Raw genomic sequence first — 72089 nt, 5'->3', positions numbered from 1 at the left:
CACTTATAGAATGAAATAGCTGTAAACCAAATTAGTAACAATTCTACACATGGCAACCTTTTACTACACACATACAAAAAAGAAATACTAAAATGTAAAAGTACATCAGCTGAAGTACCAAACAATGTGTGTGTATGTTGCCGCAGAACATTTTATAAAAGTAACACAAAAACTGTAGACCTATCATACAAAATAGAAGACAATGAAGATTCTAAATGGTGTGAATTAGCTCTCTACCTTATAGCAGAAAACAAATACGAAATAACTGACCCCGTAATACTTTGCAGTTACTCCACTACAAAACCTGACAACAACCAAACTCCTTCACGTGCTATCACAAATAATTTGGAATTATATCCACTACCAAAACCACTTCAACAACTTAATTTATATGAGAGCACCATAATTCAAACAGTGCACCCATTTCAAGCAATAATACGCCTTCAACCAAAAACTGCAAAATTACCTCCCTCTGAATTAGTGAAAGGTATTCGTGGAAAAGTAGTGTATTTACCATTAGATCTAAAAGAAAATGTGCACACTTTAGGAGTGCAACGTCAAATGCAACAATCTTTAATTATCTTGGTAAATGGAGTACCTACAAAAGACAAAATAATTTGGCAACAGCTGGTAGATTTACATAAAGTTAGAGAAGCCTTGCAATTGCTTAATGAGAATAATGAATATTACAAAGAAATTAATATTGAAGAAAACTTGAAGGATACAACTGAAATAATTCAAGAGACACAAGAAGCTCGTCAATTTGAGCTCCTAGATCCTGCTACAATATCAAACACTTTAGACCATTATACAATTCATCCATTGCACTCTAATGACACCATAGAAGATGCACTGGAAACGTACCAAATGCATCAAACAAAAGGATCACCAATCACCATATGGGAAGAAAGTATAGAAGTACATGCTTTTCCTCTACTCTTTCCTACTGGCAAAGGAGGAAGGTACGATGATAGACCTATTCAAATATCAGCATCAGAATACCGCTCATTACTGATGTCTTCTGAAGATCCCAGATTTAGACAAAATGTGGAATACATATTCCACCTACTCTTTGAAAGTGAACTAGTAACTTTATGTTACGAAGTTGCACACATATTAAAATCAGGATCGCACTTTCAAAATATGACAGCTACACAATTATTACAAAAAGTTCATCAAAAGGATGAGGTTTTACAATCAATCATTACAAATCTATTAGCAAATATGCGTGGTACTAAAGAGTACTTGTTTCAACGTCATGGCGATGTACGTTGTATAATCAGAAACCTTGGCCCACCCACTTGGTTTGTTACATTAAGTTCTGCAGAATATGCATGGGAAGATTTACATGATTTCCTACGCATATCAAACAAAAACAAAACAAACATAGATATACTAACACCTGAGAACTTTGTTCTCTGGATCCTGTTAATGTTTCAAGATATTTTCACCATCACTTCATTGATATGCTACATTTTATTTGTAATAAAACTGTTCCTCCCCTTGGAGAAGTGCAACACTTCTTTTGGAGAAAAGAATACCAAGCCAGAGGAACACCACATATCCACATGCTTTTATGGATTAAAGATGCTCCTAAATTTGGTCAAGACAGTGATGCCACTGTTTTACAGTTTATTGAAAAATATGTCACTTGTGAAATTCCATCAGAATCCACAAATAGTGATCTTCATGCACACATTTTACAATTTCAAAGGCACAAATGTGGCAAATATTGTCATCGCAAATACAAAAACAAAGGGAAATACTACACCAAATGCTGATTTGGTTTCCCTAGACCAGTTACAAATACAGGTCAAGTGAACAACCTCATGTCTTCAGTTAGACATAGTGTTAAAGGTAAGTCACCTAAAAATACATATTACATAAAAAGAAAAGAAGATTAAAAATATATCAGTGATTACAATGCAATCATTGCCCACTTATGGAATGCAAACATAGATGTGCAGTACATTGCAGACAATTCTACTGCAGTTGCACGATATGTCACAGCATACTTAACCAAAGCAGAAAAGACAGAGCTGCAAGACCTCTGGAATGACCTGTCATCAGATAGAACAGTGTATCAGAAATTATACAGCTTGGACATACAAATTCTGTCCCATAGAGAATGTGGATCCTATGAAGCAGCTGATTGTTTAACTGGTACTGCATTGTATGTTAAATCTGAAAATATAGTATGGCTAAGTCTTGGTCCAGCTAAATCTAGAAAAAGAGTTCTAAAATCATACGAAGATATAGAAACAATAGCCAAACATGATCCCAACAGCCAAGACATTTTAAAAAACAATTTATTGGACACATACTAATCAAACAGGAGTGCCACTTTGGAAACCATGTGTCTATACCACATAGTCCAAAACTACACATACAAAAATAATATAAAACCTGATGAAAAAAACGGTAAATACAGAGTGACAAACTGTGAAGGCAGTTTAGTAAAACTCACCAAACCAAATTTAATTAATCATATCAAATTGTCATTAAAGACTCCTCAACATAAAGAAGTATATTATATGTCCCTGCTACAACTCTTTAAACCATGGAGAAAAGAAGAAGAAATTCTAGATAACTATGACTCATATGAAGACGCTTTCAAAGCAAATGAAAGCACTATAACTGATGTAAACTTTACACAGTACAAAACAATACTGCAAAATGAACAGCAACACAAAGAAGAACTCCAGGCCCAACTAGATAAGGATACTCCTGACAGTAGTCAATCTTCTGTAACAGGAAGCCAAGAACCACTGGGAGAACCACTAATAACAAATGAGGCAGAATTAGCTATGATAGAAGTAGAACACACCATGGCCCTCATTACAACTCAGGCGTTAAGGGTTAACGCCACCGTTAACCCTTAACGCCTGATTCCCACCTTAACGCCTGCTTTTTGCAGGCGTTATGTTCCATGGTGCTAAGGCACCTTGGTGCTAATTACGGCACCGTAATTTACGGTGCCGTAATTAGCGCATTCCCCACTCCCATTATGCCCTATGGGGCAAAAATGGGAATGGGGAAGGGAAAATGGGAAATGGGGATTTACCGCCCCACTCACCTTGTAATGGGTCGGTAAATCCGCCATCCACCATGGTGTAAACGCAGTTTACACCATGGTGGTAAAGTTGGTGCACTTAGCACCTCAGTTGTAATGAGGGCCCATGTGTCAGTATGAAGATAAAGAAGACTTAACTATACTACAATCAAAACTAAACAATGAGCAACATAGCATTTTTCAAGAAGTAACAAAAGAAATTGCACATGGTGTACAACATGAAAACAAAGAATGCACCTGCCAAAATAACAAATCTACACTATTGTACGTGAGTGGAGAAGCTGGTTCTGGCAAAACATTCCTAATTAAAATCATCAGTAAGTTCCTTCAACAATTGACAAACAACAAACTGTCAGCTGTTGTCACTGCCCCCACAGGTTTAGCTGCCTACAACATAGGTGGTGTCACTTTACACCGATTACTACTCCTGCCAGTAGAACACCAAAACAAATTAGACTATTACAAACTTTCTACAGAAGCTGCAATGGAACTACGCAGAGTATTGAAACAAATGAAAATGCTACTAATAGATGAATGAGCATGGTGTCCAACCTAATGTTGGCTTTGATTCACCTCAGATTACAAGAAGTACTCAAAACAAACTATGAAGAGCTCTTTGCAGGAAAACACATTATCGTTTTCGGAGATCTTCTTCAATTGACACCAGTAAAAGGTGAGCCTATTTTTAAAACATTAGGACACAAACTCTGCCGTAAAACTGTTGGCAGCATTGGAAATGTCAATCTTTGGCAACATTTCCAATACGGAGAATTAACAGAAAACATGCGGCAATCTGCAGATCTCACTTATGCCAACATCTTAAAAAGTATCAGAGTTGGTATACTTTCTAAAGAAGCAGAAGCAATATTGAAAGCCCGGCACATTCATGCACTGCATGGTGATAATGCATGTGCTGCAGATGTTATGGAACAATTAGCCCACAAAAATGTCAATTGTATGGCCTTAATGCTAACTCTTGCAAGCTGTTTCAAATTCAATGAAATAATGTTAAGTAAAGAAATGCAACTAATAATGGAAATTAGCGCCACAGACAAACTAGATGTACATGGTATGGCACTACCCATATCTGACCAAGCCACAACAAGACTAAGGGGCCGATTCATGGAACAAACGTGCGCCGAAAATCTTCGCGCAAGCATGCGCAAGCATGCGCAAGCGGAAAAAAACAGGCGCACACGCACACGTGCGATTCATGGAAGTCCCTGCGAGTGTTCACCGCGCGATGTGCGCCAAACCCGTGCATGGCGCACAAGTCACTGCAACATCGCGAAAGGCGTGCGCGACGCGCACAGTGAAAGCGCACAACCTCAGCGCACACACCAGAAAGTGGGCGGGACATGGGGCGTAACGCGCAGAATGGGGAACAACACGCGAAAATAAGGGCGTAACTGGGGATGTACTGCAGGGAAGCAGACGGAACGCCCACACGCACTCGAACCACACGTATTCATGGAATCAAATAGGGCAAAGCCACGCACAGCCAAAGACACGCACAAGCTGAAACACGGCCGCCACACGAAGGCAGGCGGTAGAGTCCCAGCGCATCAAAAAAGTGGCGCGCGGGAAGTTAAATACGCGATTGAGCGGGGTACGTGGATTTCAGGGGTGCGCGAGAAATTCTACACGCGATTGGCCTGGGTACATGTATTACAGGGGTGCATGAGAAAATCTACACGCGATTGGGCTGGGTACGTGGATTTCAGGGGTGCGCGAGAAATGCTACGCGCGATTGGGCTGGGTACGTGGATTTCAGGGGTGCGCGAGAAATGCTACACGCGATTGGCCTGGGTACGTGGATTTCAGGGGTGCGCGAGAAATTCTACACGCGATTGTCCTGGGTACGTGTATTACAGGGGTGCGCGAGAAAATCTACACGTGATTGGCTGGGTGGCTGGGTACGTGGATTTCAGGGGTGCGTGAGAAATGCTACACGCGATTGGCCTGGGTACGTGTATTACGGGGGTGCGCGAGAAATCCTACACGCGATTGGGCCTGTGCGAGTGGGGCAGTGTATTACGTGGGTGTGCGGGAAGTTGAAGAGGTGAATTGCCAGTGTGGGTCCTCCCAGGTCTCCCCTCTACCCCCTCCACGACCTCTGCAGGCAGCCCACACCACAGGGGACTACCCTGCACCCCTGGTCATGTCCCGCAGGCAGCCCATCCACCATGGGCATGCCCCCCAGCCAAGCCACATGTCCCCTTGCACCCCCACCCCCCAGCACCATGGGGCACCTGCCAGCAGGCCCCCAACCATGTCCCACTCATGTCCCCTTGCACCCCCACCCCCCCAGCACTGTGGGGCACCTGCCAGCAGGCCCCCAACCATGTCCCACTCATGTCCCCTTGCACCCCCACCCCCCAGCAGGCCCCCACTCATGTCCCCTTGCACCCCCACCCCCCTGCAGGCCCCCACTCATGTCCCCCTGCACCCCCACCCCCCTAGCACTGTGGGGCACCTGACAGCAGGCCCCCAACCATGTCCCACTCATGTCCCCTTGCACCCCCACCCTCTAGCAGGCCCCCACTCATGTCCCCTTGCACCCCCACCCCCCTGCAGGCCCCCACTCATGTCCCCCTGCCCCCAGGTCCTGACGAAACGCAATCATGGCAGTAATGGGCAGCATACCCAGCACAAACACCCAGCCAAGGATTGCATCCACCCACATAGTAGATGCAATTACATGATACAACCCCAATGGCAAGTATGTAAATGAACACATGTCCGTCACACACACATACACAATGGGTGCAAGTGAATGTCAAAACCCATATCATGACATGCATGAAACCAATGAGAAAATACCACAAATGTAAGTAAAAATATATGTATTAAAGATGAAAATGAAGTAAAGAAATAAAACACACAACAATGGGGATGACAAAACAAATGGTCCATGCCCGAGAACTAATAGAAAAAATCAAAAAACAAAGGAATCCAAAAACTAATGTAGTCCAAAGCAAAATAATGGGGGGAAAAAATAAGGAAAAACCATTGCCTCATGGTGAACACAAATATAAATCCAACAAATGTTTTCCAAACATCAAACTATGTACAAGAATATCCCAGGGTCCATGAGCCCAACACCATAAATGAAACCTACTACTACTAACTAATAAATAAAATATATACAGAAAAGTGGCCATTGTCCGAGCGGTCCAAAAAAAACTTAAAAAATAAAGGAAACCTAACACTAACTAACTAAAGAACTATATACAATGGCAGCGGGCAAGTCCTGCGGCTCACTCTGTGATGTTGCTGGCCAGGGCATCATCGAACTCCATGTCGATGTCCCGGAGGCGGGACTCTGTCCTGGCCCCGAGGTCTCGCAGGGACAACCCCGTGTCCACCTCAAACTCCCTGCGAGCTTCCTCGAGGCACTCAGCCCGCCTCAACGCCCGACGCATGGAGAACTCCGCCCTGACCATGGTGAGCCGCTCCTCTTCCGCCCGCTGCCGCTGCGCACCTATCCGCTGGACCAACTGCTCCCACACGGAAGACACTGCCATCCCAGGGTTCTCCTGCCCTCCGGCCGATGCCTGCCCCTCTGATCTTGATGGCCCCTAGCCATGATGCCTCCCATGTCGAGCCTGCTGCTGCCTCCGACGCCACTGCCTCTGCCAGCACGACGGCATCCAGGCTGATGGAATCCACCGATGCCGTCGTGCACGTGCCCTGCCAGATGATGCCGGCACATCCTCCATCTGCAGGGGGACAGTTGCTGGTGTGTCCACCCCTGCTGGACCTTCGACTCCCGACTGTGGCAGGGATGGGGTCCCCACCGAGCTGGCTGCGTTGGTCGGGGCAGGTCCACAGGGGGCCCTGGTGGCATCTGGGCCGGAAGACGGCATGGAGCATGACTGGCGCATAGCCTCCACAGAGGAGGAGAGGGTCGCCAGAAGGCCACACACATGTAGGAAACCCCCGACCATGGCGGCTCCCAAATGGTTCACGTACACACGGTGCTCTTCGTGATGATGTGCATGCTCCTCCCGGGAAGCATGCACCTCATCACGAATGCCAGCCGTGCGCAACGCTACACCAATCAGGACCCTCTCCACACGGCCAGGGGTCCCCTCGTCCGCAGGTAGAGGAGTGTCAGATGACATGGACATCTCCCCTACCTGCAGACGGGCCTGGGATGGGGCATCCCTGCTGGTGCATGGTGGTGCAGTCACAGTGTCAGGGACAGTGACATGCACAGGCACCTCCACGGCGACCTGTGCTGCCTCCTGCCCCTGGACTGCACCACTTGCACCAGCAGGGATGCCCCCACCAGGCCCCATGTGTGGCTCAGTAGCGGCCTCCTCCCCCTCTGTGGAAACCACCAACCTGGATGTCTCCACGCCGTCTTCCGCCGGTGCAAGCCCCTGTGGGGGCTCACCCACCCCTTCCGCTGCAGCCGTGGCGGCATCCCCGCCGCTCTGCTCCACAGCGCCTTCTCCGCCCTCTTCTTCACTTGCCACTGTGTAGAGGGAGACATAGAACACAAGCATCAGGGTACTGTACAATGGTCCCCTAGACAGGAAGCAACAGCAGATGAGTGGCACTGTCATACATCACTTCCATCATGTCCCTCCACAACACATGGGTCAGTGCAGGCAAAACACATACAGTAACAGGCATGGTGCAGGCCATGGACATTGGCATACATGACCAAGGGACTCATGATTCATACAATGTTGGTTTTAAACTCACATGCATCATGGGTCTTGCCATCACATGCACACACCTCACCGTAGTTCCATCCATCTGGCCTCGTACACCACAGACGCAGTGGATACAAGGATGACTAGGCTGCATCAGTGAATCTGAACATTGTCACAGACATGTGTCATGCATCCATGGCAGTTACAAGTCACAGACACGCAGGTCAGACACACACACATGGACACCATGGGCCTCATTACGACTCAGGCGGTAAGGGGTTAACGGCAGCGTTAACAGCGCCGCCCCTTACCGCCTGATTACGAGGTCCCCTAGCGCCATGGTGCTTTTAACACCTGCTTTTAGCAGGTGTTAAAATCCATGGCGCTAAGGGACCATGGAGTTAATTACGCCACCGTAATTTACGGTGGCGTAATAAACGCCTTCCCCACTCCCATTATGCCCTATGGGGCAAAAATGGGAATGGGGAAGGGTAAATGGGGATTGGGGACTTACCGCCCCGCCTAGGTCGGAATGGGGCGGTAAGTCCGCCAACCACCATGGCGTAAACGTAGTTTACGCCATGGTGGTAAAGTCACGGCCCAGGCGGTAACTTACCGCCTGGGTCGTAATGAGGCCCCATACGTGTACATGGGACCAGCACCCATCCCTCACCCCCACCCATGTCCAGGAACAGAGACTGCCATGCTTCCATGTTCCCATTCCGCACAGAGCCCCCCATGTTGCTATAGAACACATGCACCAACCATGTGCTTCACACATCACTGTACTCATATGCCTGACCATGATGTCCCTGCACACACACATACGTACATGGCCTATGTCACACATACAGGCAGGTATCAGACAACCAGCACACTTCAACATGCCCTGTCTCACACAGGAATGCTTGGCCACTTACCGGCCAACTCCAGATGGGTCTGCCTCCGAAGGATCTGGGCGTGGAGCGCTGGGTCTACGCGTTCCAGGACCCTCATCTGGATGTCACTCAGGCTTGCCCGGCCCCCCTCCGCGAGGCGCCGGGCCTTATTGAGGGTCCTGGACCTCAAGTCCTCCCAGCGCTTCTTGATGTGCTTGATGTCGCGGGTTGCCACCCCCTCCGCATTGATGGCAACCACTACATCGTCCCAGATCCTCTCCCGTCCTTCCTTGTTGGCACGTGGTCTTCCGAAGAGGGCATCATAATGCCCCAGGACATGCTCCACCAGGACACCAACTTCCTTCTCACTGAAGCTGGTGCCCCTTTGCCTCTCTGGCTGGGGGTCGCCACTGGTCTCAGATGGTGCTTGCCCCGACATGGCGACCCCCGAGGCAGGCGTGGGTGGGCAACTGGGTCCTGGGGCTGGGCTGTGGAGTGATGGTATCCCAGTCGGGAGTCTACTGTTCCAGCAGGGGTGGACACAGCAACTGGACCCCTGCAGATGGCTGATGTGCAGGCACCAAATGGCAGGGCACGGTGGCAGCAGGCAGGCAGGCAGGCAGGCAGGCAGCAGCAGATGGCACGTGGGAGGCTGCTCGGGGCACTGGGGGGCAGTGATTCGGCCTTCTGGGCAGGAGCGTGGTCTTCCGTGTGTATTCGCGTGGCCAGCTTGATACGGAGTGATTTGGCACGTGAAAATTCTGCACGTCAGCGTGTAATTCGAGGAAAGGCCCTTAGCGCGTAAGCGCGTCTGCACGCATACGCATTTTCATTGGACCAAATGCCCTCAGCGCGTGAGCGCGTCTGTGACGTGTCGTGCGAGGGTGTATCCCTCATTGCACGTGATGACAGAACACACGTGGATTTCAACCAATCGCGTGTGAAAGTTCACGGCACCCCGGAACACACGTACCCAGGCTAATCGCGTGTAGCATTTCTCGCGCACCCCTGAAATCCACGTACCCAGGCTAATCGCGTGTGGAACTACCCGCGCACCCCTGAAATCCACGTACCCAGCCAAATCGCGTGTAGATTTTCTCGCGCACCCCTGAAATCCACGTACCCAGCCCAATCGCGTGTAGATTTTCTCGCGCACCCCTGAAATCCACGTACCCAGGCCAATCGCGTGTAGAATTTCTCGCGCACCCCTGAAATCCACGTACCCAGGCCAATCGCGTGTAGAATTTCTTGCGCACCCCTGAAATCCACGTACCCAGCCCAATCGCGTGTAGATTTTCTCGCGCACCCTTGTAATACAAGTACACAGGCCAATCGCGTGTAGAATTTCTCGCGCACCCCTGAAATCCACGTACCCAGGCCAATCGCGTGTAGAATTTCTCGCGCACCCCTGTAATACACGTACCCAGGCCTATCGCGTGTGGGAACACCCGCACACCCCTGAAATACACGCTCCCCGCTCTGCGTTTGCTGCTGCCCTTTGCGCTGGATTGGGGATTTTGATGGCTTTTCCCTGCGCGAGGGGCGTTCTTGGGGGCGTAACTGACGCTGCTGCAGGGTCGCTGCGCCACTCTGCGCCACGGCTGGTTGTGGATGTTGGAATCCATGAATACGCTGTGCGCCTGAATGTGTTTCGGCGCACGCGGCTGGCGCAGACTACCGCACGCGCACACTGTGCGCCAGCCGCGTGCGCCACTTGTGCGCCGAATTCTATGAATTGGCCCCTAAATAGTTTAGAAAAATCAATCTCAAACACAGCAGGCTTGGAAAAGATATTAAAATTATCCTTAAATTGCAGAGTAATGCTTAAACGTAACCTTGACGTGGACCAAGGACTAGTTAATCAAGCACTGGGTACAGTTGTTGGCTTTCAAACATACCCACGTGACAACAAAATTCAGTTTGTCAATATTCTCTTTGATGAACTTTCAGAAGTAAAAAGGATAGGATGTTCAACAGCTCGATTCCTTCTCTTCAAAGACATGTATGTACGCAGAGAACAATTTTCTCTAACTCTTGCATACGCAGTCACCATTCATAAATCACAAGGTCTTACCCTAGACAAAGCAATGATAGACATTGGTAACACAGTCTTTAAAGAAGGCATGAGCTACGTAGCACTATCACGCTTACGTACACTTGACGGTCTATTTCTAATCAACTTTGATGCAAGTAAAGTAAACACTGATATTCCTTGCATTTTAGAATACAATAGCCTTCGCCCACTATACACCCCCCATCTAAACACATATTCTGTACCACAAAAAGTAAAACGTTGTAAAAGAAAACTAAATCAAACAGAAATGCAACAGGATGTCCTGCAAATCCTCCAGATACAGAACTACCTGGTCCATTTAAACTCTCAAATATAGTTGGAGTAAGTTGCTACGCAAATGTAGCAATGAATATTCTATTTCAATTGCCACCAATTGTTGACAACATTTACTTACACAGTACAGACCAATTGTGTTTGCAAATGTTAGTACTTCACAGAAATGCAACAAACAATCCTGACAACACGTATAGTGTTTATGGAATAAGACAACAATTGGACTACTGTGCTGGAATGGTTAAATTCACTATAAACTCACAGGAAGATCCACAAGAATTTCTAATGTACTTACTACAAGTACTGGAAAACAGAAAGATACCTATAAATGAAATCTTCCAGATTTCATACATGTGGAAACATACATGCACTCTCTGCAACAATGTGACACAAGAAGAAATCCCCAATGAACGCTTCATATATATATCAATACTGTCAAGCGGGGTCTCCTCTTCCCCTGACTCCGCCTCACCTGTTTGGTCAGGTTCTTCCTCCACCCTGACTGAGCTTCTCTTCTTAATCTTTTTCTCTTGCTTCTTCTTCTCCTTTTTTTGTCGTAAATAGGGCCGCGCTCCCTCGGCTGCCTCCGTGGTCTGGATGTAATACAGAACCGGAGGTTACCAGAGGAGCACGCCCTAAACGGGGAAAAAGCCATATAGGCAAAAAACCCTGATGGAATCAAGACCGTAGTGATGAGAAGATCCGAGGTCTTGCCGAAGACTTGCTGAAATGGGAACATTGGTCCACCAATTCCAGCTATGGAACACTCCAGTATGGAATAAGGAGCAGGTTGCTGGACTCAGCGTGCGGGGATACCGCAGGTCTCGTCGGTCTCACTGGCCTTCGTGAATAAACCGGCATAGAGTGTAACAAGCCGAATTATACGGAGTGGTAGAGGGAAGGAATAGAGGAAACACAGATAGGGAATAGATCAGAAAAGGTATAGAATTACCCCAACCGAGATAGCAGTTGTACACGGCGGGGCAGGACGAACGCAAAGTAAACACTAATAAGGAATACACGTGTAATGAAGTAAACGCGTAGTGCAAGCTAAGACAGCTTGAATAGATCCCGATCACCTTACCTGAAGACCTGAAAACACCACGAGTGGAAAGGCACAGAAAAAAAGGTTAGGAACTAAGCTGAATAAAGAAGGCGAGTCACTGAAAGGGACTGGCAGCGCTGGTAGCAATTCGATACAACGCGCCGAGCGCTAGTCTGATCAGCAGGTTATAGAAGTGGGCGGCCATCTTGGAATAGACTAGACCGTAAGGCTTGCTTCTGGCATCCATGTTAGTAGTACCTCCAGCGATGGACGAGCTTCCAGGGCTGGTGCATGACGGTATGCCCCCTCCTATATCTACTCCCTCCTGTTTTCCCCGGATACAGTCTGTGGAATCGCTGTACCAGTCTGGGGCCATGTACATGTGTTCTTGGCTCCCATGTTCTTTCAGCTGAGGGATAGCCCTTCCAGTGGATCAAATATTGTAAGGTTCCCTTTCTGTAGCGGGAATCCACAATCCTGTCCACCTCATATTCTTCTGGTTCCTCCTGGGGTGTTACCACAGTTCTCCTCCTAGATCTCTTCAATGGATCCTCTTGATATGTCTTGAGTAGAGAGGAGTGAAAAACAGGATGTATTCGCCGCAATGCATGAGGTAGCTGTAGTCGGAAGGCAACCGGATTAATTTGAGATTTAATCCGATAGGGGCCTATGTATCTGGCAGCAAACTTTCCCCTATGTGTCCACCGGGGAAGATATCTCATTGACAACCAGACTAGGTCTCCCGGTTTCCAAAGAGGCACTGCACTGTGTTTGGTATCGGCATAAATCTTGTATGTCTTGCGGCTCTCTTCTAATGTTCGTAGGGCTTCCGCGTGGGTTCTGCGAAGATCAGTAAGCATCCTTTCCAAAGCTGGAGTGGTAGTTTGACCCTTGATAATGGAACGAGGTAATCCATGTAATCTAACCACTTCGCAAAGAAAAACCGTAGCAGTCTCTGATGCTGACGGGATCCCAGAAAGGGATATGAAATGTGCCAACTTGGAGAACGAATCTACTACAACTAAGACTGTGGTCTTCTCTTTAGAGGTAGGAAGTTCTACGATGAAATCCAGTGAGAGGTCTTCCCAGGGACGTGTTGGTGCTTTAGCTTGGTGTAGAAGGCCATGTGGTTTATGACGGGGTGTCTTATTGATGGCCCAAGTGGGACACGAAGAAACATAAGATGCTATGTCGCTTCGCATGGACGGCCATCAAAAGTTTCTGGAGACAAGCTCAAAAGTTGCCTTCTCTCCCTTGTATCCTGCTAAGGGAAGGTCATGACAAGATCTTATCGCTTGTGTTCTCAAACTAGGTGTAGGAAGAAACAAAGCTGATAGACGGAACCACAGTCCCTCACGTTCCTGCAACTGACAGGAGTCCTTCTCCGCCTGTGTGCTATGAAGTAGTTCCTCTCTAACCTCCTGAAGAAAAAGGTTTGCTATCGTGCGGAAATGGTGTCCTGGTAGGATCTTCTCCATCTTTACCTCAGATAGTTCTTCTACACTCCAGCTTCGGGACAGAGCATCAGCGACGCTGTTTTGGGATCCTGGTATGTGGGTGATCCGGAAGTCAAAGTTAGAGAAGTAATATGCGCACGGGCATGCCTTGAGTTTCTGCACTCCATTTGTTGAAGAACCTTCAAATTTTGAGGGTCGTGCGGATGATAAATGGGTGTAAGGCTCCCTGCAGAAGAGGTCTCCATTCTTGGCATGCACTACGTATAGCCAACAGTTCTCTCTCAATTACTGAGTAGTTCCTCTCACTTCCTGTCAATGTACGGGAGTAATAAGCTATGGGATGTTCCAGCTCATCTGTTCCTTTCTGTAACAAAACAGCTCCCAATGCACCTCCAGAAGCATCTGTCTCAAGAACAAAAGGTTTACTCTGGTCAGGTTGGACCAAAACAGGGGCAGAGGTGAAGGCTTCCTTTAGGCTCTGGAAGGCTTCCCTAGAGGAAGGTCCCCAGTGGAATGTTACTCCTTTTTTGAGAAGACTAGTAATGGGTAATACGAGATCCGAGAATCTTGGTATGAACCTGCGATAGAAGTTCGCCAGACCGAGGAATTGTTGAATATCCTTAACTGAGGTGGGTTCTGGCCATCAATCTATTGCTTGAACCTTGGATGGGTCCACACGGATTCCCTTGGTGGATAAGATGAACCCCAGGTACCTCTGAGGCCTCGAAAGTACAATTCTCTGGTTTAGCAAACAGATTGTTCTCTGACAGTCTACGGAGGACTTCACTCACATGGATGCGGTGTTCAGCTAATGAAGTGGAAAATATCAGTATATAGTCGAGGTATACAACCACTGACAAGTATAACAGGTCTGCGAAAATCCTGTCGACAAAACGTTGGAACACAGCTGGAGCATTCACCAAGCCGAATGGCATGACACAGTATTCAAACAACCCCAGCGGTGTTCTAAACGCTGTCTTCCACTCGTCCCCCTTCTTGATCCTTAACAGGTGATAAGCCCCTCGAAGGTCGAGCTTGGTGAACACCCTGGAATTTCGAACTGCCTCAAGTATGTCTCTGATTAACGGCATCGGGTATCTGTCTCGAATGGTTATGCTGTTTAGACCCCTGTAGTCTATACAGGGGCGTAGTTCCTTGGAGTCCTTCTTTGAAATGAAAAACAATGATGCTCCTCCTGAAGATTTCGAGGGTCTGATAAGACCGTTTGCCAAATTGGCTGCTAGATACTCCTTCAAGGCCTCCTTTTCGGTTAAGGATAGAGGATACATGCATCCAAATGGAAGTGAGGTTTCTTCCTTGAGGTCTATGCTGCAGTCCTCATTACGATGAGGTGGGAGGAGTCTCGGGTTATGATCCTCAAACACTCTTGCGAATGGTTGATATTGTCTAGGTAAAGAAGATATCAGAAGACGGTCTTCAATACTCGCCAGACTGGATCGGACTTCAGTCGAAGCTTCTCTCGGTTCCATGCAATGCTCTTGACAAAATTCTGAATCGAAACTGATCCGATTCCTTGTCCAGTCTATTCTGGGGTTATCTCTTCTTAGCCATGGGATTCCCAGGATCAATGGAAAATGAGCTGCTCTGATTACATCAAAACACAGGGTCTCAACATGGTATTCCATGCCTATTGTGATGGGAATGGTCTCCATCGTAATGGGTCCTGAAGTTAGAGGGCTTCCGTCCACTCCTTCCACCGGTGCTGGCTTGTCTTTTTCCTTCAATGGTATTTGGTTCTCCTCGGCCCAGGTTACATCAATAAAGTTTCCTGCAGCTCCGCAGTCCAACATAGCCAGTACTGAAAGTTTCTGTCCAGATTTGCAAGTAAACGTAACCTCGAACACCATCAAACGATTATCTTCTATTCCTTCTGAAGTGGTTCTGGTAGAACTGCAAGGGTTTGGGCGGTCTTCCCCATGGTCTCCCTTGCAAATACCTGGGGCTTGGCGTTTCCCTGTCGCTTTGAGGGTATGTCTGGACAGTCCTTTAACATGTGTTTAGCAGACCTACAATACATACAGAGATTCAGATCCTGTCTCTGCCTTCTTTCCGTCTTGGTAAGCGGTCCTCTGGTTGACCCTATTTGCATGGGTTCCTCCGGAGTAGGACGTTCTCTTCTTCCCTGGGGAGGGCTATGCTGGGAGGTCGGTCCTCTTCCTCTTCTTCGATCGGCGCGTCTCTCCTGAAGACGGAAATCAATCTGAAGTACCAGAGTCACCAGTTCCTGGAAAGTGTTAGGCCTGACTACTCGGGCCAGCTCGTCCTTAAGGTCTTCATTCAAGCCTCGTCAGAATAGAGCTTGTTGTGCTGAGGCTGGCCATTCGGTAGATACTGCTAAGGCTTGAAAATTGGCAATATAGCTCTGAAGATCCTGATTCCCCTGTTTAACCTCGAGGAAGGCATCAAACTTGGAATATTGCACGTCAGAGCGTTCAAATCTGTTCTTGAATCCCTGTACAAACTGAGCAAAATCATTTACCAGAGGGTCTTGGCTGGTAACCAGAGTGGTTGCCCAAGCAAGGGCACTTCCAGCCAAATTGGAAATGAGAAATCCTACTCGAGCTCTTCCAGACTCAAATGCTTGAGGTCTAAAAGAGAAGTAGACTGAGCAGGCATCGAGAAATTCCTTAATGTACTTGGGACTTGCGTCATATTTCCCATAAGTAAAGGGCATCAGATGTAAGTCATCTCTGCTGGCTTCCCGGGCCGCAGCTTGCTGTCGGAGAAGAAGATTCTCAGCATGTAGTGATTGCATGTCCACTCTGAGGCTTTGTATGGCATTACACATCTCTTGGAGCTGCTCAGGCGAAGCCATTTCCTTCTTTTGGCGTTGTATACTGTCAAGCGGGGCTCCTCCTCCCCTGACTCCTCCTCACCTGTTTGGTCAGGTTCTTCCTCCACCCTGACTGAGCTTCTCTTCTTAATCTTTTTCTCTGGCATCTTCTTCTCCTTTTTTTTGTCGTAAATAGGGCCGCGCTCCCTCGGCCGCCTCCGTGGTCTGGATGTAATACAGAACCAGAGGTTACCAGAGGAGCACGCCCTAAACGGGGAAAAAGCCATATAGGCAAAAAACCCCAATGGAATCAAGACCGTAGTGATGAGAAGATCCGAGGTCTTGCCGAAGACTTGCTGAAGCGGGAACGTTGGTCCGCCAATTCCAGCTATGGAACACTCCAGTATGGAATAAGGAGCAGGTTGCTGGACTCAGCGTGCGGGGATACCGCAGGTCTCTTCGGTTTCACTGGCCTCCGTGAATAAACCGGCATAGAGTGTAACAAGCCAAATTATTCAGACTGGTAGAGGGAAGGAATAGAGGAAACACAGATAGGGAATAGATCAGAAAAGGTATAGAATTACCCCAACCGAGATAGCAGTTGTACACGGCGGGGCAGGACGAAATCAAAGTAAACACTAATAAGGAATACTCGTGTAATGAAGTAAACGCCTAGTGCAAGCTAAGACAGCTTGAATAGATCCCGATCACCTTTCCTGAAGACCTGAAAACACCACAAGTGGAAAGGCACAGAAAAAAAGGCTAGGAACTAAGCTGAATAAAGAAGGCGAGTCACTGAAAGGGACTGGCAGCGCTGGTAGCAATTCGATACAACGCGCCGAGCGCTAGTCTGATCAGCAGGTTATAGAAGTGGGCGGCCATCTTGGAATAGACTACACCGTAAGGCTTGCTTCTGGCATCCATGTTAGTAGTACCTCCAGCGATGGACGAGCTTCCAGGGCTGGTGCATGACAAATACCTAATTGTGAATCCATTCCATTTCAGCAACTTGTTCAAAATGCAAACCATGGTAGATTATGTACTTCCTGCAATTCGGATAATCGCTCCACGTTAGTAATACAAACACATAGTATATACGTAATACTAATGCTTCTACGTTACAATACAGATGGTACCAAAAACAACTGCAAGCTGACTGGATTCACACATGGTCAAATATCACTTGGTAAGAAAACCTTCACAAAAATAGGTATAATCTACCACACAGGAGCCACAACCAATTCAGGGCACTACACTGCATATATAAAAAAGAAATGTGGATGGTTTGAATGTAATGATAGTACCATTACTCTAAAGCAGAGATTACCAGCAAATCTTACAAACGCTTATTTAATGTTCTTAAAACCAAAATTTGATAACTAAACTGTACTTAAACCTTAAGTAAACTTGTAGTAAAACAATATAAACTGTTAGAATATTCCAAAAGCTATCTAACTGCCCAAAGATTCTACAACAAATAATCAGATAAATGAAATCCACTAAATTAGAGCAAAAAATAGACAGTTAGAATACACCAATTGGTATCTAACTGTCCCAAAATTTAACAATATCCAAACAGATAAATCAATACCACTAAAATATATAAAAAAAATAGACAGTTAGAATACGCCTACTGGTATCTAACTGCTCCAAAATGTTACAATAGCCAAACAAATAAATAATATGTTACTGCTCCAAAAAACTGCAACAAGCCAATGTATAAAGCATTAGCCAGAAACAACAAGTGAACACTGAAAACAAACAAACAAATAACAGAAAAAGTTTTTTTTTAATCCAACATGGATTTTTTTTTCTCCCACAGACCCAATGATTTTAGCAACAAACACAGAAAGTGAGCAAATTGCACAGTACTCTGGTTTGTAATCTACTAAATATGAGGGTAAAAAAATGTTGATTATACAATGTAATAAGCCATTACAAAATACTAATACTAACATGCTATTTTCTTTTATCACAGAAATGAACAAGAAATACATGTACTCCAGTTACTAAACCAAACAGTAAGTATATTATAATAAGTACAACCACCACAGCATATCACACCCATAGTGGCTTATAACTTTGTTCCTTATAAATTTGTTTTTGACCCAAAGTTATAAGCCACTATGAGTGTGATATGCTGCGGTGGTTGTGGCCAGGGCGTAGAGTCTTGGGTGCATGGCCATGGCCACCGCAGCATATCACACCCATAGAGTCAAACATTTCAACTATGGCCTGTGGAAACCTTTAATGTCCGCGGACATAATGAGTGTTCTTAGAACACTTCCAACTTGCCAGCGAACAATACGGACAGCGTCCTCAGGACACCCCCTACAAACATTTCAGGACACTGCAAGTGTTCTTAGATCACTTTCAACTTGACAACGAACAATATGGACAGCGTCCTCAGAACACCCCCATTTTGTTTATTTGCGAACATTTCAGGACACCGCGAGTGTTCTTAGAACACATTCAACTTGCCAGAGAACAATATGGACAGTGTCTTCAGGACACCCCCTACGAACATTTCAGGACACCGCAAGTGTTCTTAGAACACTTTCAACTTGACAACGAACAATACGGACAGCGTCCCCAGAACACCCCCATTTTGTTTATTTGCGAAGATTTCAGGACACCGCAAGTGTTCTTAGAACACATTGAACTTCCCATCGAAGAATACGGACAGCGTCCTCAGGACACCCCCATTTTGTTTATTTACGAACATTTCAGGACACCGCAAGTGTTCTTTGAACAGTTTCAGCTTGCTTTCGAACAAAACGGACACATATTTCATCCTCAGAACACACCCCCCCATTTAGTTTATTTAGAACATTTCAGAACAGCCGTGTTGTCCGCAGACAAATCGAACACAACAAGAGCGTCTCTCACATAAAAAACACAACATTTAACCTATCTCATACTCTCCCACCCTCCCGAAACACTCTTACACACCAACACACTCTACTAAATACAAATTTTAAACCAAGTTTCACTGCGCTGTCCGCGGACGTCCACGAATCCAACATGGCGGGTGCTACCGAAAATCTGACGCCCTTCACGCTCCACGCCGTCCAATCAGCGAACACGTCGCATGTCTGCAGACATCACGCAAGCCGATTGGCCAATCAGGACACTGTCCACGGAGAGAACAGGGAAGTGTGTCCGCGGACCAAACACAGATATCACTAATTTTTTTTGACCAACTTTTTGGTCATTTTAAAAAAAAACTACCGGACGGATTTTCACCAAATCGTGAAAGTCCGTCCAGCGGTTTGGGCTGTAGGCACGAGCAAAGTTTTTTCCCCATTCAGTCTATGAAAAGTTTTGGGACCATATACTTTTTTTGCACTACCGTGGCTGTGTAATATATATATTTATTTTTTTAATGAAAAAACTTAAAGTTGCACTTAACCATAACGGCCCTTTAACAAAGATTTTTCATTGAATTTCATAGGTTTTTATTAGTGCAACTTAACCATAACGTCCCTTTAACAACGTTTTTTCAGTGAATTTCATGTTTTTTTTTTACCAGTGCATGCTATTTTCCTACAACTTACTAATATCATACTTACCAAATATAACAATATTTGTGTCCAATTTACAAAATGTCACCTTAAAACTCTGCCACTTTCTAGAATCATTTTTAACACAGCTATACAGTTTTTGCAACTATTTCAACTAGTTTTGCATCTGTAGACATCTACAAACATCTGACTTCATTGCGGACCTTCTGGACAGTGCCACATGACCACATGTTGGCGCGCGGCATGATGACGTGTCCGACAATCCGTCCACACTTCACAATAAGATCCGTCCTCGAGGACAGTTCGGAACTGCATTCTCTTCTGATCTAGGAACTTTCAACTTCAAAATTTCCCTTGTACACCTCCTACACCTTTTCATACTCATTATCCATTACAATCTAGTACACAGTACATACTTGGAAGAATTTTATCAAAACTGCAATTTATCTTAAAAATAGCATCAGTTATTGCCATCCCTTCCCCCCAAGAGCCACCAGCACCACCAGCTGGAGGACCTTCACAACAAAAAAAGCGCAGTACTTTCAAAGACAATGAAGAGGACCAAGAAGATGAGGTAGAGGAAGTGCCTACTTCTGGCACCAACATCGAATCATGGGTGTGCCAGTTCTTTGCTACTGTTGGGAGTGTACCAAAGGCTAAAGCTAACAAAGTGAAATGCACTGAGTGCATTTTTGTACTCAGTCCCAGACTACCTGGACAGTACTCATACAGGACCACCTCCATGCACCGCCATACCAAATCCAATCACTGCAATGCTCTCAGAAAGGTTGTTCCTTTCTCAGCAAGTAGTAAGCTGTCTTCCTCCACCTCATCTTCTTTAACAAATACTGTAACGACACAGCCTGATGTCTGCGGGCATTGGTGCGTTATTAATAAATAAATAAATAAGTAGGGCTACAGACCATTATCGTCTATTGCAGCCCCTGAAATGGGGCATAAAGGCCATTAGCACCCCTGGTTCCCAAAGCGGGAACCCAGGGTGCTAAAACATAGATTTTTCTTTCTATAGCAGGACGACTGCGGTGTCCGCTGTAAGAAGGAAGGATTATGCTTACTACAGCGGGAAGCCTGTAGGAAGAAAAATCATTTTCCAAGACAGCCACCATGGAAAGAGAATGTGGGGCTCCGTACACAGCCCCTCTTCCCTTGCCATGGCAGCCTGCAAAACCCTATGAACATATTACCACAAGCACTTTTTTTCCCTTTCAAACCTATCCTACATTCGAATAACTTTACCACATAGCCGGTCCCAGGTAGACATAGCCACTTTAACACCATTTTTCCCATCCCTAGCGGTCATGACCAGTAGCCAGATTGTCTGCGTCATGAACTTATGCCATGACCCAGACAATCTGGCTACTGCCCACGGTCACAGGCTATACCTCAGTCACCAAAGGTATATGACTATTTTTTGTACCTACATTATTACACTTGTCAAAAAATAAAACTCAGGCACATTTGCAAAACCATGCTTTAATGTCCTTGTCAAAGCTCCTCACGAGTTTGCTCAAAATCCGCCCATGTTTTATTTTTTAAAAGGTGACAAAATCTATTCAGTCTTTACACAAACATTGAAGGTTGGTTCTATAATCGTTCTCAAAACTTTTGTCCACATTCGTCAAATAGCAACAAAGGTATAAGCCATCTAAATATGTTGAGACCCCCCTCTAATTTTGCCCCCTCTTGAAAAAATCCCACCAAACTTTAGAAAACCATTTATATATAGATCCAAAACCGTTTTGCCAAATGTTGTGCAGATTCATCAAATGACATCACATTTATATGCCTTTACAATATTTTGGGACCCCCCTCTAATTTTGCCCCCTCTTGACAGAATCCCACAAAACTTTGCAAACCATTCAGGATTAGTCCTAAAATAAAATTGCAAAATTACATGCTGTGTCACTGAGTGGCGCAAAAGTTATAAGCCATCCAAAAACTGCTTTTCCCATTCCTGTAATGCAGAAATAGGTACAGATGTCCTAGGACAACCACAGGACTGCCCCAGGACATCTGGAGTGTTCGCTGACATTTTGGGGGTGAAACAACCCATTTTCTGGCTTCTTATGGCCATATCCATTCCAATCATCATCCCCCCACATCCCCAGAGATTGTTTGCTGGGTTTGACAAGTGAATCCAAGATGGCAGGCGTTTCAGGAAAACCGACGCATTTCACGTTTTCTCAACAGCCAATCAGCGGACGTGTCCCGATGTCCACAGACTACGCAAAAGTCAGCAAATTTTCGGACCAATCAGAGCCCAGTCCATGGACAGAACAGCCAATCAGAGCCCAGTCCGTGCACCGAACAGGGAAGTGAGTCCGCGGAGCGGACACAGCTATCACAATTTCTTTTGCCTTACGTTTTGGTTGTTTAAAAAAAAACTACTGGACGGATTTACACCAAATTTACAAAAGCACTCTTTCGGGACCAAACCGCTGCTCCTGCTGCAAATCTGCTGAAAATACGTCCAGCGGTTCGATCTGTCGCCGTGCGCAAAGTTTTTCCCCCATTCAGTCTATGGGAAAAAAAGAAGTTTTCGGACCACCCCTATAACTTTACCCCCTTGGACCAAACCTCACCAAACATTGCAAAGAAATTGAGAGTGGGTCATATACTTTTTTTGCAAAGGTTGGTGAGGATTCGTCCAGGGAGAGCGGAGTTATAAGCCGCCCAAAAAGTGCTCTTCCTATGGAAACAGCAACTTAACCATAACTACACGGCCACTACCGTGGTTGTGTAATATATACCACCTATTCCACCTCCCCAGGCACCTACCCAGTTCCACCGACATAGCAAAAGGACTATATTTGTCAACGATTAATGTGCTCTGGTCCTTCTTTTCTTCACGTGACCAAGCGCTCAGTTGAGCGTGAAACGCGTTGTGTGTGGGTCGTGCTTACGGGAGTCCTGCCTCTGTTGTTGCTGCTGCCTTTCCGGACGTGTTTTTTATTTATGGTTTTTGCTGTATTTAACATTACATTTTTGACCAATACTTTGCTGTGAGCTGTGCTACTTTTACTCAAATGGATTCTCCATCTGGTCCGAGGAGAGTGCGGTTCCCTTTCTTCTCTTTGTTTCTTTGATATATATATATATATTCAGTAAAAAAACGTTGTTAAAGGGACGTTATGGTCCAAAGTAAAACCGAAAACCCCTGAAATTCGGCAGTTATGGTAAGATAAGCAACCATAACTCGCGCCACCGTGCACTGCTAACACTAACACCCAGGACATCAAAGATGACATCACAAATGTCATTGATGACATCACTGATAACATCACATGGCTGGCTCTCCCTTTCTTTCCTTTACTGACATATCTAAGCCACATAGTTTTCTTCAGTAACAGTCAGGAAGTAAAAATTGAAAAGGTACTATATTTGTATACTTAGGGTCAAGTCATATCATATGAAACATATATATAGCCGAAGACACAGGCTTGAAAGAGAGCAATCCTTTCTGTGCATGAAGATAATCATTAGAATTAGCAGCATTTTCTAACAGTTTTATTTTTATTACTATACCTTCCCCGTATATGCTCATATTTGTATATATTGTACTCACACTCCTTTCCTTAGGGTTCACTGACATCATTTGATACACATACATACAGTAAGTAGCAGCTTTGAAACAGAGCAATCATTTCTCTGCATAAAGATAATCAGTAAGGTTATGAACTCTTTCTGCTACTACTTCTGCTTTTTTGCTTACTTCTCTGTCCCTGTATATACTCATATTTGTATGTGTTGTTGTCTCTTTGTGTTTTGTCTGTATTAAGTGTAATTATGTATTAAGTGGGTTTTATTAGCTACTTATTACATGTTTCACAGTACGCAAAACTCTAATAAGAAAGCAGTTATTTCATTATTCTACATGGCAAGATTATGAATATTGCACCTTCATCATGTATACTGCACACACTGCCTAACTTTTTGCATGAGTTGCTTAGTATAATGGATAGAACTTCATAATAGAATGCTATTTATATCAATGCATTGCTTAATGAACTAATTAGCTCATGATATTTATTCAAATGATCCTTGACACTTTTTGGTCAACATTATAAGAATCCCTCCTACAGAGTTTTCATGAAAAGTAAATGCACATGTGATGTCATCAGTGACATTTGTGATGTCATCTTTGAAGTCCTGGGTGTTAGTGTTAGCAGTGCACGGTGGTGCGAGTTATGGTTGCTTATCTTACCATAACTGCCGAATTTCAAGGGTTTTTCGGTTTTACTTTGAACCATAACGCCCCTTTGACAATGTTTTTTTACTGAATATATATATATATATATATATCAAAGAAACAAAGAATCACCGCCGAAGTGGTCCTCTGGCGCTCAGACGGCTCTGAAAAAGGCAGAGGAGAGAGGGTATGTTAGTGGGAATAAGTTAACATACACCGTTGCACTATCCTCGCTAGCAAATAGTTTCACGCCCTAATAAATAAAATGAATATTTTTAATGAAGATCGGCTCGTAAGACTAATTTATGTTTTTAAAACCGGTACATCCTTTCCTACTGTCAATGCCACAATTTTCAGACCCCGGCCGACGCATTTTTTAACTGCCAGGTGCAGCTCCTAGTAAACAACTTCATGACCCTCACCATTTTATGGGACAATCGCCAAGGACCAATATGCCCTTACGCGGTACTAGCAGCTAGAAGCAACATACCAACCGTTATGGTGGTCTAATGCCTCGTTGTTGGAACAGCCTTCCGATTATCAGTCCTTCTTTTATCATAAACCAACACCCTGTGTTGGAACAGCGCGTGACTCAAGATGAACTTTTGCAGATCGACAGCAAAGACAAATGCAAATCGCTGAATAATCTCTAAACATTTGATGACAAATAAATGTACTTTACAAAATGTACAATCTTTCTGTTTGCTTTTAAATCACAGTTTCATATTCCGAATTGTGGCGCTCGTTGTGTTGTGAGATGATCTGTGTTGTTTTCCAGATTCTGTATGAAGTCGCGTAGGAACAGTGTTGGCAACTCCTTAGTAAGAAAAGTAGCTATTGGCTGCCATAAAAGTAGCTAGAAGTAGCTAAATGATGTCATAACCTAATTTGCATAATTCACCAGGTGCATGATGGGTGATTGCCGAGGGCATGGTTGTCATAGCCTCTCATTGAGCTCACCCCTTTTTGTAATGAAAGTCGCGAATGCACAGATGCAAACTCATTACATCCACATGCATACATTCACATGCAAATGCACTAGTATTTAAATAAACCCCACAATGATTAGGTTGTTCTGTTGTCGCTTCTTAAACGTGTACTGCCATTTTTAATATGCTAGTATTTTATAATCCATAATGCCTTGTTCTTGGAACAGCCTTCAGTTTCATATTCCGAATTGTGGCGCGCTGTGTTGTGAAATGATGTGTGTTGTTTTCCGGGTTCTGTGTAAAGTCGCGTAGGACTGGAGACGAAGGGGCACGTTTGGCTACACACACTGTAACGTCACGGAGAGAGACAGGGAATATGAATGCTTTGATAATGTCAGGCTTAGGGGCGCGAGATATGATTTAGTGTCGCAAAAAAAGGTCAGCCAGGTCGATGGTGCAAGTGATAGGATTATCACATAATGTCGGCGCACAGCAGCCTGATTTATCGTTTGTTTAGTGGACAAAAAGTTGGGTAAGGCCCATAGGAAATTGTAATGTCAGCGGACATAAGGAGGGTTCTTATAACACTTTCAACCTGCCAACGAACAATCCGAAAAGCGTTCTCAGAACACCCCCATTTTGTTTAATTGCAAACATTTCAGCAGCGCGAGTGTTCTTAGAACACATTCAACTTGCCAGAGTACAATACGGACAGCATCCTCAGGACACCCCCATTTTGTTTATGTACCAACATTTAAGGACACCACGAGTGTTCTTAGCTCAATTTTAGCTTGCTTACGAACAAAACGGACACATACTCCGTCCTCGTAACGCCCCACCATTTAGTTTATATAGAAAATTTCAGAACAACCGTGTTGTCCGCAGACAAATCGAACACAACAAAAGCGTCTAGCACATAAAAAAAACAGAACATTGAACCTATCTCATACTCCTCCACCCTCCCCAAACACTCTTACACACCAACACACTCCACTAAATACAATTTTTAATCCAAGTACCACTGCGCTGTCCGCGGTCTTCGGCGAATGCAGGATGGCGGGCGGCACAAAAAATCTGACGTGCTTCACGCACCACGCCGTCCAATCAGCGAACACTTTGCATGTCTGAGGACATCACGCAAGCCACTTGGCCAATTGGGGCGCTGTCCGCGGAGCGAACAGGGAAGTCCGTCCGCGGAGCGAACGGAGATATCACTAATTTTTTTGCCTTACATTTTGGTCATTTTAAAAAAACTACTGGACGGAGTTACACCAAATTTGCAAAAGCACGCTTTCGAGACCAAGCCCCCGCTCCTGCCGCAAATTTGGTGTAAATCCGTCCAGCGGTTTGGGCTGTAGGCGTGCGCAATTTTTTTTCCCATTATGTATATGGGAAAAAACAAAAGTTTTGGGACACCCCCTATAACTTTGCCACCCCTGGACCAAACCTCTCCAAACTTTGCAAAAAAATTCAGAGTGGGCCATATACTTTTTTTAGCAAAGTTTGGTGAGGATTCGTCCAGAGGGAGCGAAGTTATAAGCCACCCAAAAAATGCTCTTCCTATGGAAACACCAACTGAGCCATAACTACATGGACGCTACCGCGTCCATGTAATATATATATATATAAGCCGCCCAAAAAGTGCTCTTCCTATGGAAACACGAACTTAACCATAACTACATGGCCACTACTGTGGCCATGTAATATTAAAATATATATATATATATATATATATATATATATATATATATATATATATATATATATATATATTTCTCTAGAAGAGTCATTGAGATTTGATGTTGCATACATGAGAGTTTGTGTGTATTGCCAATACAATTATCAAGGCATTAGCAGGCAGTCTGCCCTTCTTTTATGTTGTTATGCCATTCTGTGAAGTTTTTTTTTTGAAAATCGTATTTTATTGGCATTTTCTGGTTATCACATCATACATTGCGTTTCGTCAACGTTCACCTCAATAACATTTTAATAACAACCATTGTCCCCAGTGCTCCCCCGTCCCTCACCCTCAGCCATAGATCAGCGTTGGTATCTAAATCGTCTAGTGAGCTCATGGACCACTTTTCAAGACACATTCGGTCAGTTCCTTGCACACTGGTGTCTTGGGCCAAGCTTTTTGCGGTCCCTTTGGGGTGTTCACTTATGGAGTGCCTCGTGCGTGTGGGGCATCCCCCCAATGGGCCTTAATGACTGGGTTGGTCCCTGGACTTGCTATTGTCCTTTCAAGCCAGGCGTTCATACCTCTAGAAGAAGGGGAGCCAGAGTTCTTCAATATTAGTTCTTGATTCATCAATAAGGTGTGTCAGGAACTCCATGTCGTAAATGGCACGGACCTTATAGACCCAGTCTTTTTTCTCCTGGCATGTGTGGGCTTTTCCACTTTTGGGCCAAACAACACCTAGCCGCCACCAGCATGAGGCCCTGGGTTTCCTCGTGATCATCCCCTACATCAATTCCAAAGAGGAGAAGCCAGGGACGCAGGGTCCTGCACACCCCGTCCACCCCTTTGATCCAGGATAGCACCTCTCCCCAGTATGTTTGAACCAAGGGGCAGTTCCACCACATGTGTATGTAGTCACCCTTTACTTTCCGGCATTTCCAACAGTGCGGGTCGTATCCCATCCTCATTCAAGCAATCCTCTGGGGGGGATAATGTCACCTATGGAGTATCTTCAGGGCTTGGTGTCGGTATTGAGGCGAGGTCGTTGATCGGTTAGCTCGGAGGCACATTTTGGACCACCTCTTGTTGTCAATTGCCCCTCCCTGGTCCCTTTCCCATTGTGTCCGGGCGGGGGGGGGTTCTCCGGGGGCCGAGTGCAGGAGGAATTTGTAGAGGTGTGATATGACCCCCGTGGTGCCTCGGGTGCAGATTAACATTTTCTCAAAGTCTGTTAGGTTTCTCCTGAGGGTGTCTACCCATGAAGGTTCAGTGAGGACTCCCTTGAGCTGGAGGTAGCAAAATGGTGAAAGCTTGCCCAGCCCCAGGGCCTCCTCCAGATCCAGTAGGGGCATGAACGATCCCTCCACCCACAGATGTCCTGTCCTGGTAAAACCTGCCTCATACCATTGTTGGAATGCGGCTGGTTCGGCTATTTTGTCTATGAACGGGGGGGCCCAAATATAACTCAACGGTGAGGGCCAGGTGGTGAGACATCTATAGTAGCCTCCCTCCCTCCAAATCGACCACAAGACCCCCAGCACCGGGTGGTGTAGGACCCTTCTTGGAATGCGTGTCCTTGGGACCCATAACCATTCATCCAACGTGACCGGGGCAAGAACCTTGTTGTCCATTGCCACCCATTGCTTTTCCGTCCCTGGGTTAAAATAGTCCATCAGGACCCTCAGTTGGGCAGCCTTGTAGTATGTTTCGAGGTCGGGGAACCCCACCCCTCCGTCCTCTTTGGGCATTAGGACCTTGTATGAAATCCTATGCTTCTTACCTGCCCAGAGAATTCTCAAGAGAGTTTGTTTTATTTCCGTTAGGAAGGTCTTGGGCACCTGAGTGAGAAGCATCTGGAACAAGAATAGGAATTTGGGGAGGAACAGCATTTTGATAAGGTTAAGGCGTGCCATCCATGAAAACCCTGAGCTTGCCCACCTCTCTACATCTCTCTTGACCTCTGTCCAGAGCGGGGTGAAGTTGTTGGGGAAGAGGTCTGCAGGGTCACCCGTGACTCGGACTCCCAGATATCGAACCCGTCCCTCTGAAGTTGGAAGGGGAGTTCTCCCACGTACTCTGTCTCTGACAGTTTTCCCCCTATGAATGCCACAGACTTCCCCAGATTAACCTTAAATCCCGAGAGTTTTCCATAGTGTTCTAGGCCCTGCAGCACCTGGGGAACCGACTAAGATGGTTTAGTGAGGTAGCGGAGTGCGTCGTCTGTGAATAGGCTAATTTTACAGTGGGTGTCTCCTATCAGTACTCCATTGATTTCCTCATTCTTTCGGACTGAGATCACCCAGGGCTCCATAACCAGCGCGTATATTAAGGGGAATAGTGGGCAACCCTGTCTCGTACCTCTCTCCAGGGGAAAAGCCCTTGATTCCATCCCATTCGCGACCACCTTGGCTGAAGGAGTGGAGTATAATGCTGACATCCAACCCAGCAACCTTGGTCCAATCCCTGCCGTAGAGAGAACCTCCCCCATGAATCCCCAGCTGACCCTGTTGAAGGCCTTCTCTGCGTCGAGTGCCAGCAGCAGGGCCCCTTCGTCTCGGACCGCCTTTGAGTTTAGCACATGGGGGATTTTGTGCATACTATCGGAGCCTTGCCTATTGAGAAGAAATCCCACCTGGTCACCTCCTCTGCTGATATATCCCCCTCCAGCCCCTGTAACTCCAGCTCGGTCAGTCGGAGTAATGGGTATTCTGCTAGGTACGCCCGGGCCTCCTCCACCGATTCCCCCCCTTGTTTTGTGTAGAGGTTCCTGTAAAAGTCAGCGAAGCAGTCTGCTATTTGCTCCTTCTTGTTTCATTCCTTGCCTCCTTTGTCCCGGATGGGTCCCACCCTCCATTCCATTCTGCATCCCCAGGCTCTACGCGCCAGGAGAGTCCCCACTCTGTCCCCCCTTTCGTAATATCTGTGTCACGTGTATCTCAATTTCTTTACCACCTCCCCTATGAGAACCATGTGAAGTGCCTGTCTCTTCTCTTGCATCTCTACCAGGAGGGTTTCCCTATCTTCCCCGTTGGTTCCGAGCCTTGCGCGCAGTGCCTTTAATTCTTCTCTCCCGCTTGCGCCTGGAACCCTCAGTTATCAGGAGTGACCTTAGCGGCTTCCCAAATCATCATCATGTCGGATTTCCCATTATCGTTTGTCCCGAAGTACGCTACCATCTCCTTCCTTAGGAAGTCTCTAAAGAGCAGGTCTCTCAGGAGTGTGTTGTTGCAGTGCCATCGGGAGGATCTCGGTGACAGGGGTAGCGACCAGTTTGCCACCAACAGCTCGTTGTCTGACTATGTTATTGTTTCAACCCTGGGAAGCATGGCAACCCCTCCTCACTCCTCCGAGGTTAAGAGCAGGTCGATTCTTCTGTAGGTTTAGTTTGGGGGAGAGAAGAATGTGTATCCCCCCGGGCCTGGCCACGCCTTGCGCCACACGTCTGCCCAGTAGTGTTCCCTTAGGAGAGTCTGCAGAGCCAGATTGTCTTTGGTGATGCCCCTCGGCCCCTCATCCCTTGCCGTCCACCAGTCCAGTTTAGGGTCCATTATGAGGTTGAAATCACCCCCCAGTATCATGGTCCCCTCTGCCCATTCCATTAACCTGAAGATCTAGGTCAGGAACCGTATCTGGGCGCATATAGGGTGGCCAGGGTAATACTTTCACCCTCGCAGGTGTCCTTGATCCCCAGGAATCATCCCCCAAAGCCCCTCTTAGTTTCTACGTTTGTGAGGTGGACAGTCTTGTTCAGGAGGATGCGAGGATGCCCACCCCTTCCTTCTTTGAGCTTCTGTGGAGGCCCAGAAATTGCTCCCAATTTCTTTTCCTTTTATCGGTGACTCTCTCCCCTGTTTATAGTGGTTTTTCTGTGGGAAGAGTACCATCAGCTGTTGTTTTCGGAACATGTTGCTGCTCAATGATCTTTTATTTTGAGAGTTTAGGCCCTTGACATTGAGTGTGCCTATCCTTCCTTCAACCATTGTCGTCCTTGGTCTTGTTTTCTTTGTGTTCCTTTTTTTGTTTCCGGTATAGAGCCCATTGTGAAGCAAAAAGTCCCAGCTCGATCTGGCTGGCCCCCTTCCCCGTTGGCTTTGTGAACATGTCCCCCCACGCATCCTCTCCCACCCCTGTTCCCTCCCGCCTTACCCATTGTTCGAGGCGATCGTCTTCATCCCACGACGGTTTGTCCGGAATGTTCAATGAACCACCAGGGCTTCTTTCCCTGCCCCGGGTATCGTAGTTTGTCGGCGTTACCCCAACTTCAACTTCCTGTCAGAACTATTGCCCACCTAGGTCTGTCAGTGGGTCTTCCCTGTAGGTCTTCTGCGTTCTGGCCCTTTTCCTCCGCCCATCTTGCTAGTATTTCTTTGGCGGGGCTGCGGGCCGTAACGTGACCCGGTTTTAGATAGCAAACATCAACTGGCTCCTCCAACTTGGGAGCAAACCCAGCACCAACGTGGCGTTTTAAATTAGTGTCTCAGGGCCTTGGACCTTGGCTTCTCCCTTGAACTCCATCATGACCACCAGGCCAGAGGCAATCCCAAACCAGGAGCTGTGACGTGGCACCCCTTTCATTTTAGGTGACCCTCGGTTGCCGAGGAGGGGTGTCTGGTTTTCTGGAACTTGCGGGTCCCTTTCTTCTTTGCCTTGCCTCTAAAAGCATCCGGGCCCCTCAGGCCGCTGCCCGGGTCCCACACAGCTTCATCGCGGTCAGCCAAGGGAGCAGCCCGGTCGTTCAGTAGTTCTTCCGTGACCCTTTGGATATCTCCCTCGGATACGAGGTGGCACTTCTCTCCCTTCCATTTGAATGCTAGGTAGAAGGGGTGGCCCCAGCGATATCTAACCCTCCTCCCCTGGAGCCATCTGGTGATGTTACCACATTTCTTTCTCATCAACAGGGTGAGGGCCGAGAGGTCCTGGAAGACGGCCACCTTGGAGTCTCTGTATTGTATGTTCCCAAGGGTACTGGCCTTCTCCAAGATCCTAGCCTTGTCTCTGTAATAGTGTAGCCTTGCTAACGCCGAGCGACGACCTTTGCCTCCTCCTCCGGCACGGTGAACTCTGTCCATTTTGATGTCTTCGGTGGGTTCTGTGCCCAGAACGATCCGTTTGATGTTGTGTACCTTGCCCTCTAGACAAGCGGGTTCTCTCCCTCTGATTGCACCAGTCCGAAAATGCGTAGGTTATTTCTCCTTTCCCTGTTCTCCATATCGTCGACCTTGAATCGTAGTTCCTCTTCACGCCGTTGGACCTCCATGAACCTCGCTTCCATTTGAGTCTCTAGGAGTGCAGTGGAGAGTTGGTTGTTTTCGACCCTCTTCCATACGGTCTTCCAGGGTTGTCACTTTCGTGGTGAGGTCTGCCAGCTTGGCCCCCGGATTTCCTCTAGGATCATTTGAATATTATTCTGGATCATGCCCAGGTCCGGGGCCGGGGTGGGTAGGCCTCCGGATGCCATCTCGTTCTCGCTGGCTCGAAATTGAAATTTGGAGTTGGTTTCCTTCCAGCTCATGTAGATAGTGTGGGGGTCTGGCGTGTGAGTGGTCCTCTGTAGCTCATGTTGTGATAGCTGTACCGCCAACCCACTCCTAATTCTCCCTCAGCTGGTGTTTCAGTGGCTCCAGTGGTTAGGCTATCCCCGGCGTGGCCGGTGGGTCCACGGGGCTATTCGATCATGGGGGGGGCACTGATTGCTCGTCTGTCGCCTGTTTCTGGGTCTCCCTCTCGGGATCTCTGGATGCCCCCAGGCCCTTAGCAGCGGTCAGTGCGGGGCACAGGGCCTCCCAAAGTCCAAGGGGTGCTAGGATCAGGTGCCCAAGGTGAGGACCTGGGCCCAAGGCCTCATGCAGGGCAGGTGGTACTTCTCTGTGTGGTCCCGCCTCAGGGAGGGCAGCGTAGGTAGTAGTTTGCCGTTGGAGCCCCACCTGTGTTTTCCCCACCAGCGGACTAGAGTGGCCCGCTCCCGCGACGGCCCGAGCTGGGAGGGGGCCCCGATGGGGGTGGTGCGCCCTTTGTTTGGCGTCGCTGGGTGTCTATGGATGGCACCTCGGGGGCTGGGGGTCGATGTTATTGGCCCCTAGGCTGGGGATCAGTGTCGGGGTGCGTAGGCCTGCAGGGCCTGTCCTTTTGGTGGTGGCCGGGGTCCAATGGTTATTTGGGCCCCCACGTGTGAGTCCACAATGTCTGCTCAGGGCCCCCCCAGAACCGCCTCCTCACCTTGTTGGCTGTTCCAATAGGGTGTTGGATCCCTCACCAGCCAACATTTAGGCATGCTCCCACGTCAGCCTGGGCTGTGGGGGTCCTGATGGTGCTCCTCTCCTCGGGTCCGACCTCCAAGGCTTTTGAGCTCTTGGACTGCGCTGGGCGTGGGTCCTTCTCCTTTTACAGGGACCACTCCGCCGTGGCATGGTGTGCCCCCCTGTGTAGGCAACAGAGGGCTCCTTGTGGTTTTATCGGGCTGCCCCACCTGGTCCATGCTGGTAAAATACCGGCACCGCCTTGGTGGAAAGGGGAATTACCACCCTATTCCAAAATTGGCGGGCGGTAATTCCCCATTGCCCTTCCCCATTCCCATTTTTGCTCCATAGGGTATAATGGGATTGGGGAAGGCCCTAATTACGGTGCCGCAAATTGTGGTACCGTAATTAGCACCCTGGCCCCTTTGCGGGTTGGTTTTCAACGCCTGCTAAACAGCAGGCGTTAAAGTACCTACCCGCAAAGGGACCTCGTAGTAAGGCGGTAAGGATTTACCGGTGCCCTTACCGGTACCGGTAAACCCTTACCGCTGTCTGGGTAATGAGGCCCATTGATACGACATATAAAAATGAGAAAATGTGTTCTCGCACCTGCCACCGTAAATAATTCTCATTGGGCCTCATTACGACCCAGGCGGTAAATTACCGCCTGGGTCGTACCCTTACCACCATGGTGTAAACTATGTTTACACCATGGTGGATGGCGGATTTACCGCCCCATTCCAAGGTGAGTGGGGCGGTAAATCCCCATTTCCCATTTTACCCTTCCCCATTCCCATTTTTGCCCCATAGGGCATAATGGGAGTGGGGAAGGCGCTAATTACGCCACCGTAAATTATGGTGGCGTAATTAGCACCATGGTCCCTTAGCGCCATGGATTTTAACGCCTGCAAAAAGCAGGCGTTAATATCACCATGGCGCTAAGGGACCTTGTAATCAGGCGTTAAGGGTCGGTGCCGTTTACGGCGCCGTTAACCCCTTAACGCCTGATTCGTAATGAGGCCCATTGTTTATTTCACATTTAAAAGAGTCACACACAGTACTGGGCCTCATTACGACCCTGGCGGAAGACCATGGTGCTATTAGCACCATGGTCCATGCTGGTAAGTTACCTGCTCCGCCATGGAGAAAGGGGGAATTACTACCCCATTACAAAGTTGGCGGGCGGTAATTCCCCCTTCCTCCATGGCCCTTCCCCATTCCCATTTTTGCCCCATAGGGCTCAATGGGAATGGCGAAGGCGCTAGGTACGGTGCTGCAAATTGCGGCACCGTAATTAGCACCAAGGTCCCTTTGCTGGTCCCTACTTTAATGGCTGGTCTACACCAGCCGTTAAGGTCAGGTCCCGCAAAGGGACCTCGTAATTAGGCGCTAATAGGTTAACGGCGCCGCAGCCTTTTACGGCACCGTTAACCCATTAACGCCAGGGTCATAATGAGAACACTGACTGAGGTGGAATGATAGGCCATTGGCCTCATTACGACCCTGGCGTTATGGGTTTAACGGCGCCGTAAAAGGTGTCGGCGCTGTTAAACCCTTAACGCCTGATTACGAGGTCCCTTTGCAGGACCCGACCTTAACGCCTGCTTTTAGCAGGCGTTAAAGTAGGGTGCCGCAAAGGGACCTTGGTGCTAAGTAGGGTGCCGCAATTTGCGGCACCGTACTTAGCGCCTTCCCCATCCCATTGAGCCCTATGGGGCGAAAATGGGAATGGGGAAGGGCCCATGGTGAATGGGGAATTACCGCCCCGCCAACCTTGGAATGGGGCGGTAATTCCGCCATTCACCATGGCGGACCCCGGCATTGAACCATGGTGCTAATAGCACCATGGTTTAGCGCCGGGGTCGTAATGAGGCCATGACCGCAAACAGGATGCTATAGTCAGATAGCTTTCTCTAGGCTGTCCGGTTTATGATGGAGTATTACTTTTCCTTTTTTGCTTTCTAGCTGGAATGCAGTGCAGGTAAGAAAACATTGGAGTTTAATTCTAGAGCGAGCCAGGAAACTACTCAATGGAAACCTACCCTGAGAACCTCGTGGTGAGCTTGAAATCAGATAAGAGGTTTGACAGCTCTACTCAGACATAGACTCGCTCTATCTTGTTGGTCAGGAAAGCCTTGAAGAGCAATAACAAAACGTGTTGTTGGAAACCTTAGTCGGCGGTTCAGCTGAGCACACATTAAATTAATAACATAGTGCAGCTGGCACAGTTAAGTGAGCTGCGCACTAGTCACACTTGTTTGTTTTTGATATTTCTAAAATCATTACCAAAAACCTCGTTGGCAATGTAATTCACCACCAAATCTTGTTGGCCCCATGTTCCAAGAATAAACAGTAAAAACGGTCATATTTAGTACACTCCCTATTTTAGTGACACTACTCATCATGAGCAGTGAGGTATTTACTGAAAGCAGCATTTGGTAAACAACGCATATGGCACATAGCAGGGGGTCCATTAAGAGTATGGCGCTAATGTGGTGGGAAAACAATAATACAGGGCAGAACCCTCTGGTTATTGCATGTGGCAGCAATGGTTACTGCATGCAGAATTCATGATATAAATATCACTTCAGTGATTTAAGCCCTTGCTCTTCAGATTGGTGTGTGGTTTTTCAGGGGCAGGTTCAAATCCTTTCGGCGTCAACCTATCCTTTCATTCTTCTTGGGTCCATACAATATGTACCTATTTCAATTGGGTAGTAACGTTGTATAGTTCCAGATGCTATATGGAAAGTGCGTAGAAGAAAAGCACAAGATGGATGATTGTTAATTGAAGCGGATGCATGTAATGCAAGATTAGATTATTCCAAGTGATATCGATCCATCTGCTAACATCGATTCCAAACTGTTGCAGTGAATTTGCTTAGTTTGTTTAACATCTATGAAGACGATCACAAATGTGCAACACAAGCATTGGCTACAAGAAGGCCATGCAAGGCTTTCCCGCACATTCATATACTCAAGAGGCATAGCAAACAGAGCATTTGGTAGCACCCCAACACCTGGGCAACTATCATGCTTGTTCCAATCTGCAAGAGCCTGCAAGGGCAGCAGGAGCAGCTCCACAGCATGTGGCTTAGGCATGATTTTGCCGTTCACCTAGCCTTCCTCAGGACACATACGTTTCAAATGAATGGACGTGTTGCTGGAATGTAGGCATTCCATCATTAAAGTGCCTGGTATAATATAGACCCTCATGGCTCAGTTCTTCCTGCATGACTTTCCATTGTGTGCATCAACCCGCTAGAATCCGGGATAGAATCTGTTCCACCTAAATTCCACCTACAGGCTGATGATGCCCGGATTGCCTTTAACCTTGACAGCAACCCAGCCTTCCATACTGCATTCCCCAAAGGCCTGCAACCAGCACAGGAGTGGATGATCAAGAACAGCCAGTGCCTCAAAAGCAATACAATGGAAATCATGTTTCTTGGGATTCCCACCGGACTGCCTACCCCTCAAGGGGCCTGAGTCAATTCCTCCCCCATACTCCCTTGTGGATCCAGACCTGGTCGTGACCTCTTGTTGAACTCCCAAACTAGAAAATCACATTTCCAATAAATGTTAAAAGAAAGATCACCTCTTTCACTTTTCCTTAGGCATAAATTGTCTACACACCTGTTCCGCGCACCTAATAGTCTTGTATAGTAATCATGCTTTCTGTCGAGCATCCCTTACATTTAATGGGCTGACACACCGGCAACCCAGCTTTGGTCATTATGTCCATCTTGTTTCAACAGATAGTCAACCATTCCCACGCTAACTTCGAATGCTCTCGCGGCCAGGAACATAGCACACTCACCTGCTTTTGACAAGTGCGGCCCCCGGAGCGCTAGGATCTATCAATGTCTTGTCCCAATCATGGGCCACCATAGAAAGGTGGAAGACACCTTTGCCTCCAATGTGTATCAACTGGGCATTTCTCTGTTCTCACTTTCTTATTCATGTTTGTGCCTGGTATTTTACTGATGCATGATGTATTGGTTGAGGGATGGATGGCTTTATGATATGATTGGTTATTTATAACACGCATAATACCCAGAGATTTCTAATCGCGGACCCCGCAACCGAACCTCTGTTGCTCCATGTCATCTTGCTTCAAAGGCGAGCACGTTGCCCCTGAGCTATCCTCCCGAGACAGTGGCAGCCGAGGCAACATTCCTTTACCTCAACCCAGTCGTATGGGTGATATATCAACTTGTCAGAGGTGTTAACCGATGCCCACATTAAAAGAAAACATGTATTGTTGGAGAAATCATTGTGGCATACATATCTAGCAGAAGACAATCCCCCCACAACAATGTATCACTCACCAAAAATACTTTAGGGAAGCTTTTCTTGCCCATTCTGTTCTACATATGCTCCTGACTTTGATGCTTGAACGGCGGGGCACTATTTATCTACTTGTTACCAAAAATGAGGACGTTTTGTATTAAATTAATTCTAATCATATTCCTCAAACATTACAATAGTACCACTAGGCTAACAGACAGTCATCTGGTCTATGGCACATTGTGTTAAATTACTAACCCATATCCCCCTACATGGTTCACACTTCACTGCATCTCTATCTTACTTCTATATGTATGGTTCTTAATGACTCATAATTAAGTAATTAGTAGCCAGCAGTGGTGCCGGCCTCCCAGCCAATCAGTAGGCTCATAACAGGGGCTTGGTAAAATCCCCACTACGAGCCTCCTCGCAAGTGGGAGGCAGCCATCTTCCCCACCGGGAATCAAGTATGTGCGTGTTCTCTTTCCCCAGCCTTCTCCTTACTCCCCAACCCCAATTTCCACATTTCCCACAAACTCCCACCCCTCCCCACTTACCTCATGCTCCTTTGTCCCTTGCTAGCACCAGTAACACTCGGTGCTCCCGGTACATCTCCATCGCGCCAATGGCCACCATTGAAAGGGAGAAAGGACTACGTGTAGATCCCTTCTCCCTAATCCACGGTGGCCATCTTGCATTGTAGTTTTTTCCAAGTTGAGAAACAGCAAAAAAGCCATTTCTGAACTTGAAAAACTAAATATTAGCATCCCTGTATGACGTTCAGGGATGCTAATCGCATTAAACCCCTCCATGCAGGGGCTTTGTTCGGGCTTCTAACTTACCCGGGGCATTACCTGGACCAGTAAAGCCCACGGCCATCAGGATTTAGTGCTTAATTCTAGCCATGAAGATTTTCCGAATTCATCTTGTACAAGACATGCAAACAGCAAAGAGTCCATAACAAGAGATTTTCAAAGTATCAACACTTATCTTGCCTTTGTAATTCTCATAGGTGATTTTAAATCATTAATTTTGCTCAGGGTTTAAAAGTAAATTCCATTTGTTTGGGAGTTAAATCCACCACCGTCTTGCAACCTAGTTGTGCTGAACTTCCAGGCTCTCAGTCAGCCAGAGCCAGCTGGACGGTAAGTGCCTTTGAAAAGTACAGAGATGACTTCCTTTGCTGTTTTCAAATATGCTGACTCTCTTTTAAATATTCTTTAGAACTTGCCTTCAACCCTATCAGACCCCTGCCATGTTCCTTGTAACCCAGGTTGAAGCCTTGTTGTTGGTGTTGCCGCCCACGTTCCTTTCAGAGTTCAATCCCTCCCGCCTCCACCAAAGGCTTTTTCATTGGCATTGCAGCCCCCGAATTATACATTAGTGTCAATCAACCTTTATAATAAATTAAACATTTTAAAAGTATTATTATATCGTCTTGGTAATGTTTATCACATACAATTACTTGGGTTATGCATTCCTATACATGGAAAAAAAAGCATTGTGGCTTCACTTCCCTGAGTACATTTAGAAATTGTGTTTAGTACATGAAACATTGAATGCTGCAGGCATTTGGTGATGCACAATGTGGGAGTGGTTGGCCCCCTCATAAGCACAATGCCCTTACCTGTGCGTAGATATGTGGAGGCTGTACACAAGTCAACTTAATAATCAACCAAGTTCTTCTCTTTTGAAATGGCACGTGCTGAGAAATGATGTGGAACGTGTGTTGTCAGAAATTGGGAAGGGTTCTCCTGCCATATGTGTCAAGCTGACCAGGCAGAGGAGTAATACCTACCACGGCATTTTGTTCAGATATGTAGAAATAGTGCATGTGTCAATGACATTGGTCAAAACTACCAGCTGCACAGTACACTAACTCATAAAACCGGCCCAAAATGTCCCCAAAAATGTCCAACACTCTACTGAGAAGATGCTTGCCCAATGTATCTGAGTGACAGCCAGCCATACACTGGAGGAAACTCTGCCTCTTCAAGTAGTTGTGGCCATTCTTCTACATCTTCCCACATCTTAATTCCACTGAACTACAAGAACCGTTTCCCAGCAGGGAATGGCCTTCATTCTTTCTGAAAGTAAACACAAACCAACTGTCTGTCTTTGGCGATCATCAAAGCAACATACTAGCTCTTTCACCAAACTGCGTCTAGGTCTAGGGTTTCCTGAGTACCCAACAGATTACACCAGAAATTCATAAATACATACACTTAAGATATGGACATTTCTGTAAATACAGAGATAGATCGTCTTATGTGATGTTTCCGCATATTGAAGGTGAACAACACAAAAATAGCAATTCTTTTCACACGATTTTGTGCAGCCTTAATTTGTGGAAATGTGACATAACGGGGGCGGGGTCACTCCCCAAACCCCCCATGGAAGTTCATCCCCTGCCCCCGCACCCTCTTCTGCTCTTGCAGGATATTTTACAGCCCTCAAGCCCCCTTTCCCTTCCCCGTCATCCCCCTTCCTTGCCCAAAACATTCCCTGCATTCCTACCACAAACACGCACACACATACATTTACTCTCCCCATCCCTTCCCCTCCATAAACCTTCCCCTCCTCCCTCACAAAGACATACAAACATACACACATACATTCAGACACACACACTACTTACCTCTGGCATCCGTTACTTCCTTCTTCCGCGCCGGTTAGACCCTGTGCGCACTGATGTGCGTCCAGGGACATGACAGTTTGATTTAGAAAGACTGCTCTGAGAGGTCTCCTAGTGGTCTTTCTATATTGATATTTTTTGTTCTTCGGGAAAAAAATCGAGTTCTTCAATCCATACCAGAGAGACACCCTGGTTTATACGGTATCTTTGCATATACCTGTATAAGGCCCGTTTTGAAATGAAAAGTTAATAAAAATGTGATAAGCTTCCCATAAGCTTTTCTTTAATTCCACCGGGAAATCAATTATAACTACTTTCTGTAGCTCCGATATATGTTTTTCACAATTTTGCAAAATAACAGAACTTCCTTTTTCATAGATTTAAAGAAGATCCTCAAACAAAGTTGACAGAGCTGCCTGCATAATCTTCAAGCAAAGGGAACATGTTCTCCTTAAGATCACAAGTGTCTTCCATAAGGTAATCTCTAATTAATGTCTACTATCAGCAACTGGGAAAGAGGAAGTCCATTTCAACAATTATTTCTAAATTAAGCCTTCTATTACTGATAACCAGTCACACTTCATTATGTTTCAAATTTCTAAGCCACGTATGATGTGTGGAATAATGGTATCAGGTAATATTATCCCCATAAACAATGTCATCATATATATGGAAAATAGAAAGGTGATGGCTGGAAGGTTTTGAATTAATCATAACCACGGGCAAAGCTCTGGGCAACCCTCCAGACCATCGTTTTTCAGCCTGCCATTCCATTACAGAAGGGGAAAAACCATATGCAAATCAGGCTTGCTCCTACCCCAAAAGGGGCAGTCCAGCCTGAACTGCTAGGTCGCATCCCTTCTGCACAAGACCACAAGCATCCCCAGACATGTTTCAGCCTTGTTGGGTGTCATTAGTGAGGAGTAGCTTGGGTCTCTAGGCCCGGCAGACTCGGGACCCACGTCTGGGCATACCCGTCCGACTCGGGGTGACTTTAGCAAAACAGAAAGGTGGTGGCTGGAAGGTTATGAATTAATCATAACCATGGGCAAAGCTCTGGGCAACCCTCCAGACCATTGTTTTTCAGCCTGCCAAGCCATTACAGAAGGGGAAAAGCCAAATGCAAATCAGGCTTGGTCCTACCCCAAAAGGGGCAGTCCAGCCCGAACTGCTAGGTCACATCCCTTTTTCATAACCACGGGCAAAGCTCTGGGCAACCCTCCAGGCCATCGTTTTTCAGCCAGCCAAGCCATTACAGAAGGGGAAAAACCATATGAAAATCAGGTTTGGTCCTACCCCAAAAGAGGCAGTGCTGCCCGAACTGCTAGGTCACATCCCAAAGGGCAAAGCTCTGGGAAACCCTCCAGACCATCGATTTTCAGCCTGCCAAGTCATTACAGAAGGGGAACAACCATATGCAAATCAGGCTTGGTCCTACCCCAAAAGGGGCAGTCCAGCCCGAACTGCTCCTGGTGTGGAAGGTTGCCCAGAGCCATGACAGTGGTTCAGATTCATTCAAAACCTTCCACCCATCACTTTTGTGCCTATCATATATATGGAACCTGGAATAACCTTAATTATGTAAAAATGAATAACTGATGTCAGAGAAAAATAATAAAATCTCTCATTTATTTTCCTCATTGGCTGTGACCTTAGGCCTCTTGATTCTTATTAAAGACTGGAAAGTCTAGGTACCCAAGTTCAGAAACAACTTCCAAGAGTACATGTCATGCACAACAAACCAGTCTCGCCACAATGCACCTCTTTGATTGATACCCCAGCACACACTGTTACTTTCCCCGGGTTGCCGTCCACCTCCCGAGACATTTCCTCACCTAGGGTGCGAGGGAGTCGCCATCACCAGCGAGTGCGGGCCGTGCGTAGAGGCTGGCCCGGTTTGTTGCTTAATAGGGCCTGATATCAATGCTGTACCATCCACCGCTTGTACTGGCTCCGGATGTTGCTTGGTGATCAGAGGTAGGTTTAATGATCCGGCCAAGGTTATGTCGATGTAGTTGCCCGTGGCGCCTGAATCGATGTAAATCGAGACGACGTGGGCGGTATCGGGTGTAGGGTTAAGTGTGGCCTGTACCAACACTGGCCTGATCCTGCCAAAGGCGGGGTTCCTGTCCGGGGAAACGGAAGTACTGCTCGAGCCGGTCCCCGGGTCTAGGGTCGAGCACTCGGAAAAACCGGATTCTTGAGCTTAAGGCGTCTGGGACATGACTTTACAAAATGGCCATTTAGGCCGCAGTAGAAACAAGCATGGTCGGTTCTCCTGCGATCCCTTTCTAGTTGCGTGATGGGACTGCGAATGCCACCTATTTGCATGGGTTCGATGCCTGTACCAGAGGAAGAGGAAGGTGAAGTGGCAATGGGGATTCCTGTTTCAAACCGACGTTCGGAACGTCTTGCGTCGATTTGCAATGCGAGGTCCACTAACTCAGTGTGGGTCGTGGGCAAGGATGGGACAACGGCCATAGCATCTTTCATGGTGTTATTTAGCCCCCTATAGAAGACGACTGCCCTTTTTGGTTCAGGCCAGGATGTTTCAGCGGCTAGCTGGTTGAAACGGGCAATGTATTCTAGGAGAGAACCCTTCCCTTGAGTCAGGTCTAACAGCTCGAGGTCCCGAGATTGGGCTTTGTGACGTGTGTCGAACACACGGGACATTTCTGTGACTAGTAGCTCAAAGTCGTACAGGACAGGGTTGTCGTTTTCCAACAAGGGGTTGGCCCATTCTGCCGCGGTGCCGGCCAGATGGGACAAGGTAAATGCCACTTTAGTGGTGGCGTCAGGAAAAGCCTGAGGTCTACAGAGGAAATGTAATTCACACTGATTTATAAAGGTGCGAAACTTTCGGGGGTCACCGTGGAACCTCTCTGGGGCGGCCAAGGGAAAAGGCATGGGCATGAGTACTGGTAACTGAGGTGCTGCAGGGGCAATAGGAGGCTGGGGAACAATCGGCTGAGCAGTTGGGGGTTGTGCTGCAGCAGCGGCCTCCCCGAACTCGGCATCAGCGGGCAAAGGATATCGTGTGCTTTGGATTAAGTCTAGCCTCTGGTGTATCGTAGCAGTAGCGGCAACCATATCCGCTCTTAGCAGTGTGAGTGCCTGTACCAAGGCAGCCACGGGGTCCTCAGCCGTAGGCTCCATACTCTCCACGACGCAACTGCTTCACAGTCTGTCGTGACTTGCCGCGTAGTGAAGAGTAATGGGCCTCTGTCCACAAATCACCCACAGGGAAGAGTAAATAAACTCCCTGTGCGAGCTTTGAGGCCACAGGTGGTTTGATGGTTCGCCGGATCTGATGACGCCAAGGACCCCAGAGGCTGTTAAAAGGAAGTTTAAGATTAGCACAGGCAAACACAGTACTTTGGTATGAAGAAGTGTGCAATAATCTCTTACCTAAACCCAGCAGGGATGATACTGGGGTAACTTGGGTCTGGTGCGAGGGAGTGCCGTAGATCCGGACAGCCGTGTCCCAGATGGTAGGTACCGGCTGTACCTGTAGCCCTGCCGTAACTTGAAGGGCACTTGAAACTAAACACGTAGAGCCAATGGTCGAAGGTCGTAGAGTCAAGAAGGGGCAATCCGTAAACAATCCGTTAAGCAAAGCAAAGTGTCCAGAGTACCAATATCCGTGCAGTTCCGAGCGACAAGATCGAGGAGTAAGCAGGCCAGTCCGTGATTCATAAGCCAAAGTCCAAATCCGAAGTAACAAAGTAACGTGATTTCTGCAAGCGCCGAACAGAGTCGTGAAACAGCTGTGAAGCGGTGAGAAACTCGAACTTCCCGGCTTTTATGTGCGTCGGCTCCCGATCACGTGAGCGGAACTCTGGACACGTGATCGGGAAGTCGTCGCGGAACCAGGAAGTAACCGCGATCGGGTGTTCCAGCCCGAACGCAGTCTCCATGGGAGTTGCCAATGGAAACGAGGCAACAAACCGGGCCAGCCTCTACGCACGGCCCGCACTCGCTGGTGATGGCGACTCCCTCGCACCCTAGGTGAGGAAATGTCTCGGGAGGTGGACGGCAACCCGGGGAAAGTAACAGTGTGTGCTGGGGTATCAATCAAAGAGGTGCATTGTGGCGAGACTGGTTTGTTGTGCATGACAGTACACCTGAGAAAACCCACTTATATCTGCTATATTTCCCATTTCTTAAAAATGTATTTTTTTTATCCACAGTGTTTATTACAAGATTGTTATACTGTTTATACCCGTCCATGGTACCTAGGCTGTGTTGCAGACCTGTAGGGTTGGAATCAAACAGACTATTGCCATCTGCATAAGCCATCTCCCACGCTGCTCCCCCAGATAGCCTAATTTGGGGCAGAAGAGGGGAAATTAATTGTCATCTGCAGGACCTCCTGTATATCAGAAATATATAAACTAAAAAGGCAGAGGGTGGACACACAGCATTGCCGTTATCCTGAGTAACTGCATCCAACTTCATCTGTAATTGAGTGTCAGTATGAAGTACCACTGAAATTGTAAGAAACATCTAAGAATATATATATTCCCTGATGTGCAGTTCATACCATAGCTGTGCTCTAACAACTCGGACAAATGCCACTGTGAAATGAAGTCAAGAAGAATATAGGTGTACATTTCCGGGTAGCAGCGCTTGGACTTGACATAAACTGTAAATTAACACATTCAATATGCAAACAATACCTTTCCAAAAAAACAGTTTGGAATTTAGACAATCTTCCAGATATTACTATCCTCTCTTCCAGATCTCTTCCAGATCTTCCAGATCAATAATGATCAACAATGCCAGCACCCTACTTTCTATGAATAAAAAAACAATCAGCTGATAGTTAGTAGGATCTCCTCTTTATCCTTCCGAACTGCATTAGAGAGCCCATTTGAGCCTAGTCCCCTAGATTATTTCAGCGAAGCAATTCTTAATTCAATATCCATTTTAGTGGTTGCTCCTTTTCATGGCTTTAATGCTTTCTATTCAATAAGTGGGTGCTTGAGAGGCAAAGGCATGTATAAAGAAATAAAGTATAATGTCCAAACAGCCTTAGTTATAGGGTTAGATTGTACATATTGTTGAACGTAATAATCAAGATTGATCAAATTCTAAAGACATGCTGTATTTTTGTCCTTTAAGGCGTCTAACATCTTTTAACTTTCATGCAATAATGTTGTCTGCCTGCCGGATTTAATTTTTATAGGTCTGTTTAATCCCTGATTTCTCCTGGTCAACCAATGCTGATTAAGGTATTTTAGCAAGCCATGTAAGGTCTGCAAACGTTCATGCTTCTTTTGCTGTTTAATGTCAAAGGAGGACGAAGTCATTGAATCTAGGGATGGTTCGTAAACAGATCCTCGTGAACAGCTGGTATTGATACAAGTACCAATGAAATTAGTAAAATAGGAAAGGACAAGTTCACCATATCTTGATTATTTAGAGTTCAACAATCTACATTAATTTTAGAATAAAGTTTCTTAACATGTTATTATGTCTACTTTACTCAGAGTGATTAATAATAAGGGAATTCAACTTGGGGACAGTAATGGAATTGAACCTTTTCATAATGTCCAATTTCGAATTCACTGTTAGGTTACCATGGTCACTTAATTTGGTCATTGTTACTTCTAAATAAGTGCATAGATCTTAAAGAGATCTTGTAACCAAAATGTAATCAATTGTCGACCTGGAGAGACCTCTCGACCACGTAGATTTTCCTGGTATGTCCCCTCTGTTTCCATTTAGCATAAATAATCCCCAACAAATAATATATTAACCCTCCATCGTAAGCCCTGAGGTCCGATTTAAACCTACTCCCGTGGCGTATACTAAAACTATGCAAGAGGTTTGATCATTATCGCAATTAGAAAACAATAATTGCAGACAATTGCAATCAAAGTCCCTTGCAACAACAATATTATCAGAGGCACCGTGTATAAATCATGCAGACACCAGTGAGCCAACCTCAACCATCCGTTAGGAATCATCCTGATATATAGTGTGCATTGTGATATTGTTCTATCGAACAGTCGAATACTGTAAAGTAGTGAGATTTCCTTTGATCAGCCACAATTGAATTGTTCGTTAGTATAAAAAGTTCATTCATATTTATTGCATATTTCACATGTGTTCATAAATTGCAGTTTTGCTTCATCAACAGGTTTCCACACTCTCTGTAAAGCCAGGCACACACTCCATGTTTTCACGGTAGAGATTATGTATTAATCCACCAATGGTTAAGCAACTGTGGTGTTCATTAAGAGGCCATGCATAGATGCATGAACGAAATCTCATTAAATAAAAGAGCAAATAATTATTGGGTACACAGTCATCATTTATTTTACTAATCGCAATCCGCACTACCACTGCTGCTTTTATTGTTTTCCTTTAGCAAATTATTTTACATAGGCAATATTTTTTAGTTTTACTTTATTTTCGGGAAGAACAAGAGGGGTTACTCTCACAAGTAAGCGTGCCCAAGCCAAACAAAGACTCGTAATGTGGCCTATTCACCACCATTTGAGGTGTCAGGCCCTCAGTTGTTTGGGTCACTCACTGCAAGGCTGACTGCAATCATGGGCCCTCATTACGACCCGGACGTTAAGGGGTTAACAGCGCCGTAAAAGGTGTTGGCGCCGTTAAACCCTTAACGCCTGATTACAAGGTCCCTTTGCGGCTCCCGACTTTAACGGCTGGTTTGGACCAGCCGTTGAAGTAGGGACCCGCAAAGGGACTTTCGAGGTAATTACGGTACCGCAATTTGCGGTATCGTAATTACCGCCTTCCCCAGTCCCATTGAGCCCTATGGGGCAAAAATGGGAATGGGGAAGGGCCAATGGTAAATGGGAAATTACTGCCCCGCCAACCTTGGAATGGGGTGGTAATTCCCCATTTACCATTGGTGGAATCGGTAAGTTACCGGCGTTAACCATGACGCTATTAGCGCAATTGATTAACGCTGGAGTCGTAATGAGGGCCATGGTGTCTATTCATTCTATTTATTTTTTAGTTAAATGTTTGCCAGTTGCCCACCCAGTTTCACAAGGCAGTTCAGCATGGCTGCTGCCCTTGTTGAATAATCTGAACACGCCAACGGGAACCTTTAGGAACATGATATTGCATTCTACGAGTTAGCGGAATTCCAAGGACCTTTTCAGGAGTGTAACATTTTATTACGCACGAAGCAACAATTTTACCAGTCTGCAGGCAGACATGGAAACACCGGCACCATTACAACATTATGCCGTGTTTCCTCTTCCCCATTCCCATGGAGTCCTATTGGACTCCATGGGAATGGCGACTTACAGAATTCCGCCTCCGGAATTCCCGGGCCACCAGGGTTGTAATGCCCCGGTAATTCCGGGAATCACGGAGGTGGAATGGTAATACGAGTCCGGCGGTAACCTGCTGGTTTTTTCGGCTCGGTTACCGCCAGACTCGTAATGAGGCCCATGGTCTTCAGGTCAAGAAAAAGTAAATGATACTCCGTAGAAGCAACAGGAGGTGCGAAGAGGGTGCATAGACGATTTATGGAGGAACCATGAAAGATGTGACCATTCTTTCAAGAAAAATAAAACCCTAGATGGAGCAAAACAAGTGGCCTCTCCAGATCATTAGGCTTACCCAAAAGCCTTTACATAGTCTAAAGAAGGCAATGAGATGCTAACTACAGCCTATTCAGAATAGACCTCAAACTGGGAGATTTCAAGCTAAGCTGCCTTCCCCTTCAATCAAGGATTATGCTAAAAACTATCTGCACTGTGACATTTTCTATAAACTCAACATACATATCATCCTTCCTGAATGTGTACCAATCAGCGACAATATTGATATTTGCTGGAAGAATTAAGTTTATCCCAGCGAAACGCAAAAAGTAACGTATGGGAGGTTGCTCTTTTCCCAAACTCTGGAAGTACATCCCCAAGGAATTACAAATGAGTAACTTTAATAAAGCCACCCCTGATAGTATATATATTCCCTGATGACAACATTCCACTAAAACATCATCAATGCTCTCCCAGCTGAGGTCATGTGCTGTTATGGGCCTCTTACTAGACATCCTTGGGAGGATCCAACTAGACTGTTGGTGTTCTCAAAGTAATAGAGACTGTGCGTTGGTGGGAAGTGGGGGCATCAGGCTTCCTTCCATCCTGAGTAGTTGCAAAAACTTTAATCAAGGATCATCTCATCTGACATTGGTACTGGATTTTAAACAATTTGTGTCTTGCATGTATCTTTTTATTGACCTCCTTCTGCTGTATGTTTTCTTCTTCTGTTTAGGTTTATTGGTATGTTCTTTGTTGTTTGTTTTTTCGCGCTTCTTATGCCTGCTGCCTTGTTTGAGCGCAATATAAATAAATAAAACTAAACTCAATGTTGGCGTCCTCCCTCCAGAAATCACAAAACTTGGTCTGGCTGATTCTTAACCAGAGCAACTCCAACTTTCCCACCATCAGCCTATTAAAGAAATATTTTGTATTCCTAAAAAGGTAAGAAAAACTGTATACCGGGAATGTGCCATATTTGCACTCTGAATGCATACTGCAGTACTCTCCCCTTGCCACCTCCTCTCCCTCCCACCCAAGCCCGACTCAACTTCCTCTCCCACATGCGGCAGTTGGAATCAAAAAGAAGGCTCTCAGCCAAACAACAATATACAAAAAATAAATAAGAGCTTCAGAGGAGCCGACACTATTATTACAGAGCACCTAGATTTGTGCCTTGGCCTTTATATCTAATTTGATCCTATAGATTGATTCTCAATGATGCATCAAGAAGTTGGATTATTCAAGTCCAGTTACTTTTCATGTTACCAGTGTCGCGGCTGCCATGATTTCTTTTTCAGTCTGCTTCTCGCGGGGGACTGCTTCGGGATTCTCCCTCGTTTTATTATTTCTGATTTCCATTTCTGTTGCTTCCTGTCTCATGGTTGCAGGAACATATTTAAACACCCAGGATGGAGGCATGTCGCCTCTCTTCTCACCTGAGGGATTCCTACTAGAAATGTCACCACTTGAGTCCTTGTTTGATCCTCACTTGCCTCATTATTGACTGAGAGCTCCTTATCTCTGGAGCCTACACGTTATCATTGCCATTGAAGGCACTTTCCAAGTACCTTTGAAAAGCAGGAGTTGTTACCACTGACAGCCCTCCCCACTTCATGCACATCCCAAGAAACTGCCACTCACTTACCCGTGCTTTGTTCGTTTTGAGCAACTTCTTTGCCAGACACGATGTCAGGCGTCATTGTGGTGGGCGTCTTCAAATCTTCCCCCCCTCATTTCACCCCGGGATCGGCCATCACTCTCAACATATTATGATATCATGAGAAAAACAAACTAGCACGCAAACGAGCAAGGTTTAGGTGGCTGTGTCTTGATGTCACTTGCAGTTCAGCGAGTGATAGACAGAATGTTATTGCCAACTGTTCAGTGGGCATTGTATGTTGCCAGCACTTGGCAAACGGATGCCGACATGGAAGTCCCCTATCATTGTGCAGTTAGTCATCCAATATGGTATCCAACAGTTGCCACCTTCCTGTGGTCTTGGAAAAACTGACCTTCAAAATGGCTGCTCCCGGGGCCAGTAGTGTGGTTAAGGGCATTTGGAAGTACCCTCTTCCCCTTTCATTTTTCCCATGACCTAAGTGGCATGAAATGTTCAGAACAACCTCCAAAACTATAGCTAGAAATGCCCTCCTTCTGCTATCAAGCCACCCACAGACATTCCCATGGCAATGCCCCATGAATATCGGCTGGTGAAGCCCTGCCACCCACATCAAGCCTACTCCCCCAGCAATAGGATAAATAATCATAGTGATAACACAAGCTTGTTTTATACTTTTTGCTAGAATCCCACTTCTGTATCCCACAGATGAAAATGATTGTTGCTAATTAAACTCATCTCAATTGAATTCCTTTCAGCAACCACAGAAGATATAATTAGTGCTGGTGATCTCAACTTGGGGCATTCATGCCACAAATGATGCCTACTGAAGGCGTCATAACTCAAGCTATATGGTCAGCTTTGACCTTGAGTTCTTCAGCAAAGCTCCCATGCAAATTTGGGAACTACAAATACATCATTGCTTTGCTCAGGACTGGTGGAATCTCCTTGTAAATGTCAGTCAGTGCCACTTGGGCTCTCTGTGATACTGGGAGAGGCGGGGAAGGGTTGAACTCAAGTCTTGGCACCGGCAGCTGAATGCTTTCCATCTAATGGCCCTTGAGCTGTGCATTGCAGGGGCCACTTAAAGATATTTAGGGGCCAATCCACAAAAACCTTTTTTGGGCACACATGATGATATGCGCTTCCGCATCTCATCTTTTGCGCCAAAGAAATATAAGCGCCCTATTCCTCAAAGGTCATTTCAATGTGCACATCATAGATGCAGACATTCAAATGCTGTCTTCTACCCCCTTTGCGCATTTGTGCAAATCAGGGGGCATTTCTGCTATTTTTAAGGTGATCCCATATCCAGAGACAGGATGCACTTTAGACTGTGTGGAAAGCAAAGGCATCCGTCTGCACCTGCTTGAAACAGGCCAAGGTAGATAGATGCACATTGCATGGCAGGGTCAATCCTGACCTTGTCATGTATCTTTTAAGTGGAACGGCAGCAGCTGCTGTCCCACGTGCATTTCCATCCCTCAAGCAGGGATAGAAATGATTACCTTTTTTTTTGCGTTTCACAGTGATGCGCCCGTGAATTGTAGCCCCAAAAGTGATGTGGTGCCATACATTCTCCCAAAACTAATGTATGCAAGGGGGCCGGCCAGGGCATCTTTTGTGCTGCTGCACAGCGCACAAGAAATGAATAAAGTGCATAAAGTGATGTGTGCATCTCTACAATGAACGCAAATGAAAAAGCATCTTCTGCACTTTTCCCATTGGTAGTCACTATGAGAATCGGCCCCTTAATCTATACTTTTAGTCATAGGGGCAGATAGAAAATATGAACACAATTAAAAAAAGCGCTGTAAAGACGCTTTATTTGACACTTATTTCAGAAATGCGCAGGTCACCTTATCAGAGGACACTTTAGCCTTTTGTGGGGGTTTGGAGAGCATCGCAAATGATGCGCTGTTAAGCCCCCTTGCGTACATTAGTGTTGGGAGTGTATTCCTGACACTAAAGTATGTCTGGGTCCTGGCAACCATGTGGTTGTTGGGAGTGCATTTCACAGAAACAGCCCCATAAAGGGAGTTTGATATGCGAGAAAAATAAAACAAACTACTGCTAATGTCACACTTAAAAAAAAGAATGCGTGGTAGGGTCAGGGCCTGATTGATTGAATTTCTTGCACGGTTCAAAGTGATTTTGCACTGCTGAAAAGTGACTTTGCACTGCCGACATCCCGTTCGTAAATTCGGGCTATGCTTTAAAATGTGCAAAACCTCTCCTAATTTACCCAAATGGACAAAGGGCTGAAAAGGGCCATCTAAACAGGGCATCTGAAATGTGCCCATTTAGATGGCCTTTGTGGATTGGGCTGCACCTTTTGTTGACGTAAATCTTCTCACACCAAAGAAAGTTTTGAGAATCTGCCCCATTGGCCTTTACACCTGAATACTTAATCGATGTTAGTTTTCCAGATGTAAGGCGGTACTATTGATATTGATATTGATATTTTATTTCTATCGCGCTCATACACAGGTTTTTCCGAGCGCGACAAGGCAAGGGAGGGGAACAGGGGAGAACAAAACAGCGATCTTACTAGGCCCAGTGACATTAAGAACACACAAGTGCATAGGGGAGGGAGAGGGGAAAAGTGCGAGGAAGGGGGAGAAATGGAAAGTGCAAAGCAAAAGAAGAACAGAATGAATAATAATAATAATAATAAAATAAATAATAAAAGCAACAAAAAAATAGTAGTGCAGCCAGCAACTGCTGAGTTTAAGGCAGCAGACAGGATAGGTCAGATAAGTGCTGGAAAAGGGGGGAGGCTATATGGGTACAGATACAGACTCCAGTGCAAGGGGTGGCCCGGAGGCAGTGCGGGAGGGTGGCAGGGTGAGCAGGAACCTGGGCCCAGAGGACAGAGGGTGGCTAGGTGCACAGTGCCAAGAGAGAACAGATCAGCAAGGGATAGGGGGGGGCAAGGCAGAGGCAAAGAGGAAGGTCTTGAGGTGCTTCCGGAACTGCAGCTGGTTCTCCTCAACTTTTAGAGTTGCAGGGAGGCTGTTACCGAGGGAGGCCCCAGCCGAAGACAGAGGTCTACCACCAGCTCGTTTCTTTGAAAAACGACTGACCCTGAGGGAGTTAGAGGTAGAGGAGCGAAGAGCTCGAGAGGGGAGGTATTTGCGGAGAGAGATAGCTGAAGGTATTTTGGACCCAGGCCCCAGAAAGCCTTGTGGATAATGCAGAGGGTTTTGGATTTAATCCTTGCAGCCACTGGGAGCCAATGGAGAGATTTCAGAGCTGGAGAGATACGATCCCAGACATTAAGGCATGCACTGTGTGAAGGGTGCATGAAAGGAGGGCCTTATCACTAGTAACCAGCACCTGCCTTAGGACCAAGTTCACAGAGATGTGCCCTGGAGAAAATTAAGAGATAAACGAAGCATCTCAGATTGTCACCTGATTCTCAAAGCCCAACAATTGAGCAGATCTGGAGCTGTATGACCACCTCTGAGAGGTTCATGGGAGAATGCAGTTCAGAATCATTCTCAGGGATGCTCCTGGCAGTGCCAGATTTGCTCTTTGCTTGTTTTAGAAGATGCAGGAGAAAATCTGAGATGCTCAGAATAACTCCTCATTTGCTCCAGTGGAAATCCTTATGAATTGGGCCTGCAGTGCTTTGGCAGCGACCCCAGCATTATCGAGAATCCCTGCAGGGCATGCCACATGGAAAGATAACTATGTGAAAGATATTTCATGAGAGGCACAGTGCAAACTGTGCCCTAAGATCTAAGTGAGACATGGACATGACACAATGACTCTTGCCTCTGTGAAACATTACTCAAGAACGAAGGCCTCTGATCCCAATAAGAAAAGCTTTTCAAAAGCTAGGTGGGGCTCTCTTATTGTACCCACACAATAGAGCAAAAACAGCACAGCACGGTGTAACTCACTAGGATTTGCCTTGGGTTTTCTTAGCTTGATCTCATTGGGAATACTGGTTGGATTTTATTTTTTAAGACTATAGCCCTCATTACAGTTTTGCAGGTACCGCGCCGGTAATTCCAACGGGATACTGGTAAAACTGCCTTACCATTTCCGCCACCTGATATCCCAGTATTACTGGTATATCATGGGGAGCAGAAACGCTGGTAAGTTCCCATTCCATGGAGTCCCAGAGGACTCCATGGATGGAATTGCCAGAATCACAGTGCCAGTGATTCCTGTATTTGTTTGCCGGTAGGGGCCTGAACTCCCAGCAGGTCAGGCCTGCCAGTAGATCACTGGCCCCACCGACAAACGTTTGTTTCCCCGTTCTGGAAAAATGCTGGTTACGGAATTACCAGCATTTTTTCTGGCCTTTATTCCAGACCGGGGAACTTATAATGAACCCCAATATCTGGAAGGCCCTTCAACAGCATGTTTTTCAATAGTGAAATTATAACTATTTTGCTCTCTGCAATGTCTCAGGAATATTTATGAATGTAACTTTGTTCATCTTGTCCCATTCTTGGAGTCCTCCAGCTGGTCAAGTATGTTCCGTTCCTTGCTTTAGAGCTTCTGTACTGCTCCTGTTGCTTGTTCGATATTTCCCTTGCTGTTTGTACTGTTTTTCTGAAGCATAGTTTTCTGTCTGTTGGACCCCCAAATTTCTGCCCTATATTCCAACAGCAGCTGTGAATCGGTATATTTCTCCGAGAGCTCCAACTTTGCAATAATCTTGTCTCTTGGGCCTTTTGTGTTGTGGTTATACTTGCATTGGCTTCTCTTTCTCGTTTTCCTTTCTCATCTTTCGGTTGAGTTTGAGGGTGTGACATAATCGCTGAATGTGGAAGACTTGGTACCTTTTTGTATTGTATTGTATTGTTTATTTATATAGCACCTATACACATGAAAGTATTTCAAAGCACTCAAGGAGGGTGGGAACAATGGGAAAAACAACATGTCGCTCAGAGTCCTTAAAGTTCTGAGACGATAATTGCTGGTACAGGCAAAGTAAGCGCGTACATACAATTAACAAAATCAGACACAGCAAATAGTTCTAACAGCAGTTTTACAAGTGCAATTTAGGGGGAAGACAAGGGAGAACCAATAGACAATCATCAGGCACGTTGCATTTGGATCTTGCAAGTGCATAGAGGGTCACAGGGTGGGGAAGGTCCAACTGCACCCGGTCGGTGGAAACTGGGTAAGTGCAGAGAGAGCCATTCTCTAGTGTTATTCTAAGTGCTTTGAAGGTGGGTGGGAGTAGGGCCATGAGGCAAGCGCGAGGGTTGCCCGGGCCCAGTGAGACTCTGAGGTACACCAGGCGGCCAGTAAGCAAACTGTAAGGAAGAGGAGGGAGAGATGGAGAGAGAAGAGGGCTGGGTTAGCAGGGTAGAGGGAGTGCAAAGGAAGAGGCGAAGAGGAAGGTCTTGAGGAGTTTCCGGAAATTAAGAAGCTCAGGCTCAAGAAGGAGGGCGACAGGGAGGCTATTCCAGAGAAAACCATTTGCTGAGGATAAGGATCTCCCCCAAGTCTCTGCTTGGAGAACCGGCTCACTTGCTGAAGGTTGGAGGTAGATGAACAGAGGGAACGTGAGGGACAGCATTTAGGTTGGCACTGTTGCAGGTACGTAGAACCCAGGCTCCAGAAACCCTTGTGGACAATGCAGAGGGTCTTGAACTTGATCCTTGTAGCTGCAGGGTGTCAATGCCGAGATTTCAGCCCCGGAGAGATGCGGTCCTAGGGCTTGTGGACAAGGATAAATCTTGCGGTTCTGTTCCAGATGAGTTGCAAGGGTGCAGGGAAGACGAAGGGAGGTTGAGGCAGAGACTGTTGCAATAATCCAGTTTAGATCTCTGAAGACAGTGAGCCACTGGGGGAAAGTGAGAAAAGGAAGAGTACCTCTGAGGAGGTGCAGCTGATAGTTAGACTTTTTAGCGATGTCAGAGATGTGAGAGGAGTAGGAGAGAGTGGAGTCAAAGATGACCCCAAGTTTTTTGCCTCGCATGTGGAGCGGGCAAAGGGCCAAGGGAGGCCCGCTAGAGCGAAAGTAGGAAGACGGGAGCCGGGGTCCCAATGCAAATGATCTCAGTCTTCCTGGCATTGAGGCAGAGATTGTTTGCAGCACACCATGACTGAATAGCCGACAGACAGTCATGAGCAATGAGGAGGAGGCGGCTGAGGGTAGCCTGAAAGATAGTTTTGTGTCATCAGCATAAGACTGGAAGTTAGAGGTGAAAGTGGCAATCACACATGGCAAGGGAGCCATATAGACATTGAAGAACCACAGGGAGAGGTTAGATCCCTGGGGAATGCCAAAGGTTGAGAGAGCAATAGTTGAGAGAAAGACTCCGAGTTCCACCTGGGATGGGCAGTCGGAGAGAAAGGAGAGTAACCACGCCAGAGCCTCACCTGTGATTCCAGGGTGTCACGGAGATGTGCAATCAGGCTGTTGTGGTTAACCATGTCAAAGGCAGAGGAGAGGTCACGGGGAATGAGGACAGAGGGAGTGTTAATGTCAAAATTTGAGAGCAGGTCTTCACGGGTGTTCAAAAGAGCAGTTTCCGTGCCACTGGATGCTCTAAAGCAAGACTGATTGTCATGGAAGCAGCCAATGGATTCAGTGTGGAGGCTCAGCTGAGAGATAACCAGTTTCTCCAGGAGTTTGCCCAAGAAGGGAGTGATGGGGATAGGGTGGTAGTTTGCCAGAATGGAGGGGTTGACAGAGGGTTTCTTGAGTAGAGGGTGTGCAAGAGAGTGCTTAAGGGCAGTTCGGAAAACCCCAGTGGAATAGGAGAGATTGCAGAGATCAGCCAAGGCTCATCTCCAGTTTCCCCTCAGTCTTAATGGGTCAACACATTTTTGGGGTGGCAGAATAGGGTGGACCCTGGTAAACGTCCCTCAATGTAGCCCTGATGTTCTTCGCCTGGCAGCCTTTGTACACACCTGCCCTAAGGCCTGGAAGGGACCACAATACCCCCACCCATCACAGTTCAGCTTCAAAGAAGTGGCGCTAGGCAACCTGCAAACAAAGAAGTTAGTCAAAACTGTGACACAGGAGATGGACTGCAGCCTGAATTCACTTTATGAACATTAGCCACAGTATAATGTGGAGGGCGGGAGTCCTTATCCCTTTTGGTTGATTACATTAAAAAAAAATTACTGGTCAGCATGTCCTCGTTGCTGCGGGATGCGAGGTCTTGCATCTTTACTTCGCTTTGCCCGGGTCCTTAACTTGGACAATGAGACGCTACCGGCAGCGACCACCTGCCTCTGAGTGTAACAGCATCTCAGTAGTGTCTGGTGTTTTAGGAAGTATTTCTGCTATCTATTATATACCATGTTTATGCTTTTTTGTTCTGCACGCCAATTCCTTTGTGCAAGGTTTCTGCATCATTAAATATTTTAAACAAATTTAAAAATGCCCCATTAAGGCTCTTCCTCCCTGCTTACAATGGAATCCTCACATAGAAGCTTCTAGGCTACTCCTTGCTTTGTGCTCCTTCCCCTGGGCCTGTGCTGCGGCTCCCCCGGCGACTTCAGCCTTGTGGCTATCTCCATCTTGATAAATGTTTATCCATTGTGTCCCTCATCGCTCCTGAGCCCCTCTTGGGCCAGGGCATGGCACTGCACTCGGCTTTCATGCACACTGCGGTCTCGCGACTAGGGGCATACCCAACAGCGATTCCCCGTCAGTTGGCATCCTCTCTGGCCCGCCAGCGACCTGCCCAACCCAGAGACGCCCACGTGGTCTGGTTCCAGGTTCCGCTAAGAAGACCACTCGTCATTTCATGTTGTTTTATGGTGTTTCACTGTGCAGTGTGGTGTCACAATGTTCCTGACAGTGCTTGCAGTGAGCGGCACATAGTTGCCAGGAAGGGCTGGTTAGGTATTTGAGCAGGAAAGCAGTAGTGGGGGGTAGGGCACGTGGTCAAACTAGGAAGCAGGGGTGTTGCTAGGTCGGGAAAAGATCTGGGGCTAGGCCAATGTCAGGACTGGCGGGACTCAGGGCTAGCTATAGCCTTTTGGTTGTAGCTCCTGAGATTTTATCCGGGGCTAGTACCAAAAGACCCGGGGCTATAGCCCCCTCAGCCCCGCCCTAGCAACGCCTCTTCTAGGGAGTGAGTACAAATCCAAGAATAAGAATGACATTAGGGAGGGGTTGTACCTCATTAATGCAGGGAAAAGGTTCATGAGTTTTTTAAAATAGCCTGGGTGCCCTCAAAGGATCTCAAAGTAAGTCTACTAGAAATCAGTGACACACTACACACACTTCGGCAGAGAGCGCAGCAATACTGCACACGTGAAATCTTTCTCCGATGAAAATTGAGCCAACGTTTAAAATCGTTTTGTTAATGCTAATGGGTGACGGCTGTGTAATCAAGGCTTGTTTGGTGGAAGTAATGCGTTCTGCATGGCTGGATTTTGGAAGTTAGGTCTTATGTGTTCTGTCCGCGTTGCTTAACATTTCTGTCCAAACAATACTATTAATAGAGCTTAGCAGGCCCACTGCTGTGGAGAGGCAGTTTAATGTGAATCCCATCTGCATGAACCATATTTCTCTCAAAAATGTACTTCGCTGCTACTAAGGACATTTAGCGGGTTCCATGTAAAAATGTCCCCGCAAAAGAGGCTCCAGACAAAAAAGTAACTGTTTTTTGCTGAGACATTATTACATTGAACAAGCGGGGGACACCCCCGCAAACCCCACATTTTTTTTTTCAAGGGGAGCAGGGGACATGTGCAACACATCCCCATACAAAATGTCACCATATATAATGTCGCCAATGGCTTTCCCCGGTGACATTATGTATGGGGACATTATTACCTGATACCATTTAGTGTCGCGTTCATGACTCTTGCCTTACAGGTTCATCGCCTTGCGCTGCAGTTGTTCGGCATCTGCCCGCGCTGTGACTTAAAAGTCTATTGCTAACAGACTTGCGTCATTAATGGGCCTCATTTTGAGGTCAGCGGTGCAGTACATGTTTTGCAATAATTACACAACTGACGCTTTTGGGTGGTAATGGAATTACCGCCAGTTTTACCACACTGCCCAACTCTTTTGACCTTGAAGTGTAGGGATTACCCGCATCAAGGCACTGGAGGCGAATCCTCTACTTCGATACCAAACCGTGGAGGAATAACAGCCGGCAGAGTTACCACCCACGGTATATCCGCCAAATCCCCAATGGAGTCCTATGGACTGCAAAAATTGGGATTTACACTGCCACGCCACCGCTTGTAATCTGACAGTAAATCCGCTATGCAGAATGGTGGTAGTGCAAACTGAGTTTGGCTATATTCCTGCCATTATACGGCAGAAATACTGCCAAACCCGGGATTAGGCAAATTCAGTTTCCATTTTTGTGACTCAAAAACACATTAACACTCATGAACTGTGTAATCAAGTACGCCAGATTAGTGTTTCATAGAATATGTTTAATTTCCTTGATTTTTAAGTGCTTGTGAATATTTGGTTACGCAGAATCCATGTTAGACTTTTTATGTTATTTATTTATTTATTTATTTCTAACACGCCAAAAACCCACAGGCATCAAGGCGCACATCGAGACTCAAGAGTAAACAACCAGCACAGGATATCAAGAACAAGTAGTGCAGCTAGTACGCTAGGGATTTATTAAAACAGGAAAGTCTTCCGACTCCTGCAGAATGAGATCAAGTTATTTTCTTGTCAGGGATTCAGAGGAAAAGAGCGAGTATGACTGAGGTAGACCTTTCCTTCTATGCCTGCCTTAACTCTTTAAACCTGCACGATGCAGGCCGTCACAATAGAACTGTGGACCATAATGCGTCTTGTACTCATGAAAGTGACATAGTAGCATAGGGGTAAGTAGAGTAAATGGGATCCGAGTAGTGTTGTAAAGATTTCTGTTGTAGCTAAAATCCTTCGTTATGTTATGTATCTGACATATGTGAAGTGTAGTAGTTGACTAATGGCTTTCACATCCATTTAAATGCACCCTCTTCTGAAAGCATCCCTGTGAGCGCCGGGCTAAGGCTGAACATCTATTTTGTGAAAGCGTTGCTGCCACTTTGAGACAATCCCTGCCAAAATGTTTTCTTTAATATAGTTGATCCAATCCGTTTGGAATACTTGCTTATTCTTGATACTTTAGCGATAGTTCTGTCTGCAGCAGGGGTGTTGCTAGGTCTGGAAAAGATCTGGGGCTACGCTAGTGTCGGGACTGTCGGGACTCGGGCTAGCTAGCCTTTTAGGTTGTAGCCCCTGAGCTTCCATCCCAGGCTACAATCAAAAGGTTATATGTTCATTCTTCGCCCGTTTTCTTTTCGCAGCACTTTTTGCTGAAAGAAATCAGTGCATTTGTTTTATCTGGGGGTTCCCCCCCCAATCCGGGGCAAATCCCTCCCTCCCCTATTATTTATTCCCTAAACACCAGCCCACCCTACCCCTTCCTTATATGCACCGCAACCCCATATTTTTTCAATGTTTTTTGGGGGGAAAACTTGTTCAGCAAAAAGTGCTGCGAACCCCCCCCCCACAAACAAACGGTCGATGAATGAACATCGTACCAACCAAAAAACCTAGAGCTATAGCCCATCTCCCACCCCTCCCCAGCCCACCTGTCGCCACGCCCCTGGTCTGCAGGAATGATTGAAATGTGTATGTGCATGCCACCTTTGAATGATTGCTTCATGTGATGCTACTGAGGGCTCAGCAGGGCCCAGCGTTTAGGTTTTCAATTTAAAACGTTGGGCATAAAATTCATCTTATTCTCTTAGATTGATACAGAACCCTGTCAGCGCCAGGGGACCACTCCGGTGGTGATAGTGCACGGTACAAATATCCTTTAACATTCACATTAACATTAACATCTATGTACCCCCACCAGCAGATACTTTACAGACATCCCGTTTCCACTGATCTATATCTAAGGGCGGCGCCTCCTGTGGTACAAAGTGAAAAGGCTCCTCTCATTAGATCTAGTCAATGTTTGGGAACGCCACATCCTGTGATACAGAGTGAAAAGGCTCCTCTCATTAGATCTAGTCAATATTTGGGAACACCACATCCTGTGATACAGAGTGAAAAGGCTCCTCTCGTTAGATCTAGTCAATATTTGGGGACAAATCATCCTGTGATACAGAGTGAAAAGGCTCCTCTCGTTAGATCTAGTCAATATTTGGGGACAAAGCATCCTGTAAAACAGAGTGAAAAGGCTCCTCTCATTAGATCTAGTCAATATTTGGGAACACCACATCCTGTGATACAGAGTGAAAAGGCTCCTCTCGTTAGATCTAGTCAATATTTGGGGACAAATCATCCTGTGATACAGAGTGAAAAGGCTCCTCTCGTTAGATCTAGTCAATATTTGGGGACAAAGCATCCTGTAAAACAGAGTGAAAAGACTCCTCTCATTAGATCTAATCAATATTTGGGAACCCCACATCCTTTGATACAGAGTGAAAAGGCTCCTCTCATTAGATCTAGTCAATATTTGGGAACGCCACATCCTGTGATAAAGAGTGAAAAAGCTCCTCTCATTGGATCTAGTCAATATTTGGGAACGCCACATCCTGTGATACAGAGTGAAAAGGCTCCTCTCATTAGATCTAGTCAATATTTGAGGATGCTGCATCCTGTGATACAGCGTGAAAAGGCTCCTCTCGTTAGATCTAGTCAATATTTGGGGACAAAGCATCCTGTAAAACAGAGTGAAAAGACTCCTCTCATCAGATCTAATCAATATTTGGGAACAACACATCCTGTGATACAGAGTGAAAAGGCTCCTCTCGTTAGATCTAGTCAATATTTGGGGACAAAGCATCCTGTAAAACAGAGTGAAGGACTCCCCTTATTAGATCTAATCAATATTAGGGGATGCCACATCCTTTGATAGAGAGTGAAAAGGCTCCTCTCATTAGATCTAGTCAATATAGGGGGACACTGCATCCTGTTATACAGAATGAAAAGTCTCCTCTCATTATACCCAGTCAATATTTGGGGATGCTGCATCCTGTGACACAAAGTGAAAAGGCTCCTCTCATAAGATCTAGTCAATACTTGGGGATGTTGCATCCTGTGACACAAAGTGAAAAGGCTCCTCTCATAAGATCTAGACAATACTTGGGGATGTCGCATCCTGTGACACAAAGTGAAAAGGCTCCTCTCATTAGATCTAATCAATATTTGGGAACACCACATCCTTTGATACAGAATGAAAAGGCTCCTCTCATTAGATCTAGTCAATATTTGGGAACGCCACATCCTGTGATAAAGAGTGAAAAAGCTCCTCTCATTAGATCTAGTCAATATTTGGGAACATCACATCCTGTGATACAGAGTGAAAAGGCTCCTCTCATTAGATCTAGTCAATATTTGAGGATGCTGCATCCTGTGATACAGAGTGAAAAGGCTCCTCTCGTTAGATCTAGTCAATATTTGGGGACAAAGCATCCTGTAAAACAGAGTGAAAAGACTCCTCTCATCAGATCTAATCAATATTTGGGAACACCACATCCTGTGATACAGAGTGAAAAGGCTCCTCTCGTTAGATCTAGTCAATATTTGGGGACACTGCATCCTGTTATACAGAATGAAAAGTCTCCTCTCATTATACCCAGTCAATATTTGGGGATGCTGCATCCTGTGACACAAAGTGAAAAGGCTCCTCTCATAAGATCTAGTCAATACTTGGGGATGTTGCATCCTGTCACACAAAGTGAAAAGGCTCCTCTCATAAGATTTAGACAATACTTGGGGATGTCGCATCCTGGGACACAAAGTGAAAAGGCTCCTCTCATAAGATCTAGTCAATACTTGGGGATGCTGCATCCTGTGACACAAAGTGAAAAGGCTCCTCTCATAAGATCTAGTCAATACTTGGGGATGTTGCATCCTGTCACACAAAGTGAAAAGGCTCCTCTCATAAGATCTAGACAATACTTGGGGATGTCGCATCCTGGGACACAAAGTGAAAAGGCTCCTCTCATAAGATCTAGTCAATACTTGGGGATGCCACAACCTTTGATACAAAGTGAAAAGGCCACCACGAGCTCGGGACGGAAACTACACCAGGAAGATGAGGTCTTAATTGTTCTCATGTCTTGTTGTCTGCACATGTTGAAGGGGAGAAGGGGGCCTTGCAGTTTTTGAGATTTTCTCACTTCCCTCTGTTTAATTCACAATATTTACGCATTCTTATTGACTTATTAGCCATGTCATGTTGAAGAAGCACACATGTTTTCTGATTGGTGAGGCTGCCAACAATTTTGAATTCATGTCAAGTTCAAGGGAGTGCGCTGGGATCCAATGGACTAAGCACTGCATTCCCAACATTTCTTACTGTGTGCATCCTCCTTTGTGGAAAGTAAGACACTGTAAAAGGATAAATACAGAACAGAATACTATGAAAGGCGTTATCCCTGAAGCAGGGGAGATCAAGGAATGTTTTTTCCATATAAAAAGTGTTTCTTTGCTGCAGGTGTGGTGGCATGACACAAGGCCTAGTAGGACCGTTATTGTTGTTTTATCCACTACTCCTTGCCCCCTTTTTGTCTTGTGGTGCCTTGAAACACCATTAGATTAGGCGCTGCCCAAAAGGCCTTTATACCTAAAGAGTCTTTCTTCCAGTTCTTGGTGGGATGATATTAGTGGCTACGCTGATCGACCATTTTCTCCTTTCACCCCTCCAAATATGTTGTATTTTTGTTTTTTTGCGCTTTGCGGCATAAGCCACAAATATCGACAAAAACATTGCTACTGTAAAAGTTAAAGGAGAAGAGGAGTTCTGGAGCAGTGTATGGCGTTGGCATGGCAACTTGCCGACGCTTGGAGATGAAATCGCCGAAGAACCAGCCAGTTGCATTGTATAAACTCATGAGCATTACAGGTCATTTCGAGTCTATGTGTATACTTATAAGATCTCTATACTCACCCCCAATACAATTGGGCGAGGATCTTTGAACTCCTAACGTTTGTGCCGCCACCTCAGATCAGCACAAAATTAGAAGTTGAAAGATCCTCAAAATGACCTGTAATGCTCATGAGCTTATACAATGCAACTAAAACGGAACGTATTCACAATACGTTATGCGCTTGTTTTATTAAAAGATCTTAACGCATCCAAATCAGAAAAAGATGCTTCACCACTACACTGACACCATGGCATGTCGGTGAGTACCAAATGGAGGCTTATTAATTACGCCAGTATAATTTAAACCAGAAAGTTATAAGATCATTAGTCCTGAATATAATAACCTCCCCCATAGGTAACCGCAAGTACCATATACAATCAACAGAAGCCGTTCAAACATTCAGATAAAGTGAATGCACACAGAAAAGGGATGTCACCTTTAACAAAACCTAAGGAAACCATTAAGGTAATATGTTTTCTCTGACTAAATTGATTCATAGATCATATATGAATAAGAGACCCCATCAGTGATGTACTGAAAATGTATGCTTTACAGGTTACCCTTAAGCATTGAACATTAAGATCATAAAACTGTGTCAGCTATCCCTAAGAGGAACCACTTGAGGTGATGTACTCATTATGATAATTAAGTATTGACAATAGTTAATTAACAATTAGAAACACAGAATCTAGACTAACATGTGCATTTTTGAAATTTGCCTTATAGAAATGTGATTTCAATATGAAAATTTAAGACTAAGATCATTTTGCTCCTGAAGAAGAGATTTCACTCTCGAAATGCGTCGAGCTTCCTTTTATTTTGATTTGGTAAAGAACACTTGCAAAGAAGGTTTATGTCGAGTGAACAAATGTTAAACAGAATGATGTAAGAAATTGTCACTGTATTTATTTACTGCATGTTTTATTTACATTACCACATAAATAGATGTCTAGAGGTAGACATCTTGAGTAAACTTTGTTGATAATCAAAACTACAAATATTGTTAAACATTTCTTTCTTGACGAGAAACATCATTTACTTTGATCCTAAAATTGTGAATATAAGACATATACTCCTTAGAATATTGACTGAAAATTGGTTTCAGTAATTATAGATGTGCAAGGGACGGGATTGCGCATAAAATATGGACACTCTGCTTCTTATCTATGTTACTGTCTTTTGATACCAGAGTCAGTTATTTCTCCCTCGCACCCTTAACTCAATAGAAAGTCCTATGAGCTACTGCATAGCTCAATATAATTCAAGAACTAAATTACTAGCTTGTAACCTTGGTGTGCTCACCCACTTCACAATTTTGTCATGTTGGCAAGTATGCACAATTTGTGTTATCTTTGCACTGCTCGTTTATTTTGTGTAAGCACACATCACAACTCATTCCCTAAGAAATAAACACATTTCTAAGGCAGCTCATGCTTGCTGATTGATGCTTTATAATGTAACAAAACAGGTGTATTTGAAGAGAGCATGTTGACCCAGGGGGGCATCCTGGCGCTATGGACAGAAAACAGGTGTTTATTGTTACCCAACTTAATGGTACTCATTTTATCGACCTTGGAAGGATGAAGGGCTGAGTGGGCCTGCTGGGATTCGAACCCGTGGCCATGAGGTGAAACACAGTCCTGTGTAGTGGATGCATTGGTTCACTGAGCCACAGATATGAGAACGAGGCAACCTCTAGACACAATAAAAACTGTCCACAGGAAAGTATATATCAAAACTGTATTTTTTATTAAGTTAAACATACACTAAAATATGGCATCACAATTCTACTTTTTTTCTGTCAGTGAGCAAGTACGTTACAAACTGATGTGCAACATCTGGACAGCATTCATTCCTTGGATAAGGGGCACTGCTGGTACCTGCTTGCAGGAATAGTGCAGTGTGATGCCGAGCTCTGGGCCTGCTCCTGGGGGCTAAGGGGTCTATCCCAAAACACAGAGAAAAAAAGGCTGAATGCACATTTACTGTGCATTCAACCTGGTATAAAAAAATCGAAGCCCATAATATCGAACAAGGGGAGCGGGCATGGGCGTAATTTTAGGGGGACGACAAGGGTGTTTGTCCCCCTCAACTTTTGTGGCACACCATTTTGTCCCACTCATTTGGCAGGGGCCCTTTTCACTTAGATGTCATGTCCCCCCCCCAACATTTTCAGCAAAGTTACTCCACTGGGAGCGGGGATGCGGGGGTGTCCCCTGCTCCCCTAGTTCGGTATTATGAGCAGCAGAGGTTGCAGGGGTGTCCCCCGCATACAATAAATGACCAGCAGGGGTGGGGTGGAAACGAAAAACTCAAAAGCTCGAATTACACAATGCGAACAAGTTGGCTTCACAATTTTGTAATTCGAGCTTTTGGGATTCGGTTTTATAACGTAGATCTGGGACTAAGCACTGTGTGGCAGTGATGAAGCCTCGTATTGGGGCACTGCCATGTAGCTGCCCATAGTGCTGGGCCACTGCTCTAGTGGTTCCATGTGCGGAAGTAGCAGAGGCAAATGCAAATACACATGCAATGATGCGCTAAAGACCAATGAGTTCTCAAGGCTATTCTCTTCCTTACCGAGAGAGCAATCAACACAGTCTACAGCTCTGATTCTCAGAAATTACATAATGAATGCTATAGCATGGCACTCTAGGCCTCCCTGATGTGGGGTGGAGCACGTATAGGCCTGGGAGGAATGCTTAGGCCTGGGAGGAATGCTTAGGCCTGCAAAGATTGGTCAGTAGGATTCTTTGGTCTGGACTTGACAGGGCAAAAATCAAGGCTTGACCTCAATTGGTTAAAGGAACCTAAAACCTTATAATGAAAGCATACGTGCCCATTATTTAAGTCCCTGTATTTCAGCAGCAGCGACTTTTTACGTTTGCACTTTTGAGTGCCCTGGTCCCCGCCGCTGAATTTTCTTTATTTGCATGGCGGAGTGCAATAGGGGAGCATAAAACTGTGGCGTACATGCTGGCACGCCGCCCTTTTGCACTCTGCTGTGCAAATGAAGTAAACGCTGCTTGCCACACACAGGCCGCAGTGGTAGGCTGCGTTGGCAATGCATTCCAATGGAGTCCACCTGCTTTTTGCTGGTGTAAAAAGTTGGCGGACTCCATAGGAATCGACAGCATTTGAACCAGGATACAAATCCATACGAGCGCAAATGCTGTAGTATTTGTATGGTGGAGTGGAAGGGGGTGGCAAAACCATAAATTACAATCTGCCCCTCCTCATACCATACAAATGAATGAAAATGTGGCGCGACGTGAATGGATGCCTTTACACCTTTCATTTATGTTAGAACTAAGGCTTCCAGTTTTATGGTATTCATTTTTCTGACATTTCTGCCTGTATTTATCCATATTTATTTTTGGGCCTTTTTTCTGTATTTGTCCACATTTATTTATTGTCATATAAAAAGATAATTTGCCACCAGTATTTTTCTGCATTTATTCTAACTAAATAATGCATTTATTAAAGCAGACATGCAGCCATATAGGAAAGAAATGCTAGCTCCATTTTTTCCAGAACAACCAATGGTTTCTCCGGTGACTGCTGCTGCCTTAAGATATCTGCTGTCAGCAGTTAGAAGAACTGTATTGCTATTTTATACAACTTTTACATTCTCCATGCTGCCAATATGCAATTTGATTGGCCTGCGACGTATGAGTAACATCATAGAGAACAAACAGAAGTACCTTGTTTTTCCATTTTTTTCCATTTTTATAAATAAACACAGACAGAAAGCAGATTGATTTCCGTCTGTAAAAATCAGTAAAAACTGAAAACTGGAAGCCTTCAATATAACCCATGAGTTACTTATTTGAGAATCCTTGCACACAGGGATAACCTTTGTACTTACGATAAAGGGACAAAATGTTGATACTAATATGCCAGAACACACTTATGTTATAAGAACCCCAAGACTCCAAGACCAAAAAGCAAAGTCCCTGCTTTGCTTACTCAGACGCAGGGCTCAAAACCTGACAATTTACTCCCTTAGACGCAGGCGTTTGCCGCAGGAATAATTCGGACTCCCCCACTCTCGCAAGGGGAACGTTTTTTTTTAGAAGTATAATGTACAGGTCTCCCAGATCTGAGAGCGGCTACTTGTCCTGGATCGCACAGTGCTTAACTGTCCGTGACAGTCCACTTGCTCTCGGGGACTGACTGCTGCACAGTAACACAAGGCTTCCTCAGAACCCTCACCATCATTCTCTGCTGTCAGCTATTGAGCTTTACACTGAGTTTATACTAACACTGCCTCTCTGGGGTCCTTTTGAAGTGTGGGCCAGGATTAGTAGATACTTAGAATCCATCTTATACTCCCATTAACAAGCAGCACCTGCGAAGACTCTTTCTCTGGAGCCTAATAATCCTGAATGCACTTAGTTGGCCACTCCAACTGTCCTCCGCTCTCTCTTCTCCTTTAGTGCTTGAAAGGGCCTCCGAGAAGGCAGGAGTGATATCCACGAGGCCTAAGATTGATGCGCCCAGGAGTGTGCAGGGATGGAGGGCGGATAGGGCTCTCATGCGCTGATTGCCTCTGAAGCATGACGCCATGCAAGAAACGGTCCCAGGGTCTTCACATTTTCTCTAAATGCTCTGAAGTTAAACATCACTGCAGTGCTTGCGCACTTCTGAAGAGTAATTCATAGATCACACACTTCCTGTCTGTTCACTTCACCAGGCGCACTTGTTATGCGCACCATGCCTCCTTCTTAAATCTGATGCGGGCTGCAGGGTTCTTGCAATGCACATTTTACCCCACTTTTGTTTCTTTTGTAGAGGCACATGTGGAGGTTGATTTTTGTATTGAATTGATTATGTTAGGGATCAGCTAAAGATCGCTGTTGAGTCATTCCATTCAGTTTGTTTTGTAAGCAGTTACCAAGAGCCGATAACAAACATTATGCATGAGATGAACTGGGAACGGAAGTATGCATTCTCTGACAATGTCTCCCTACTCGTATATAAGCAACATTATTACCCGGATGTACTTCTTTGCAAATGTATTAGTACAGGGGATGTTGTGCTTTGCTTTGCAAATGATCGTTGCAACTGGATGTATGAGGGCACGCCTTACCCATTCTTGTGGTTTTACATTATTTATTTATTTATTTATTTATTTAATTATATAGCGTGCCTAGCTTTGATGCATCTGGGCGCATAAGTCAGGGTAAATAGCTTAACCGGGTAAGCACTTGTCTCAGATTTTGTTCAGTGTGCACCTAAAAAGTTTGAAACTTTTCAGGTCTGACTCAGCCCTTCTTCCTTCTGTGGTTGATACATTCAGTGCCATTACGTTAGGTCATTAAATTGCATTTCCGAAGACTGTTAAGATGCTCTTGGTTTATGGCGGTAGCACCTGCACATGTGAGGCTGCACCTTACAATCGGTGTCCTCCCCGGCGACATACAACACCAAGTTGCATTAGATGGCATTTCTGAGGAATTGGAGATGGTACTTGGCATGCGATGGCAGCACCAGGATATTCACACATACGATACAGCACATGGTCATGTCAGGGGTGTATGACAAATGTTAATATATACCTGGCAAATGAGGCTATAGTAGTCCAAATATGGCAATATCTGCATATAGCAGGCTACACTACACATATCATCGCAGCATCTGGAAATGTAGGGATGCATTAAGCATATATTGAGCCTCATTACAAGTTCGGCTGTAGCCTTGCCGGTACATGCAGGGCCATTACAACCCTGGCGGATCCTGTATTTCCCCATTGCCAGGCGCCAGAATGCATTACTCCCCATTCCCATTTGGGCAGGTTGGATATCCCCGTACCATTCGTGAATGGTGCCGGCGCATCCGACATGGTCTGCTTGCGGGTGCCGTTCCGCCCGTCAGGTCAGACCTGGCGGGCGAAAAAGCACCCGCGAGCAGACCTCTTAGTTTTCCAGTCTGGTAACAACAGTACCGGCAAGCTTACCGGTACCGTTGTTACGAGACCAGCAAACTTATAATGAGGCCCATTGACTTTACCTGCTATGTAAGGCTAAAAATACCTTAAGATGACAGTAACTGGACATATCTGGCTTTATTGACATTTGGAGGCAGTGCAATTGGATTGTATTGGTTTGGTTATGTGTACAACGGTCATGCCACGTGCCCACCAATGGCATATCAAAGCAGGCTGGTAGTTAAAATGTGGTTGGTACCTTAAATATTCTTTTGTCTGCTTTAGTAATTGTTTATTATTTTATTAATCATAAATGCATTAAAGTTGTTTTTACATCTGCAATGTCACACCCATCGCCTCCTGTCATGCAACCAGGGCCAAAAGTCATGTGACATCACTTCCTGTGCCATTATCACTTGTGTGCTGTCACTACCACTACCCATGGTATGTTGGTGAACTGACATCCCTGCTGGCCAATAGAAAATGTCTAACCTAACCCCCCCACTGGGCCCAAATGTGAAACTGATTCCAATAGCCAGAAATGCCATGATGGCTCAGAGAGTCCACCACAGCTGTAACTTCTACTATCATCCCCGTGCCCGATGAAACTGTTATTCAAAGCAGCAATCCCACTAGGAAGTGCCAAAATGTAACTCATGAATATTTGTATTTTTTTAATTGCTAGATATGTATTATTTATGTTCATTGATAGTGTGCAATGTCTTCCACTGGAGGGGCTGCCAGCGAGAAAAAAACTAGGGAAAATAGAAACAGGCAATTCTGCACAGGAACACACATATAGTATGATGCAGAAAAAGAAATAGATACCTAGCAGTTAGTCTGAAGGTTTTGTTGATATATAGTATAGACAGCAACGGAAATAATGGGCCTCATTCCGAGTATGGAGGTAGCCATGCCCCTGTTAGCGGCATGGCTACCCCCATACCGGGTACCGGGTCCGGGTTCCCGAAATGGGGAAGTACCAGGCCATTCCGACCTTGGAGGGCCCAGTAATTCCCCTTCCCGGACCCGGTACATCCCCATTCGAGCCCCCATAGGGCTCAATGGGAACGGGGAGGATGCAAACAATGGGCCCGTTGTTCGCATCCTGGTCTGCTCGCGGGACCCGTAAGGACTGGTTTTACCAGGCGTCCTTACCGGGTCCCACGAGCAAACTCGTAATGAGGCGGTAGGGGGTTAACAGGGCTGGCAGCTCTACCGGCCCTGTTAATGCCAGTATTTCCACCCTAAGAGCACTAGCTTGATGGCTTTGACCAAATATTACCTTTATTTGCTCCTGTAAGAACACACATATGATGGATTTGCCCAAATATTGCCTGAATTTTCCCCAGTAAGGATATAGTTGTTATGGCTTTGCCCAAATATTGCAGATATTTGTTTTTGTTAGGACACTACTGTGATGTTTTGTTTCAGAATGCCAACATTTGCATGCTAAGGACACACCTGTGATGTATATTACCCAAAGGGCCAGTGTTCGCCCCTTTGAGGAAACACCTGCGATGGCTCCGCCCCAAAGTGACAGTACTTAAAAACACATATTGGATGGCTTTACCCAAAAGGCCAGCAATTGCCCCTTTAAGGCTACACCTCTGATGGCTTTGCCCCAAGAGACCAGAAATTGCACCTGTGAGGACACACCTCTGATGGCTTTGCCCCAGCATGCCAGCATTTACCTATGTGAAAATACACCTATGATGGTAAAAACCTTTGCAAGTTAAGCTATGCACACATTACTTTAGGAAAGAATATATTGAAAAATCCTTCTGTTCGCTGTAGTAAACATAAGTCTTTCTGCTATGTCTATACTGAAGGTAATTTTGTGCAAACCCTGACTTGCACACGTTTTTCAGGCTTTGGAAAAATTAACTAGGTATATTCGCTTTTTGTAAGTACTCTTTGTCAAATTACAGTGTAGCAGTGCATGGTTCTATGTGCACTTGGCGAGAGGCAGTTGTAGACTGTCAAAATAAAACACTTGGTTCTATGTTTACCCTTAGTCCCACCACTCACCTCTCTCCGTCTCCTCGCATGTCCTGGGTCCTGTGATCACACTGGGGTGTTCCATACTGGGACAAAGGATAGATGAGGAAAGGTGCAAGCAGGGGCGATGCTAGGGGGGGTAAGGGGGCTATAGCCTCTGATCTTTTGGTTGTAGCCCCGGATAGAATCTCAGGAGCTACAGCCAAAAGACTAGCTAGCCCCCAGTCCCAACAGTTCCGACATCAGCGTAGCCCCGGGTTTTTTCCAGACCTACCAACTCCCCTGGGGGCAAGTGCGGCCATACCCCAAGACCTGATCAAAGGAAACACTACGTTAAATAAAGTACGACGTAACACTGGGATGGCCAGACAAAGGTATGCTGTTGTAAGATCTCTTTTGTTACATGTATATTTGCAATTAGTCCCAATACACCAGCAATTTTATCTTTTAAATAAAAAGTGGTTGATGCAATAGACACTACTAATAATCCACCATAAAGCAGCTGCCTGAAAAAGTAAAAAGAGAAAAGCTAAAAGAGTCCTTAAAAATCTATATAAAGTCTATGTAAAGTGCACTTTATATTAAAATTATGTACAGCTTTCTTACTTGGTAAGCAGCCTCGTCAAGGCTACTCTGCCTGAATGTCCACTTGATAGATAAGGTGCCTGGAGGTGCTCCTGTGTGGGGGGCTGATGTTTAACTATCTGGGCCACATCTGCCTGGCCCAGGCAGCAGCGGGTACTCCCAAAAGACAGTGTCTTTGCCGGGCTGTGTATACCCGGAGCGTTCCGGCACTATTAGCAGCGGCAGGGCCTCCCTCCCCAGAATCTGTGGACCTGGGTCTTGGGTGTGGAACAGCCAACTGACTGAGATGGGCCCATATTGCCCCGGTCTGGTCCCCGCAGCACTCACATAATGCTCTCCTTTCTGACCTGCAACGCCGCGTGAAATAATGGTGCGTCCTGAGTGGCGGCGGGGTTGGGTTGTGCAGGGTTTTCTTTCCACGCAGGGAGCACTGAAGAGTGAAGCCCGGGCCGTGGCAGTGATCTGTGGTGCGGGGCTCCTCCCCCCTTAGGGGGAGCGACATAGAGAAGCCGAGCCTCAGCGGTCACATGCTGGTCCGGGGTGTGCTGCGTTGAAGAAAGCCCACGCCACGGCAGTGATTTCAATGAGCGACGTCCTGCGGGTGCTGCACTAGCAGATGCCAGAGTGTGGCAGCGAACTGAACAATGTGGCCCTTCCTGATTGGAGGCCACTGTATTGAAGTTTGAAATGGTCAACCAGGTGTGGAGTTTTATATGGGCGCTGAGCAGAATGCCAGCCGGATCCTCCTCAGTGAGGGCCAGGCTTTCTCTACCTGCCATTGATGGTGCTCTGCATGCGCCTTTACAGCAAATCCACTTG

This window comes from Ambystoma mexicanum, chromosome 5q, assembly GCF_040938575.1.
Source record: "Ambystoma mexicanum isolate Mex_15411 chromosome 5q, UKY_AmexF1_1, whole genome shotgun sequence".
NCBI lineage: Eukaryota > Metazoa > Chordata > Amphibia > Caudata > Ambystomatidae > Ambystoma > Ambystoma mexicanum.
This window is presented reverse-complemented; position numbering follows the sequence as displayed.